We start from the raw sequence: 72,089 nt of genomic DNA on the forward strand, positions 1-72,089 counted from the left end.
ATCTCATCCTGCTGTTTCTTGAAAGGAACCAGGACTTAAATAACACGTGCAGTTTGTTCCATTAATCTCAACTCGTTTTGAAAAGAAATTGATTAATTGATACAAGGATCTCATTCTGCTGTTACTTTAAAGGTTATTGGAAACGGTTGTCATATTTTATTGAAATACATTTAAAATAAAGGTTATGTAGAAAAGGAACAATCCAGTAAGTTTCAAACACCGCCCTTCAAAAGCAATATGTCACACTTCACACTTGATCTACTGTATATTGGTGGTGTTGATTTAAAAAAGAACGTTCTGGGTAGCAACCAGTACAGTACAGCATTCAGAGAGGGGGGGGAGAAATACACATTCACTTGTTCTTGGGTAGAAAGTGTGCCTGGGACAGATTCTAACATGGAACCTGTGACTCTGTTCCGTTTCACATCTCTACTCAGGTTTGCTGGTTAACTATTTAGGAGACGACTTCTTTGCCAAAAGCTGGGGGAAGCTTCATCGGCCTCTGCCGTCGAATTGCTCCGTGGCGCACAAGGTGTACAACGTGACGACGATGCAGCTGCCAGAGGCCAGGCCTTTCGGCATCATGGTGGACCACTCCAAGTGGTGTGTGATGAAGGGCGGGGGTCCGCACTGGACCTGCATCGCGGACACGAACCGAGAGATCAGTCAAACGAGAAGAGGAGGCGGGGCTGTGTGCACGAGCAGGCCTGGAGTGTGGAAGGCCTTCCTCACAGTAGTTGACACATTTGAGGACTGCCAGTAACACGTGGCTGGCAGAAATAGACGAACAAGAAAGGGCTGCTTTTCAAAAGATACTGCATAGTTTTTCCAAGTCAAAGCAAATGGTGGTAAGTAATATGTAAGAAAACTCTGCAGTAGCTCAAGTAAGTAGTGCGTCAACACGTGTAGGCTGCAAAAGAGAAGAAAAGAAACGGGAACTGACACCTGAAGAAGACTCTACAGCTGAAATATTGTTTCTTTTCTTCTCTTTTCAGCATGGAATAAACCTTTACATGTTCCTAAACTATTCAGTACTGACCTTACTAGCAAAAGTAAAATGTATTTAGAAAGGATATGTATCACGAGGAAGTCATGCATCTAAAAAAACATTTTTTGAATTAAGTACTGAATATATCGAGGGGGAATATATGTGTGTATTAGCTTTCAACTCTACCCTTTTCTCAAAATATTGCAAATGCAAGTGATCTCCACTGCCTTTTAAACATAATCAATAAGTTTGTTTTCACAGCAGTATTGTAATATATTAATAGTGTAATGCTGACAACACTTTACACAGAAACCACACAATGGATGAGTAATATATATATTTTTACTAGCTAAATCAATAACACCACAGACTACGTATTGCAAAACACAAGACAACCTATGCTTTTCAGAACAGGTGGATAAGGTTAAATAAAAACAATCACCACATCTTCATATACAGTACAGTTACTACATTATTGATCAACTTGAAGCATTGGATTATATGACTGTTTACTCTGTGGAGCTGTCCACTTTGACTGGCTTTGTAATAGGCCTGTACAGTTTAAAAGAGAGAGTTTATGTTCACATTTTTATAAAGAATAAGGTTACAGTGCCGTGCTGGTGTTTCGATCTGGTAAGAATATCTTAAGTCTATTAAACCTTCCAGCATTCCTTAATGATTTACTGATTTTTAAGTCAAAGGCCATACGCCTAGCTGAAGTTAAAAAATATCTGAGGAACTTAAACCATTATTAAGCTGGTACTTGCAAAAGCAGGCATTTCTCTAATGTTGGGTAGGATTGAGTCTCCCCTTGCAGTCTTGATTTTCTGACCTGCTCAATGCCTATGACCTCACAGTGATGTCACTCACAGTCGTGTTCTTCTCCAGTGGGTGATCTCTCTTTTATAAGCTCAAAGCATGTCAAGCGGGGAAAGACTCTCTCTCATGAGTATGTCAGAGGAGTGTGTGCACATTTCCTCATCCTGTTTCAATTGTGTTATTTTAACCTTTGCTAATCCGATAGGTAAATATTAACCCACATATAAGCCGTGCCCGGGAATGTAGACAGTGGAAACTGAAAAATGAACTTCACATGGCACAATTTACCATTCTTACCACTTAAAAAAAAGCTCTTAGTTTTTAAATAAATAAAGGAAAATGTAAAGGTGCTTTTTTTTTCTGCACAAAACTGTCTTTCATAATGTAATATTATGCTGTGGATTAAAAACAAAAGATTCTTTAAAAAATCCCAAGTATAAGTTGTTATAATTAGATGCCATTGTATGCTATATTCGTTTATAGTAGTGCAGGTGGGTAGCTGCGTCAGCATGCGTAGTCTGTAAAGGAACAATAGGTTTATTCCATGCTGAAAAGAGAAGAGAGAAAACGTTTCGGCTGTGAAGCCTTCTTCAGATGCGTCTCCACACACCTTAAGAAGGCTTCACAGCCAAAACGTCATATTAGTTTATAGCCGTATCTTTAAGTTGTAAAAAGCAGTTTTTGAGCAAAAAAAGATGTATTTCTAATATCACACTTAAAGAGGGAGTAGAAACTCCATTGAAACAGATGCCCACAGCCACAATTTAACGGCAGCTGATTGTCAGAGCCACCTGAGAAGTGACAGAGAAAAGCCTAATTTCACAGGGAAATGGTTGTTCTCTTTGAAAGGTTCAATTGAATATATGGAATTAATATTCTGTTTGAATGTATCTCATGAATGCTGTTAAATGATAGTACCTATACAGTACTAACTACATGCTTCAAGACTAACATTGAGCAAATTAAATTCTAGAGGCTAAATACTGTATGCAGTACAGTGGGAAATATTGAATTGTTTTGGGAAATAAAAGACAAATTATATTTACAGTGACTACTGTTCAGGGGATAAAGTGAGTTCCTGAAGTGATTATCCAGAAATAACTAATTTATATACCATAAATATACAGTGTTGCCAAAGCAGGACAGTTTAGTCCAAAAACCTACTGTTCCCCCTAGTGGAAATATAATGTTTGTACTGCTTTCCTTGTGCTACAAGAATATTTGCCAGTATCAAATGATCATAATGTATCTCTTCCAGGCTAAAATAAGCAACAGTAAGGACTGGTATTTAACTGGAATATAGTAGCATAAAAAAGCAGTGGTGCTGTCTCAGAGCACTGGGGCCATGAGTTCATCCTCAGACCTGGGGTTTGTATGTTCTACATGTGTTTGCTTGGGTTGTCTTCAGGTAATTGGCTTTTGCGAAAATTGTCCCTGGTGTGAGTGTGCGCTGTGATGGACAGGTGTCCGGTTCAGGGTATATCATGCCTTTGGAAATGGATTAGAAAATGGATGGATTAAAACCTTCATTACCTTTATAGAATTCTTTCCTTTTAACATTATTTTACTATTGGAAACCACTGTAATTTTAAATCATATCCATTCAGCTATCAACTATTTTACCACAATATTACAGTACATTTTACCTTTTGTATATCCTTCTGAAACAGTGCTGCTGTGCATTCCGTTACAAAAAACGCTACATATATTCTGCTACCAGAAAGTCTCATTAAAACACTAAAGAAAACATACTCATTAAGTGCAATTTGAGATTTTACATCTCATTTAATATGGAGACCGTAGACTGACACTGACTCAGTACATACAGTGAAAGTGGTTCAAGCTTTTAGAGACAACCTGTAAAATCTCACTGTCAGTCTCTGAGTCTGCAGATTGATTAAGACGCACAGTCTCTGGGGTGGGAATTCTTTCTTATTGGCTTATTTGCTGACAAGGGAGAGTTGACACATTCAAGAACACCATCCACAATTCAGAGGCAAGGTTATTAGATCTGCAGCAGGTGATTAAGAGACTCTTCTCCGGCTCCTATTTTCATCGTACAGGGAGATGGCTGGGAGCAGCACTCCGATAATGGACACTACCACCCACGCCACTATATTCTCCGCCATGTCATTCAGTTCTTCCGTTGTTATCTGTTTTAAAGCAACAGCATAAATGTAGGTTAACCACGGAGGACTAACATTGTCTTTTATTGCTTTTAACAGGGTGTCAGCTGAGCATTAGACAGGATTCATCCATTCTCCCAGCAAACAGTGATAGGCTGATTTCTTTTTAAGGTCTTATTTTGTTTCGACTTCTCCTTGGAATATATCATATTCTATTCACATTTTTTCTACAGCCTACAGCCTATTCTGGACTTTTCTTTCATTTCCTTTCCCTTCTTACCTCTCTCCCTCCTATTCCTTCTCTCTCCCAAAACCAAACCATTGTGCATTTTACTACACTGTATTACAATTAAAACACAAGATGAAAGGTTCTTATAAAATAGCTACAAATTATTTGTTTCTGGTACTAAATCTGTGTTTTGAAAATCATACTGCTTGGGGCACATTGCATTCTCTTCTTCTGACAAGATACCAAGGGTTTTGAGTCCCAGCTGGGTTTCTTCACAAGTCTTTTTCATAGGAACCCAATTCGAACAAATTACATACAGTAATTTCTAATTTTCTCAGGCAATGCAATAGATGCTGTTAATGGAATACAAGTACATTTTAAAAGGCAACCTTAGGTAATGTGACAATCAGTGCACTTCTTTTCAGTCCTTCAAATATCCCTTGTGGTGCCTCCGGGGGAAAGTTTATGTAAATGAGAGAAGTACTCACACCACACTTTTCTTTCCTGAGTTTCGTGGCGTTTCTTCCTCCAATTATCTTCCAAATCCAGTCCGTAATCCGCTCTCTTAATCCTGCTCCGATCCGAGTTCCAAAAATCCGTAATAAAGCCAATCCGCGATGTATCCTTATCCACTATCCGCAATCCAAAAACCATAAACCTTTTCTCCTTTCAGTAGTCCGTTACTCCTTAGTCCGATCTTTAACATCAACCTCTTTCCTCTCTCATCCTCCAAACCGCATACACCTTATCAGCTTCCGCCTTGTCCACTGCCTCCGGGGCACTTAGATTTCGGTTCCTGATGCGGCTCAGCTGTGTCTCATTGTTTCTCAGGGTAGACCCTTTCCATATACGGGTCAGCTGATTCTTTTTGGCAGCCATTTTGCTTAGGTCCATATCTAGTATTTTAAGTAGGTAATTCCGAAAATACCTGTTATGAATGACCCTTCCCCTGGTCATCTTACACCCTTTACTTCGCTGGCCTGTAATGTGGGTGTTATATTCTATGATTTTCTCCTTGTTTTATTTATTACCTTGTCCAGTAGGTGGCAGAATTAGCACAGTAAGGAACTAGGCTTAAGGAGCAATATTTTTTTAATCAAGCTGACATCTTCCTCTAAAATATGTTTTTTTTTCGGTAGTGGTATGAAAAACACAACCTGAAAATATAGTAATGAAAATGAAAAGACAAAGCTTGTGCAACCAGGTGATGAGCAGCTGGGCCCGGGAATCAGGAACAGCGCCTCGTGCAGGCTGGTAGACCCTCGCTACCAGCCTGCTGTACGCCTGACTTGTACGTATCTCTGGAAACTCTCCCATGGCTCTTTCTAATTTTTTAGGTAAGATCTGAAGTAATAAGGCTTTTTTAAAAGGTCTGTAAATTTATGTTTACTGATGTCATAGTTTCGGTTTAAGGTTTACGCGTTTATATTTGTTTTAAGAGTATCAAAAGTGTATTCGGGCTCTGCGGGTTATCAGAGACGAAATTGAACTTCGTTAACTAACTGTGTTAAGTCGCTAGATGAAAACTGTCTGTGTGTTGTGAGTTAAGTTCTTAGTGAGTTGAGTTATGTTGTGTCGCGTTTAAATGGTGTTTTAGTAAACGTCTTCAACAGGGGAAAACAACATGTACGAGGGTAGGAGTCAGACTCTCGCTACCAGCCCGCTGTAAACCTGACTTGTACATATCTCTGGAAACCCTCCCATGTTTTTTTCCATTTTTGTAGAAAATAAACTTTAAAAAAGGAAACAGTGTGTGAGTTCCTCTTGCGCGCGCCGGTGAGTGCACACGATCAACGGTAAAGCTGCCAGAACTGAGAGGGCCCCGCTAGAGGTCACCACAGCCAGGCAGAATAGGGACTGTGACGTAAACTTGAGCAGTGAGTTATGGGAGTTGTAGTTCATAAAGCCAACGCTATGTCCGTGAGCAACTATAGCCAGTTCTAAAACCCGGCTCCCCTTAAGTGAGGATTACACTTGCATTCCAGGCTTTTCTATGGAAGCCCGTTGCCGCCAGGGAGTAAAAAAATCGTGCTATGGTATTTCAGAATTCCGACTTAGCATCTCAGAATTGCGACTTAGTATCTCAGAATTGCGACTTAGTATCTCAGAATTGCAACTTTGTAACTCAGAATTGCGACTTAGTATCTCAGAAAGTACCTCAGTTGGCAGGACCTGGGTTCGAGCCAATGCAGTGAGGCACAAACTAGGGTGGGAGCAGCGAGGGCACAAGCCCTAGAACCCGAATCCATTACAATAACAAAAGGACAGACAATGAAATATGGGCTCTTTCGAAGTCGCAAATGTGAGATATAAAGTCAGAATTCTGAGTTACTTAGTCGGAGTTCTGAGATACTAAGTCGGAATTCTGAGTTGCTAAGTTGCAATTCTGAGATACTTAGTCGGAATTCTGAGTTACTAAGTCGGAATTCTGAGATAATAAATCGGAATTCTGAGATACCATAGCGCGTTTTTTTTTTACTCCCTGGCGGAAACGGGCTTCCATACTTTTCAATCATCTTTTCCTTTTCCAACATTTCCTAAAATATTGATTTTTTCTTGTGCATTTGATTGAAACAGTTCTTACATAAAAATAACACCATTTTTAAAAATCATTTAGAATAATATTTTAATAAACACGAAGGTGCATTCATCATTTAGCATAATGTAGAAAGTTATCTTTTTAGAAACAAAATTGGTGAACGTGTTTGGGGGTCATTTAATTTGATTCCAGACGTGTGCACCTTATGTAGGGGGTTTGTGTCTTCTCCCTGCTTTCACATAATCTTCCTTTGGGTGATTCCCTCCATCTTCCATCTTCAACACATGCTTGTTCGGTTCACTGGAATGTCTACATCGCCCTGTGTGTTTGTGTATGTACCCTACAAGGGGACAAGTATACTACTAATGCCGAGTTACACCTCTGATATTCTGGGATAGACTCCTGGTCAGCTAAACCCTTAAACAGGAATAAGTAGCCTTCTGAAAAAGGGTGGATAAAAGACAATTAATCAAATAGATCTTAATTTCACGACCTGTTGTTCACCAGACTGCAGAATAAACACAAGCAGGACTAACAGTTCCCAACAGACAGTCAAGTAATGACAGAGACTACTGGAAATGAATCAGATGCCAGTTCTTCAAAGACAAAATATTATAGAAACGGAGTTCTCGTATCCTGCAGGTGATCAGACCAGCAATGTGATTGTCAGCAAGACTAGGCTAAAAACAAGCATGTGCTCATTTCATACATTCAGGGTATTAAAATAATAAAATAATAATAATAATAATAATTGCTTACACTTATATAGCGCTTTTCTGGACACTCCATTCAAAGCGCTTTACAGGTAATGGGGACTCCCCTCCACCACCACCAATGTGCAGCATCCACCTGGATGATGCGACGGCAGCCATAGTGCACCAGAACACTCACCACACATCAGCTATCAGTGGGGAGGAGAGCAGAGTAATGAAGCCAATTCATAGATGGGGATTACTAGGAGGCCATGACTGGTAAGGGCCAATGGGAAATCCTACACCCCTACTCTTTTCAAGAAACGCCCTGGGATTTTTAATGACCACAGAGAGTCAGGACCTCGGTTTTATGTCTCATCCGAAGGACGGCGCCTGTTTACAGTAAAGTGTCCCCGTCACTATACTGGGGCATTAGGGCCCACATGGACCGCAGGGTGAGCGCCCCCTGCTGGCCCCACTAACACCTCTTCCAGCAGCAACCTTAGTTTTTGCCAGGAGGTCTCACAACCAGGTACTGACCAGGCTCACACCTGCTGAGCTTCAGTGGGTTGCCAGTTGTGAGTTGCAGAGTGATATGGCTGCTGGATAAAATGGATTGTATTCTCTTTTTTTACTAGGGATTTGAATTTGAAGGACTGTATCCACATCTTATTGCACCCAGCCTGACCGTGTGGCTCTGCAGATCAATCAGTGAACACACATTTTGTCAGCAAATTTGATCCCTCTGTCATCCACTGAGTCTTTTTCAGACGTTCCAAGCTTTGGCATTTGTATTATGTAATCTTGGTCACAAATCCGAATGCATATTCTGTCCAAAAGAAAGGATAATCCTCTTGCAACTAAACAGATAAGCAGTATAATTGTTGATGACTGTAATTTTCTTTGCTCTCACACTGCAACAGAAATGAAGAAACTGACCTCTGGTAATTGCAGAGCCCTTCTCCACAGCATTGAATTGGATCAAGTGATTAGACAATGGATGGATAATATTCCATGTGTCATGCTGCTGTGACTGAGAATATTGAGGACAAGACCTGTATAACTAAAATGGCTGCAATACCATAATTGACCATAATTAAAATTGCATTTCTACACTTCTTTTCCATCCCAAAGGATCCCAAAGTCCGTCACGCATTGTCCACCACTATACCAGCAGTTCCTCGGAGCTACAGATGAAAAGTGGTTGAAAAGTGAGAAATTTCTTCACCAATTGTTTTAAGGAAAAACTTTAGGAAGGCCAGATTAAGAATTCCAGAGTGAAATCTAGCCAGAATACAGAGGGGTTAACACACCTATTCTTATAAACAGGGATCTTAAATAACCAAGTATGAAATTTAAAGCACGGCATTGCTACGGTACAAATACCTTCAGCCAAACCGAAAACAACCAGAACACATCTCGAGGCTGAGGAATTAGGAACCTCGTGAAATGGCCGTTCCGTTGTGACGTCATCCTACCGTCGCACCCAGATTTGTTTTTTAAAAGTTTGTCTGTGCGTTTTTAATCCCTTTCTGCAGCTACCCAGCTACAGATACCAGTTTACCAATTTAACAGCTTCATCCTGCATATTAGGTGCCGTTTTAGACATATCTAGAAAAGACACATACAGACACATCAACCGCCAAAAAGCAAGACTGGGCAGAGAGAGGATGTTTTCATCCTTATTTCACCAGTGAAGCCCAACTGAAAGGAACTAGGAGACAGCAGAGTGCAAGAGTAGCGTTATAAAACGCTTCGAAAAAAAGTGTTTTATAAGACTATAAAACCTACTGTATATACAATATACTGTAGCGTTTACAGGTTCTTTTCAGAACAAAGGACCAGTGGAGACGCGATTAACAAACCAAGGGATAGCTTTATTCATTAACAACCACAAAACCAAACACAGGATATACATGCACATGAGGAGACTGACGGAACACGTACACATCTTTAGGGTGGTAATTACTTAACAACACGCTATACACTTATAAGTCTGGAGCCTCCCCACACGGCTCCTCCTCCCGGGCCCGGTAGGGGGCCAGGCGGTCTCGGTGCAGGACCACCACTCTCCCACCACTCTTCGCAACCGGACACGGTAGCAGACCTCGCCCACCACCCCGAGTACCTCAGCGGGCCCCTCCCACGACGGCGCCAGCTAAGGGCTGAGTCCCCGGGCTGGAAGGCAGGCCCTCTGCAGCGCAGGTCATAGTGCCGCTTCTGCCGGACCCCATCTGAGTCAGGTGGGTCCGTGCAAAGCTGTGCACCCGCTGCATCCGCTGCTGTAGGCCCCACTCGTAGTCCAGTCCAGCCCGCGGTGCCGACCCGTCTCCTGGCGTCGGGCCAAAGACCAGGTCCACTGAGGTTTGCATTTCCCGGCCCAGCATGAGCGAGGCCGGGGTGCACCCGGTGTATTCCTGGACCGCGGTCCGATACACCCAGACCGCAAGGGGGAGGTGGCGGTCCCAGTCCCGTTGGTTCCGGGACACCAGGGTGGCCAGCTGGGTGGCGAGCGTCCGATTAAACCGCTCCACCAACCCGTCGCTCTGGGGATGCAGCGGGGTGGTCCGTGTCTTAGTGATCCCCAGGCGCTGGCACACTTTGGGAAAGACCTGGGACTCGAAGTTACACCCCTGGTCACTGTGTAACTCCTCCGGCACCCCCAGCCTGGCAAACATCCCCTCCAGTAGTGCATCGGCCACCGTGGGGGCACTCTGGTCCGGGAGGGCGTAGGCCACCGGCCACTTCATAAAATAGTCCATGGCCACCAAGACGAGTACACTAAAAAGTACACTAAAAGTAACCGCAGAGAATATTCTGTTCAACGTTTCCCACCCATAAATGTGCCTGGGATGGTGATTGATTCTTATACAGATGACACAGAAGTCATGAGTCAGGACACTCCCTATAGAGCCCTGGCTGATGCTTCATCAAAACTTCAGGATCAACCTACTCCTACAGCAGAACAAGAAAATGAATTGACATGTAAAAGCAATCGAGTTCCCCGGTCCTGGGTTTGGAAGAAACACTCTACTTCAAATAACATGGGACTGGGTGAACAAGAGTTCATGGAACTTCCTTGCAGAAGCAATGTGTTAGAATATTCATTTACTGATCAAAACAGCTTAAATGCTGCAGAACAAAAGAGAGGTTTAGAGAAAACAACACTTGACAATGTTGAGGAAGGAGACCAGCGAAGCCCTCTCATTTCACCAAAGATTGACTTCTCAGCAGAACACATAGCATGTGCAGAGTCTGCAGTGTCTGACATTGAAATTGTTGCCATGGGTATTGTTGACATTATTATGGGCGAACTTGATGTAACGGAGGCCTCAGATACAAAAAGCAAGTCTAGAGCAAGCCAAAAGAAATCAGAGTGTGCTGCTGGTCTCGTCACTGAGAATAAAGCATTTCCAATTTGTTCCAAATGTTTTCCATTTAATTTTGAAATCAGGAATTGCAGTACAATTGGGCACAGCTCACAAATCTAATTCAGATCCAACTTTAAAGAGCCCTCTAGTAGTTCAGGATTTATCCCATCCAAAGTCCTCAGAGCTCTCTATGCAGTTGTTGTATTCATGTACTGAGAAATCAGTGAAAAAGCTGTTGAAGCAGTGCCTCAGTTTTCCTGATTCTCCAACTTTTGACGAAAATGAGAAAGATGTTTCACTTTTTCAAGATTGTGATACAAATCCGGAATTTAAGTCTTCCCAAAGGATTTCAGAGAAAGTGTCTCTGACTGCCAAGGATCACAGACCACAGAAAAGTACTGAACCATCAGTGCCCAGTTCACAGATGTACCATGATGCAATTAATCAGCTTTCCAGCTTGCTTGTAAAGTCTGTCATGGATGTTTTGTCTGCTGCATGTGATTTATCAATGGAGCCTGAAGACAGTGAAAATCAAGGTAAGAAGGAAATCAAATCAAATCATTTAATAGTGTATTAACCTTTTAGTTGTTATGAAGTACAATTTAAAAAATGTAGTGACTGTAATAAATATACAGTACCTTTATTTTCTATCTGTTGTATCTTTTAAATGTTTTTGATGTATTTAGACCAAGATAGTGTAGGCCATGACTATGAATGAGAGAATGAGTGAATATAGCCATATATTCAGTAGCCATATATACAATATCTGTGAATATGGCTGCTTCTTTGTATGTAGTTACCTGAGCTCCAAGATGTAATAGTTTTACAGGAACATGAAGCTTTATACTCAAATATTTTGTGATGCCTGTCATTCATTACTTCTCAATATAATTTAGTTTTTGTTTCAATTGTACATACTTTCTGATATTTTGTTTTACTATCATTAAATGAAAAGCTCTTTGTTACCATAGGTAATATACCAGCAGCCAGGATGACATCAGAAATTGAGAAGAGTTCTTCTGAAGAACTGAAAAGAGACTCCCACCTTGAAAACAGTTCTGAAATCAAACCACTCAGTGTCCCTGTAGAACTGTTGAATATTGAACTGGTTTCCTCAGTTGGGCTCCAGGAAATTTCTATGGCTAAATCAACAGAATCACTTAATATGACTTTAGTGTATACTGAGACTGTGGAAAACATCATAAAACAGCTGCTATTGCAGATATACCCTACTTTGATAAAAGAGGAAACTTCTACAGAAATCCCAGGGAAGATGTCTGTGTCTTTGCTGAGTCAGCTAGCTGTGGACCTCTTTGACAGTGTGTTGCAGGACTTGTCAGAAAACCAGGAGATAACAGTTGTGAAACAGGATAATGATGTGTTTCATGAACCACACAAGATTCAGCAGGTTGCCAGCTCTGTTCACAATGAATTGCTGTGTCAAACTGGATCCCAACAGGTTCTACAGAAAGCTGTAGCCTCCAGAAATGAGACAGTGGTCAAAACCATAATCAGTTCTATGGTGACCAACATTTCCAAGCTGACACATTCAGCTTCCCGATGTTCATCCCTTTCACCAGAGACCAGTATTAGTAGAGAAGCAAGTGAGATCGTTGATGAGGTGATGGGTGATATTAAAATAACTAGTGAGCACAACAAAGAGGCAACACCCAGTGCTCAGTCTTCTGAAGTTTCTCTTGTTTCTTCTGAAATAGTACATGGAGTCACAGATAATCTGCTAAAGGAAATTCAGGTAAACTGTTCCAGCCCTGAGTCCAGTACTCCTCAAGTTGCCATTGATATGGAAACCTGGAGCACTGAGCAGCTCATGTGCACCAAAACGGACCAGTTAGAACCTTCACCTGTTATTGGTCGAACAGTCAGAAGTAAAAAACTGCAGTCTTCTATGACAAAGTCTCCAAAAGGCTTTTCTCCAACAGTCCCAAGTGGTTTTGAAAACAGTTTCCAGCCAGAAGATACTATGGATAAGCCCTGCTCATCACGTTCCCTAGGAGAAGCTGTTGCTGTGATACCTTGTTCTAATAAGAAAAAAGATTGCTTAGCTTCTGAGACCCCAGACAAGCCTGGAGATTATCTGGTTCAAAGAGTCCAGGATCTAGAAGGAGTACAGCAGTGTAAGGCTTCAGAGAAGACAGTTAAGAAGACTAAGAAGAGCTCCTTGAGGCCAGACTGTATGAAAACACAACCTCTGGAGTCCTCTTCGCATGATGTGAAGGTTGATGAGCTTATGAGTGATATTAGAATCACTAGTGAGCACAACAAAGAGGCAATACCCAGTGCTCAGTCTTCTGAAGTTTCTCTTGTTTCTTCTGAAATAGTACATGGAGTCACAGATAATCTGCTAAAGAAAATTCAGCTAAACTGTTCCAGCCCTGAGTCCAGTACTGAAGATCTGAAGAGACCTCTGCAAACCTTGAGTGAAATGGTTATAAGTATTACTGAATCTGTGATCGTGCAGTTATCAGCTGTTCCAGGAATTACTATAGGCACAGCTGAGCATGACAGATGCATCTTTCTTCAGCCTTCGGATGCAGACCAAATGATTGAAAAAGTGTACAATGACTTGCTGCAAGAAAATGGCTCCCTTATTGCATTATACAAAGCAGTAATGTCCAAAAATCATGAAGTGTCCAATGCCATTATTGTATCTTTGGTTAAAGAGCTCTCAAAGCTCTACTTTTCAACAGCTGAGTCTTCAGCCTCAGGTGTTGGACGCGTTGTGCAGTTGACTGTTCATTAATTGTATGTCTGGCAGGATGGTGGCACTGCTTCACACCAGAGAAAATGATGGAAGGCAACTCAGGGGTAGCACTAGGTACCTGTACATCTGGGTTGTCCTGGGGTGGCACCCTTTGAGTCTGCTGAAGCTCGACAGGTGCAGTTGGAGGGAGACATTCTGTCTGTGGAAAACCAGGTGTCAAATAAGCTTTCAGACGGTTGTGATGAACAACTTGGGTAGGTCCATCAGGGGAGTCTTTCTGTCTAATGACATACAGCACCCCATCTCCATCAGCAGGACGTATTAACTGTATGATACAGTATGGCCCTTTCCAACGTGGCGCCAGTTTACACCGTAAATGAGCTGGATCGTTCAACCAAACTAAGTCTCCCTTGTGGTAAGGTGAGTACTTTACTTTTTTGTCATACTGGGTCTTTTGTTGTAGATGTGCAGCTTCACAATGTTCCTGGCTGGACTGATAAGCATGCTGGAGTTTACGACAAACAAATGCAGCATATTCAGCTGGTGTTCCTGGAGATGCAGATGATAGTTCAGCCTTAGGCAAAAATAACAGATGAACTGGCAACCGAGCCTCACGACCATGCACCAGATAGAATGGTGTATACCCAGTGCTAGCATGTACACTTGTATTGTAGGCAAACTGAATGGATCTCAGCAACGTGTCCCAAGCTTCATGTGTCTGATGATGGCCTGACACCTGCCGGTCCCAGTGTAAAGGCTCATGATAACCGTGGTGTTGTTGGTATGACCTGGCACCAGGACTGGGGCTTGCGAAAAGGTCGGCTTTGACTGATGCAGCTGTGTGAAGGAGATCTGCCTCTGCTGTGGTCTGGGGACTGTGGTCTCCTACGTGCAGCAGATGAAGACTGGACTTCCGGGAAATGAGAATGGGTACATGCCTGGGTGCGAGTCAGTGATGTTACAGCTGACTGCAATCTGTCCACTTGAAGTGTAAGTTTGTCTAGCTGGGCTGCTAGCTTGTCAGCACTGGTATTAGTCAAGCTATGGACTGGGGTGGAGAGAGCAGGCGGTGGAGTAGTCAGCTACCTTAAGAGCTTCATCAAGAGTGGTAACGCCAAACTCGTACAATTTTGCTTGTAACTCAAGGTCAAGTCCAGCAATGAAACGCCTCAGGATTTCTCCTGTAATGGCAGTTTGCCCATAATCTGGGAAAGCTTGCAGTACAAGGCGACGCAACTCTGCTGCATACACCTCCAAAGGTTCATTAGGCTGACGCGGCCGTGCATTCAGATATGTTTGAAATGTCCTGAGTTCCTGTTTTTGTCCGAAAACGGATTGCATGTGCTTGCAAGTGTTATCATAATCACATTTCACTGTATCTGGGAGACTGTCCCAATAACTAAATGCAGCACCCGCCAATCTCGATGGAAGAATTTTAGCTATTTGTGTTTTATCCATACCTGAAGTCTCACAGCACACTTGAAAACGTCTAACCCACTGTGAAAAACTTTCGGTTCCTTCACCAGTGAAATCCGCCGGCAAAACGGCTTTGAAGTGCACCACAGCAGTGAATGTGTCATCGTCAGACATGTCTGTAGACATCCTCAGTTTCAAAACTGTGACTTTCTCCTAACGGATTCACTCCAAGAATCTTCAGAAATATTATAGTAATTTTGGCCGGACGAAAAAAAAAAACCCAACAAATCCGTATGCAAAGTACAGAATAACAGAAGTACAGAAAAAGCCAAAAAAAAATATCCAAAATGCGATCGGAGATGGCAGTATTAAAGTTAAAAGTTCTTAACTTGAAGATTTTACTTGAGGCGAACAAGTAACGAATTGCAGTACGTTTCGTTTCAAGGTAATATTGATAAAAACATATATCCTAAAGTCATTAAAATACTCAGTCAGATAATGATGCTCATCCTACTGAATCCATGAAATGCCAAAGCAGTGTAGTAAACTCACGTGTAGTCCTTTTGCGAACAGCGAATCATCCAAAAGAAATGTCCAAACGGCAAGGCACGGTGCTGAAGTTTTTGTCCGTGAAGACCACACACACAAAAATAAAAAAAAAACCGACGCTGCCACCAAATATGTAAAATCCTGGGTTCGGTAAAATGTTTCAGACATTCAGGTGAAAGACAACAGAGCTTTTACTGGCCGATTATCAAACTTTATTGGTAAAACAAAAAAAGTAAACTAGCCGATCAAGCAAGAAGAAGACAAAGAGAATCAAAATAACGGACACAGCGCGAGCCTGCATTCTGTCCTCAGCCGTCCACACCACACTTTTCCCTGGGTCAGAGATTAAATAAGACTTCACTCGCACCAAACAAACTACCACACACTGAACACTGAACACGTTAAACCAAATATGTCTCACATTAGACCCACCGTGGAAAAAGAAACGTCCACGTTTCTAAGTAACATTCCTATAAGTAAATAAAACCTTTATTTTATTTTAAAACCTAGGGGGGACCTAGGTGGCAGATGAAGAGCAGCCCTTTCTGTATGTAAACCATTTTGGGATCTCTTGGATGAAAAGCACTAACAAAGACATTATTTATCAAGTAATAATTGCAGTAATAGTAATTAATTAATGCAGAGCAAGAAAAGATTAAGTGACAGCCATATGGATATTAGAGCTGATATTGTTATGAAGTTCTCTGTATTATAACTTCTCCAGAACACTGTAATTTGAAGCTTAGGAGATACTCTTATCAAGGGTGACTTGATCCTTCTCCAGAAGGTAATTACTATACTGTATGTTTACTTGCTAGAGCTTTATTGCCATTGTCTCTTCAGTTTGACTTTTACATGTCCCATGGTAGCATCTTTTAATGCTTATAATGTGAAACAAATGTAGTGGTGACTTTTAAGTTCTATGCTGTTAAGATTTGTCTGTTCTGCCTCTTGCATTTTTAACATACATTTGACAAACATTGCTTTAGTATTAAAGAGAAGCTCGCTGCCAACACCAAGGTTGAATTTGATACTCAATGTAACTCAAGGTGATACTCAACGAGACATTTTCAAGAAAAGTCAGGAAAAGTCTCAGACCTCATAACCTCAGTGAGCAGGTGCCCTATCCCATCTGGACAAGAAGAACTCATACACAAGACTACTATTCATCGACTTCAGTTCAGCTTTTTACACTATCATCCCAGAGAAACTAGTCAAGAAACTCAGTGCACTGGGTCTCAACACCACCCTCTCCAACTGGATTCGGGACTTTCTGACAGGCAGACCTCAGGCTGTCAGGCTTGGAAACCACACCTCCGGCACACTAACTCTGAACACTGGGGTCCCCCAGGGGTGTGTGCTTAGTCCATTGCTCTACTCCCTCTACACCCACGACTGTAAGGCCAAACACAACACCAACTCCATCATCAAGTTTGCCGATGACGCCACAGTTGTAGGTCTGATCACAGACAATGATGAGAGGGCCTACAGGGAGGAGGTCAATCTCCTTACAACGTGGTGTGATGACAACAACCTCACCCTCAACGTCAGCAAAACCAAGGAGCTGATCGTTGATTTCAGGAAACTGCAAACCGGACATGCCCCTATCCACATCAACGGGACTGAAGTGGAAAGGGTCAGTAACTTGAAATTCCTTGGCGTCCATATCACCGAGGACCTCACATGGTCTCTCAATGCCACCTGCCTGATCAAGAAAGCGCAACAGCGCCTGTACTTCCTAAGACGGTTGAAGAAAGCTAAGATATGTCCCCAGATCCTCACTAACTTTTACAGATGCACTACAGAAAGCACACTGACAGGCTGCATCACAGTGTGGTATGGCAACTGCAGTGCTGCTGACCGCAAAGCCCTACAGCGGGTGGTGAGAACTGCCCAGTCCATCACTGGGGCTGCCCTCCCATCTATACAGGACATTTATGAGAGACCGTGCTTGAGGAAAGCTCTAAGCATCATCAAAGACCCCACACACCCCAGCTACAGACTTTATGATCTGCTACCATCTGGAAAACGGTACTGGAGCATTCGGGCCCGGACTACCAGACAGAGACAGTTTTTACTCCCGCACTATCAAACTATTAAACTCCCAGCCTCTCTCACTCTCACCTTACCTCTCACCCATGATCTGAACCTCACAGTGCCTTCTTTCTTTCTTACCAAAAACCACAAACACACATTGAAAATCTACCTCTACCATACATCTCAAAAGCTCACTCCCCATAATTTCTATCCCTTTATTTCATTCTGTTGATGCATGTTTTTGCACATAACCGGTTACCTTTTTGCTGTTTTGCACATTGCCTGTTGTTGTTTTTTTGCACACTGCCTGTTGTCTCTGTCTTTCTTTTGTTATACAATTGTATTGTTGTTGTTGTTGTTGTTTTTTCTTTGTACTACTTATGTCTGAGAGCTAGCTAAATAGCATTTCGTTATACCATATACCTGTATATGAGTATAATGACAATAAACTTGAACTTGAACTTGAGGTACTGAGGTTACGTGCTGAGCAGTTCTGTACTGTATTTCATTATGTTTTCAATATGTGTATGAATCAGCAGAAATTACCCAGAATTGGGGAAACAGGTAACAGTCATGCCACTTGCAAAACACAAATGCCCCAAGATTAAATGATTTCAGAGCAGTGGCATTGTCCTTTTTAGTTATAAAATGATTTGAGTAAATTGTAAAAAGGCATGTTCCCCACCACTTAGAGCACCTGCTGGTCAAAGATGCTACCCTAACATTACTGAATCTCTTATGAATTAATTCACATCTGAAAGGTCCCAAGACACATGCCAGAGATTGATTTATACAGTAGATTTCGGATCAGCCTTTAGCACCATTCAACCATGCTTGTTAGTGGAGCGATTACTCTCAAATTTTAATCTGGACTTTAATATTGTAGTCTGGATCTTAGACTTTTTGACCAACAGATCACAAAGAGTGAGGGTAAGTGGTCTTGTATCAGGGCAGCTTTGTTCTTCCACGGGGTCTCCTCAGGGCTGTGTGCTGTCCCCTATCCTGAACTTTCTGTATACAGACAGCTGTAGAAGCCCTTTAGTGGACAGGCACATCATTAGGTTTGCTGATGACTTGTCAATTTCAGTCTCCTCCAAGACACAGACACTGATCATTGGCCTGTCGTGGGTTATTTTGTTGATTGGTGTAACAGCTCCTTCCTTCAGCATAGTGTGTCAAAAACCAAAGACATGATCATCAATTAGAGAAAGCAACCACCAGCTGCAAAACCAACAGTTATTGAAGAGCAAGAAATTGAAGTTGTCAACAGTTACAAATATCTTGGCACTGTTGTTAATTACAAACTAACCTTTGAGGAAAACACAGATTCCATATGTAAAAAAAAACAACAGTGATAGTTCCTCCTAAGAAAAATCTGCTCTTTTAATGCGTGTACTACAACAATGACTTTGTTCTTTAGAACTTTCTTTGAATCCGTCTTAACATTCATTCATACAGGTGTAATAAAACCAAACTGAGCAGGATTGTGAAGCTAGCTAACAAAATTATTGGTGTACAACTACAGCTTTCAGACAACTACATCAAGCAAATAGCGCTAAAGGCCAATATAATCATTGATTGTCATGACCACCCCTTGAACAGTGAATTTCACTTCCTTCCATCTGGATGTTGATTTAGATGGCCCAGATTCTAGACCAATAGAACTAAGTCATCTTTTATTCACACAGTTATCTACCTGCTTAATTTAGATAACGCACTGTACATTTATTTTATATATAATACAGTCCGTAAGTATTTGGACAGTGACAATTTTTCTTGTTTTGGCTCTGTACTCCAGCACATTGGGTTTGAAATGAAACAATGGATATGAGGTTAAAGTGCAGGATGTCAGCTTTAATTCGAGGATATTTACGTCTATATTGGGTAAACCATATAGGAATCACAGCCCTTTTTATACATAGTCCTCCCATTTTAGGGGACCAAAAGTATTTGGACATTTGGCTGCTCAGTTGTTTCTTGGCCAGCTGTGTGTATTTGCATCATTAGTTCATGCGCAAGAGAGCTAACAAAACGTCTAGAGCTGGTTCTAGATGTAGCATTTGCATCGAGTCTGTTGCTGCTGTCTCTCAACATGAGGACCAAAGAAGTGTTAATGCCATTAAAGTGGGTCATCGTGAGGCTGGAAAATCAGAATAAATCAATCGGAGACATAGTCTTAATTTCAAAGTAACAATTTTACATTTCAAAATGAAAAACTAATTGAATACAGATGCAGCCATTCAAAGTTCACGGTACAAACCCCATACCGCACGCAACTATGCACAAGCCCCCGCGCCGTAGCGCGGTACGTGATTGGCTGGCCAAAATGCCCAACAGGGGCACTCGTGGGGCATTGATCGGTAGTGAAAAAATTTAATCATTTCATCTCTTTACTGTGCACGTTTTAATCCGCTTAGTATTGAATATTTATATGGAATTTAACCACTAAAGGGAAATTTTAGTAGCTGAGCATAAAAAAAATAGGAGCATAATGCATCTGGTTATAGGTCATAAAAGATATTAATTTAGTAACATAAACATTATGTAAAGTGTATATTGCTGGTACTGGTAGTTTAAAGAAAAAATACACACCAGTATTCCATTTCTCCCTAAACATTTTAAGCATCAAAGTCTTACATGTGGTTATTTCGGAAACGTTTTTACGTGCTCCTTCTGACCATATTGTTTATATACTTTGTGAGAAAAGTGATATTTTAACCTTTTCTGCGAATACGCTCGCTATCGGAGTAAACAAAAGCATACTTTCAGAATTTGATTAATAGGGAATATAATATGGATTCACGTATCTAAATAAATTAATAACTATACTCATGTACTGTTGCACAAACAGTAGTATAAGACTTTCTATTGGTATGTGTATGGCTCAGAGCACTGGGGCCATGAGTTCGTCCTCAGACCTGGGGTTTGTATGTTCTACATGTGTTTGCTTGGGTTGTCTTCAGCTAATTGGCTTTTGTGAAAATTGTCCCTGGTGTGAGTGAATCCTGCTTCTGGCTCCCCTGTGTTGGATAAAGCAGTTAGAAAATGGATGGATTAAAACCTTCATAACCTTTAGAGAATTCTTTCCTTTTAACACTAATTTTACTACTGGAAACCACTGTAATTTTAAATCATATCCATTCAGCTATCAACTATTTTACCACAATATTACATTTTACCTTTTGTACTGTATATCCTTCTGAAGCAGTGCTGCTGTGCATTCCATTGCAAAAAACACCACATACAGTACATTCTGCTGCCCAAAAGTCTCATTGAAACACTAAAGAAAACATGCTCATTAAGTGCAATTTGAGACTTTACATCTCATTTAATATGGAGACCGTAGACTGACACTGACTCAATACATACAGTGAAAGTGGTTCAAGCTTTTAGAGACAACCTGTAAAATCTCACTGTCAGTCTCCGAGTCTGCAGATTGATTAAGACGCACAGTCTTTGGGGTGGGAATTCTTTCGTATTTGCTGACAAGGGAGAGTTGACACATTCAAGAACACCATCCACAATTCAGAGGCAAGGTTATTAGATCTGCAGCAGGTGATTAAGAGACTCTTCTCCGGCTCCTATTTTCATTGTACAGGGAGATGGCTGGGAGCAGCACTCTGATAATGGACACTGCCACCCACGCCACTATATTCTCCGCCATGTCATTCAGTTCTTCCATTGTTATCTGTTTTAAAGCAACAGCATAAATGTTGTTAACCACGGAGGACTAACATTGTCTTTTATTGCTTTTAACAGGGTGTCAGCTGAGCATTAGACAGGATTCATCCATTCTCCCAGCAAACAGTGATAGGCTGATTTCTTTTTAAGGTCTTATTTTGTTTCGACTTCTCCTTGGAATATGTCATATTCTATTCACATTTTTTCTACAGCCTACAGCCTATTCTGGACTTTTCTTTCATTTGCTTTCCCTTCTTACCTCTCTCCCTCCTATTCCTTCTCTCTCCCAAAACCAAACCATTGTGCATTTTAATACACTGTATTACAATTAAAACACGAGATGAAAGGTTCTTATAAAATAGCTACAAATTATTTGTTTCTGGTACTAAATCTGTGTTTTGAAAATCATACTGCTTTGGGGCACATTGCATTCTCTTCTTCTGAGAAGATACCAAGGGTTTTGAGTCCCAGCTGGGTTTCTTCACAAGTCTTTTTCATAGAAACCCAATTCGAACAAATTACATACAGTAATTTCTGATTTTCTCAGGCAATGCAATAGATGCTGTTAATGGAATACAAGTACATTTTAAAGACAACCTTAGATAATGTGACAATCAGTGCACTTCTTTTCAGTCCTTCAGATATCCCTTGTGGTGCCTCCGGGGGAAAGTTTATCTAAATGAGAGAAGTACTCACACCACACTTTTCTTTCCTGAGTTTCGTGGCGTTTCTTCCTCCAATTATCTTCCAAATCCAGTCCGTAATCCGCTCTCTTAATCCTGTTCCGATCCGAGTTACAAAAGTCCGTAATAAAGCCAATCCGCGATCCAAAAACCATAAACCTTTTCTCCTTTCAGTAGTCCGTTATTCCTTAGTCCGATCTTTAACATAAACCCCTCTTCCCTCTTCCCTCTTCCCTCTTCCCTCTTCCCTCTTCCCTCTTCCCTCTTCCTCCAAACCGCATTCACCTGATCGACTTCCGCCTTGTCCACTGCCTCCGGGCCACTTATATTTCGGTTCCTGATGCGGCTCAGCTGTGTCTCATTGTTTCTCAGGGTAGACCCTTTCCATATACGGGTCAGCTGGTTCTTTTTGGCAGCCATTTTACTGAGGTCCATATCTAGTATTTTAAGTAGGTTATTCCGAAAATACCTGTTATGAATGACCCTTCCCCTGGTCATCTTACACCCTTTACTTGGCTGGCCTGTAATGTGGGTGTTATATTCTATGATTTTCTCCTTATTTTATTTATTACCTTGTCCAGTAGGTGGCAGAATTAGCACAGTAAGGAACTAGGCTTAAGGAGTAATATTTTTTTAATCAAGCTGACATCTTCCTCTAAAATATGTTTTTTTTTTCGGTAGTGGTATGAAAAACACAACGTGAAAATATAGTAATGAAAATGAAAAGTCAAAGCTTGTGCAACCAGGTGATGAGCAGCTGGGCCCGGGAATCGGGAACAGCGCCTCGTGCAGGCTGGTAGACCCTCGCTACCAGCCTGCTGTACGCCTGACTTGTACGTATCTCTGGAAACTCTCCCATGGCTCTTTCTAATTTTTTAGGTAAGATCTGAAGTAATAAGGCTTTTTTAAAAGTAAATTTATGTTTACTGATGTCATAGTTTCGGTTTAAGGTTTACGCGTTTATATTTGTTTTAAGAGTATCAAAAGTGTATTCGGGCTCTGCGGGTTATCAGAGACGAAATTGAACTTCGTTAACAATGTTGTGTCGCGTTTAAATGGTGTTATAGTAAACGTCTTAAACAGGGGAAAACAACATGTATGAGGGTAGGAGTCAGACTCTCGCTTCCAGCCTGCTGTAAACCTGACTTGTACATATCTCTGGAAACCCTCCCGTGTTTTTTTCTATTTTTTTAGAAAATAAACTTTAAAAAAGGGAGCCGTGTGTGAGTTCCTCTTGCGCGCGCCGGTGAGTGCACACGATCAACGGTAAAGCTGCCAGAACTGAGAGGGCCCCGCTAGAGGTCACCACAGCCAGGCAGAATAGGGACTGTGACGTACACTTGAGCAGTGCGTTATGGGAGTTGTAGTTCATAAAGACAACGCGACGTCCGTGAGCAACTATAGCCAGTTCTAAAACCCGGCTCCCCTTAAGTGAGGATTACACTTGCATTCCAGGCTTTTCAACCATCTTGCATTTCCTAAAATATTGTTTTTCTTTTTCTAGTGCGTTTGATTGAAATAGTTCTTACATAAAAATAACACAATTTTTTAAAATCATTTAGAATTAAATTTTAATAAACACGAGGGTGCATTCATCATTTATCATAATGCAGAAAGTTATCTTTTTAGAAATAAAATTGGTGAACGTGTTTGGGGGTCATTGAATTTGATTCCAGACGTGTGCACCTTATGTAGGGGGTTTGCGTCTTCTCCCTGCTTTCACATAATCTTCCTTTGGGTGATTCCCTCCATCTTCCATCTTCAACACATGCTTGTTCGGTTCACTGGAATGTCTACATCGCCCTGTGTGTTTGTGTATGTACCCTACAAGGGGACAAGTATACTACTAATGCCGAGTTACACCTCTGGGATTCTGGGATAGACTCCTGGTCAGCAAACCCTTAAACAGGAATAAGTAGCCTTCTGATAAAGGGTGGATAAAAGACAATTAATCAAATAGATCTTAATTTCATGACCTGTTGTTCACCAGACTGCAGAATAAACACAAGCAGGACTAACAGTTCCCAACAGACAGTCAAGTAATGAGAGAGACTACTGGAAATGAATCAGATGCCAGTTCTTCAAAGACAAAATATTATAGAAACGGAGTTCTCGTATCCTGCAGGTGATCAGACCAGCAATGTGATTGTCAGTAAGACTAGGCTAAAAACAAGCATGTGCTCATTTCATACATTCAGGGTATTAAAATAATAATAATAATAATTGCTTACACTTATATAGCGCTCTTCTGGACACTCCACTCAAAGCGCTTTACAGGTAATGGGGACTCCCCTCCAGCACCACCAATGTGCAGCCCCACCTGGATGATGCGACAGCAGCCATAGTGCGCCAGAACACTCACCACACACCAGCTATCAGTGGGGAGGAGAGCAGAGTAATGAAGCCAATTCATAGATGGGGGTTATTAGGAGGCCATGATTGGTAAGGGCCAATGGGAAATTTGGCCAGGACACCGGGGTTACACCCCTACTCTTTTCGAGAAATGCCCTGGGATTTTTAATGACCACAGAGAGTCAGGACCTCAGTTTTACGTTTCATCCGAAGGATGGCGCCTGTTTATAATATAGTGTCCCTGCTTAGCTTCAGTAGGTTGCCAGTTGTGAGTTGTAGAGTGATATGGCTGCTGGATAAAATGGATTGTATGCTCTTTTTTTTTACTAGGGGTGTGAATTTGAAGGACTGTATCCACATCTTATTGCACCCAGCCTGACGGCGCGACTCTGCAGATCAATCAGTGAACACACATTCAGTTAGCTAATTTGATCCCTCTGTCATCCACTGAGTCTTTTTCAGACGTTCCGAGCTTTGGCATTTGTATTATGTAATCTTGGTCACAAATCCGAATGCATATTCTGTCCAAAAGAAAGGATAATCCTCTTGCAACTAAACAGATAAGCAGTATAATTGTTGATGACTGTAATTTTCTTTGCTCTCACACTGCAACAGAAATGAAGAAACTGACCTCTGGTAATTGCAGAGCCCTTCTCCACAGCATTGAATTGGATCAAGTGATTAGACAATGGATGGATAATATTCCATGTGTCATGCTGCTGTGACTGAGAATATTGAGGACAAGACCTGTATAACTATAAATGGCTGCAATGCCATAATTGACCATAATTAAAATTGCATTTCTACACTTCTTTTCCACCCCAAAGGATCCCAAAGTCCATCACGCATTGTCCACCACTATACCAGCAGTTCCTCAGAGCTACAGATGAAAAGTGGTTGAAAAGTGAGAAATTTCTTCACCAATTGTTTTAAGGAAAAACTTTAGGAAGGCCAGATTAAGAATTCCAGAGTGAAATCTAGCCAGAATACAGAGGGGTTAACACACCTGTTCTTATAAACAGGGATCTTAAATAACCAAGTATGAAATTTAAAGCACGGCATTGCTACGGTACAAATACCTTCAGCCGAACCGAAAACAACCAGAACACATCTCGAGGCTGAGGAGTTAGGAACCTCGTGAAATGGCCGTTCCGTTGTGACGTCATCCTACCGTCGCGCCCAGATTTGTTTTTAAAAAGTTTCTGTCTGTGCGTTTTCAATCCCTTTCTGCAGCTACCCAGCTACAGATACCAGTTTACCAATTTAACAGCTTCTTCCTGCAGATTAGGTGCCGTTTTAGACATATCTAGAAAAGACACATCAACCGCCAAAAAGCAAGACTGGGCAGAGAGAGGATGTTTTCATCCTTATTTCACCGGTGAAGCCCGACTGAAAGGAACGAGGAGACAGCAGAGTGCAAGAGTAGCGTTATAAAACGCTTTGAAAAAAAGGGTTTTATCAGACTGTAAAACCTACTGTATATACAATATACTAATATAAGAAATTAAGTCTGAAGGTGAACCGGACCCCTCGTCACATTACGGACACTACAAAAAGTAGTTATTTTTAGGATATTTTCTTCAGCAGCGCCACTTGCTTTCTATAACAAAGTAAGGAATTGAAGGGCGTATCGCGGTAGTCACTGAAAACTAGGTCTTGATATACAGAAAAAAGATACAGTTTTTAAATATAGTATAGTTGGAGATTTCCGTATGTACTGTGGCCACTGTCTTGTTATGTTGCTCTGTACAAATTACTAATCAGTCCGCGCTTTTCAAACAAGGTGTTTATTACTTTGTATTATTATTATTATTATTATTATTAATAAAAATATTATTAGAGGTGTAATTTATTAAAAGGCAAAACGTGTGTTATATTTTTGGGGTCTCCAGGCTCCACTGGCAGAGCCAGACTGTTTGGGACGTGCGACCACACAGGTTTGATACCGTGAAGGCTTTGAGTTAGAATGGCGACATTCAAATTAAACATTAAATCGGACATCGCCCTTTTGTCTGGATTTTCTAATGAAAACCTAATTATAAATATATATATATAAAAAACAAGTCCGTACAGGGACGAATACTGTAGCTTCCCTGCGGCAGCTTTTAATGACGTCTTTACTTAACTTAACTTAGCTGGAAACGTCAGATAAGGCAACTGCTTTGCAGATCTGACGTAATAATAGACAACATTTTGGTTATACATTGGTTTATGCTCAAGTCCGTATTATACAAAATAAAGTTTAAACGCTCACGAACACGACGGAATTGTTTTCTCAAAATAGATTAATTGATTAATGGATTAATGGATCGAGATCAGGGATAAAAATGGAGAGAAAGAAACCGGGATCTGGAGCTGTGAGTGTACTATCCATACGTTTATATATTTGAACTTTTAGGTAGTGAATTGTAAAAAAAAAATCAGCATTAGTTTAGCTTTAAAATGTAAGGTTTAGTAAAACAGTAAAAACGTAGTAATATTTCTAATACTGTTTTAAAAGCTCTAGAAGGTAAAATAAATGGAACGTGATTTTAAAATTCCAGCTATGTGTTCTATTTCTGAAATCGTGGGTTAATAATTTATTGTTAACCCTTTCTGTATTTTATGGGAATATACGTACTGTACTTTTCTTTTGTTGTCTTAAAATGTCTTGCATGAGAATATGCCTTCCCAATCTAAAACTCTAAACAGACTTAGATCCTTAGCCCAGATGTAGAGAATCAACTCGTTTGTGCAGAAGAAAAAAAAAAGAATGTTATGAACTGATTTAGCCCTCTAAACACCCTAGGGTAACTTTTCTTACCTATCTATAAAAAGATATGTCAGGAACCGTGACCCTTAAATGCAGGGACTGCTTTTAAAAGTTAGTTTTGTAGCTGATTATGCCACCTAGCAATTCTAAAGACCTTTTCCCCCAGCAACAAGTTCTTTTTATCTTCCAGAACCACCAGTGCATCCACAGACCAGACAAGACAGTCATCCTACATAATTTCCATTTTTATTACAGTACTTTGCAATTCCAGTATCTATTATAGCCTAATCCACAGAACACATATGACAACTTATCCACTAGAGGTACTTACTTACTCACAGAACACATTGCAGACCAGCTCAAGAGCCCCATTTGAGCCCAGTTACCAAAACCAGAGTTCCAAAGGAAAAGTCCAGCTGCAAATATTCTCCCAAACCCAGTCCCAGCTGGAGACCTGGTGTGCCTGCTTCTGTCATAGCAAAGACACTCTGTGTAGTCTTAGGGATCCTCCTCAGTCCTGGCTGAGTCTGGTTTTTAATATGCCCCCCCCATTTGTCTCTGAGTCAATTTTTTGAGTAGAGAGGGGAGGAAGACAATGCTAAAGCCTTCCTCCCTTGCTCACTGTAGAGAGTCCCTGGTGTCCAAACCCTCTCCTGGGTGCTGTGGTACAAATTGGTTATTCCTGTTTCTTCTGTTTCTGTGTGCTCTGTCACTGGGGTTATTAAAGCCCCCCTACCTTTCTTGGGGGAGGTGGGGGTTGATAGTTTTGGGTGTAAGCAGAGCTAACTTCTTGGGGCTCATTGATCAAATGGCTATATACAGATGGCCAGGTGTAACATTGCTCTAGAACATTCTAGATTTTCTAGAATTGTTATGTTCTAGACCCACCTCCTCAGTCTGAGGCTCAGCTAGGCCAGTTTTGACATTCCATGTGTCTTCTCTGAACTGTGTGGTAATTAACAAGCATCTTTGATCAGTAGGAAGCCCCAGAACAAAGAAAGACACATATTACCACCCTCATTGAAGTCACTAGTCATTCTATACAAACTTCAAGTCAACATTGTCCTTGATACCTGCTGTTGCCCCCACAGCCATTTTATTTCACTCTGTGACAGATGAAATAATTTCTGCCATCAGCTCTGCTTGTTTTTTCTGGCGTTTTGGCTGTGGTTCTGTGAGGTACGATAGCTATGTTCTGTGTTTCAGGGCTGCTACACCATGCTGTATGCACTGCGGGGAGAGCAGCAGCTGTTGGAGAGACCTGTCGGCACTAAACTGCCGTTAATCCCAGGGTCTAAACCTCAATTTTGCAGGACTGCTCTTTTGGAGAAAGTAAGTGTAACCTAAAATGAAAAGCATGAATACATTTATTCTCATTTAATTCTAAACATTTAAATTGTAAAAAATGACATGTTTATTCATGGTTTTCTTTCTTTTTAGGGGTAAACCAACATGTAAAATGTTATAATATGAAATGATACCTGGGACACATTAACACATTTCTGTGTGTGTTAGTATAATGTGGTTGCTGCAATGATTAAACTGTAAGCAAGCTGTCCTCCCTTGGCATCTTTGTGCATATAACATCAGAAGTAAGGTTATATATTTTTCTAGACGCAGTATATTGATCACATTATTGAAATTCAGCTGTACTGTATGCCTTAAAGCTTATTGTGCTTACTGTCTTTTTGCAATTCAGTCATTTTTAGTTGGCTACAATGACTGAGAAATTGGAATTTGATGTTCAAGAACGTAGGAAAAATGGTAACAGTGATTCTGGAGTAGTCTTCCAAGAAACTGGCGACAGCCTTCGGAGGGGGGAGAAAAAAAACATTCTCATTTTTATGTTCAGAAACATAGGGGGATACATATCTGTGTTTACCTATACATATCATGTTTTAATAAAATACTTACCTTCTATTTCAGTTGCACCAGCCATCTCCTGACTTCAGTCTGACTGATCCCCGCGGTTTCCTTTTGGATTCGAAGTACAACAGCCTCCATGACCCCCACCTGCGCACCTATTACCATCGCAAGGGCATGCAGGAGTCTCTGCAGAACAGAGGCTTAATCAATGAGCAGAAGAAAGTAAGGCTGTTTGGAGTTTGTGCAAAGAATGAGGCTTTTTTGGTATGGTGAAGGAGTGAGGTGTTGTCAAAAAAAAAACATAGACCAGGTTCTAGCTCATTTAGCTGTAATAGTTTCCAGTAGTGTGATTTAACTCATGTCTGCACTACAGCATAGATGTATTCGGTGTGCAGGCCTATGGTTGTAATCAAAGCATGTAATAGTAGATGTAATCAAAGCAGGCCTATGGTTTGTGCTAAAGTCCTTATGCTCAATAAATATTCAAACACAGAGTACTTGACTGTGCTCTAGATTTGTAAAATAAAAATAAAAACATTTTCTTTAACCTCCTAGACAGTACTTGAAACATGTTTTGTCTGTTTTCAGGTCCTCTGCTCTTTGAAAGAATACAATCAATATCATAACTACCTAAGCAATGTGAAGTTGCAGTATGACAAAAATTATGCGACTAAACAGGTAAGTGTGATGTTTTTAAACAACCGTCCATCTGATTCTGACTCTTCATCATAGACTTCTGCCTTTATCCAGCCCTCAATCAGTAACGTTTCTGGATGAAGGCTTCCATAAGATCTCTCCATTATGCACCTTTGAATATACTGCTGTCATCATGTCTTCTTCAAGGAGGTCTCTACCTTGACTGTGTTTGTATTCTAAGGATCAATTTCAGTTTTTTCTTTCAGTTTCTTCTCTAATTGCTATAAAGCTCATTTCTGTTTTAGTGTTTTGACGCTGATGATGTTGTTGCTTATGTTTGTCACTGCTCTAGCCTATTTTAGCTTCTTCTTGTTAGTTCAACCATACTGTACATCTTTTCATGCTACTTTGTGTTGTTTATAGCCCATATAGTCCTTTCTGCATGCAGGATATGGGTTTCATATCATAAGAATAGTTACGAATGAGAGGAAGCTCTTTAGCCTGTTTGGTAATTACTTGCTAATTGGTCTGTGAGTCTCATCCAGCTGTTTCTTGAAAGAAGTCAGCGTTCAACAAGCAGACTTGTCTGTGAGGATTTTGAATATTTGAAACAGGTCTCCTTGTAGTCTTCTCTGTTCAAGATAACAGAGTTAAAAAAGAGAGTTTTTTTTATTCATTGAGGCTGGGCAATATATCTGGATGTCTTTCTTTGTGGTAAACCACTAATTGTACCACCCCAATCGGAGCATTCAGTGCTTATCTGTACTGCTCTGTAGAGTTTAATCCATTTTCAGTGCAAACAAACATATTTTTCCAAACACGTTAATACAGGCAGCTTTTGTGTGTAGTCCAAAACAGAATTTATAAGTCTTCTTTGCCAGACAAGGCTGAAAAACGACTTGAACTTCCATCCATCCCTTTCCATCCACATCATCTAATCTAACCGCCACATCTAAGGGCTGCAGGGAGCCGGGGCCTATCCCAGAAAGCAACGGGCTTAAGGCGATATACACCCTTGACCAGAATTTAGTCCATTGCACGGCACACACAGACACAAATTCACACTAGAACCAATTTTCCTAGAAACCTTTTTTTCTACCAGTATAGTATGGCTTTGGACTGTGGGAGCAAACCAGAGCAAACCGTGAAAAACCCATGTGAATATGGGGAGACCATACAAACTCCACACAGATAACACCTCAGGCCCAGAATAGAGCCCCTGGCCCCAGTGTTGCGAGATAACAAGGTTAACCACTGTATCCAAGATGTACATCTTAAATCGAAATGTTTAGATCAACAAACTACAGTAGCTCAGCCTTCACTCTTATACATATACAAACACATTCTATCGGTGTGAGTTCAAATGAAAAATCTAATGGAAAAAGTCAGTGTTGGTTTTGAAGTGCACACTCGGCTATAATAGTGCTTAGGAGAACTTTGCAATGAAGGGAGTGTGGCGCTCTAGTAAAAGGCTGTGCTGGCTTTCAGAAAACAATAGTGAAGAAGTTCTTGGAGCTCCAGGAGCAGAACAAGATTCCCAGGGATATCAGCTTCACCGATGTGAGGGAATGGCTCCTGGAGGAAGGATCCAAGAATATTTCAGACCAGATTATGGCTAACAGAGACAGGTAATAACATACGGAAGGTCCTCACTCTTTAACAGCAAGTTCCTGCCTTTTAGATTCCCTGATTTGTTATATTTGTATCACTTTTTTTTTGTTTCGCTGTAAATATTACTGTTATGTGGAAACATTGGATGTCAAGAATACAACTGTAAGTAAAGGTTTGCCTTAAGTGAATTAATTGTGCAAGCAAGTGGAAGTCTTGACTGAGTCAAAGTTTTCCAAAAGATGAACATTTGCTCTACGGAAATACCACATTCACAAATTCCTCTGCTGCTGTCTGACATTTTGACCTTACCTTGTGGATTAAGCTTTCTTTGCTGTTGTTGTTTATGAAGGCACCAGGCAGGAGCACTGAAAACCGAGGAGATATGCAGTGGTGAAATACAGCGTATGAAAGGTCTGCAGTACACCGGACAGGACAAGGTATGAGAATACAGTTTGATCTGTTTTGACCCAGGGCTACTCCTGGTCATCACCTGGATGGGAGATCTTTAATAGCTGGTTTCCTTCTGCATCTTAAACTGATTAGAGACATTTATATCTACTCTGGCAAGTGACCTTGTGACACCTCTGTAAATACAGCTTGATTGGGGAGCAAGCAAAAGAAAACAGGATCTCTAGCATAACTATTTTAAAAGATGTTGTCTTTCTGACAAGTAATTAAGCATTAATGTTGCAAAATGCTAATTAAAAAAATTCTCTCACCTTATTCTGTATATGCCTCTTCCAGCCGAACAGATTTCTGCAGAGTAGATACCCTTAGTAAATCATGTTACTTTATTGTCACACTTAGACTTCAGACACTTTTCATATGCCTTTATGAATCTTACATTTCACACTGTAGCTTAACTCACTTTTAAAACACATAGTTTATTCACCCCTTTCATTGATTTATCAGCTTTCAAATCACCAGCATTATCTATATACAGTACAGTATTTAGCCTCATCGGTTTTCTACATCAGCTTAATCATGTTTCTTAATCGTGTTTTTTTTTCACATTCTCACTGTACATTACTGTATGGTATGTTATTTTCCCAGTTATTTTGTCTTTGGGCTTCCCAGACCACATTCAGCTGCTGAATGCTTCTAATATGCTGACAAATACCCAAAGGCCTCATTTGCTAGATTGTAAAAAGGGGAGAGATTCAGCTCCACATGATCTAACAGAATCCTCAATATTTAATGTACCACCTATAAGCAGGTGACATATATAAATATAAAAGTCTAGTAGCGTAGCTGTTTTGTGCTTAACACAATCTAGCTTTCTGCTGTTTCTCATCGGCTTTGCCTTTTCACTGACGGCTCTACAGATGTGGAAAATCAGAGAGAGAGCTTTTCAGATGAGGATAGAGGAAGATGCCCGGAGGGAGGTGCGACAGGCCCAGCAGAAGAAAGAGATCAGAGCTAGAAGGCACAAAAAGGTACTGGAGTAATGGATGTTTGGATTCATCCTCTTAAGGTGTACTTTTCTTTATGCAAATTCCAGACTTGACACTGAGCTTGCAGCTATATTTTGTTGTATTTCCAAGATGACCACCTATAGGTTGAAATTAATAACCTAAACTAATACTTTTTGGATCCTCAGTGTCCACAATGAGCGTGGTATGTTGGCACCTCTTATATTGTGCATCTTCTCTAGGGTGGTCATGCCAAGATATGCTACAGAGGTGCCAAAGCACCATATTCTGGTAGTGTTTGGTGCCTCCAATTCATGGTTATAGCACTGCATCTCCAAAGCCCATGGTTTATCTCCAGCCTTGGGCACCTGCCTGTGTGGCATTTATTCTGCGTGTAGTGGGTTTTAATTCCAAGTACCATCCCAGAGACATGCTGCTTTGCATAATTGGCTGTTCTAACGTATCCCTCAGGGGTATCTCCCCAAGAGGATCCAAGAGGGTGGTTGATGATCTCTCCTCTTCATTACCTAAGCATTAGAGGAGAGATGTTGCTGCTTCAGTCTCTTATACCCAGCCTGCAAGGTTCTGAACTACACATAGAGTCTTTCATCCAAGTAATGTCGGACCCAGCCTTTCTTCTTCTGAGCTCTGACCAGACCCAGCTTCCCAGCTTCAGGGTGCTGTAGATTGAGATGAGATTGGAGTCTCCTGTAGTTTTTACTTGAGCTGGAATTTCAGTGGTGCCCAACAGCTTCTGTCTGATACTAAATTAAAATGTGACCTTATGGACGGGAAGTTTTCTACTAGCAACATGTTGGGTTGCAAGCTAGTTCATTTGTCATTAAATACTAGAGTAATGGAAAAACATGTGCTTTTTAATACAAGATGTTCAACAATGAGATGGACCTTTTCATCTTTTGTTGAGAGGCTTTCCTTTTTCTTTAAAGAATAGCCACTTGTGAAAGGTTTTCTGTCATTCCCAGGCATTTGAACTCTATGAAAGGAAGGTTGCTCTCCAGCAGCAAAAGCTAAATGAGAGTTTACAGGAAAGGAAGGATTTTGAGAGAGAAATGCAAGACAGTATTAAAAGGCAATATTTTAATGAAATACTTCAGTCTGGAAAACAGGGTAAGCTTCTAGATCCAATAATTTGCAGTGGTACAACTGTGATTTAGTTCACAATTTAATGTGTTTTAGTTTGTTGGCCAGAAGGAATGATGCAGGTTGACAACATCTTCAGGTTTACTACTGATTACAGAACTGTAGAATTTGTTTAATAAACACCTACAATTACAAAATTCCAAAGCTTTTCAATCATATGGCTGTTTGAAAAGAATAATATGTATGTACTGAGATCAAAACTTTTTAAAGGGAAACCCGCAATAAGTTGCAGGCATCATAAAATAATACATTAAGAAGGAATCCTTCATTATCTTCAGATTGTTTAATTTCCAGCCACAACATGTAAATACATTATATTCAACATTTCTGAAATCCACATTTTGTATTTTGTGATAAAAACATTTACAGTATCTATTGATCTAAACTATCTGAAAGGACTGTTCAACTAAAATGATGTTTTCTTTGTGGCACAGCTTCAACTGAGATCATTAGCAAGGAGAATAGAGATGTTACCATTGCTAATGAGAAGAGTTCTAAAATCGCCAAAGGTCAGTATTTTAATTTGTTTCTAGAAAAAATAAAGGTTTTGAAAAAAGTTATGTTTTGACAAATTTTCCAATGCAGCTGCAGAGAAATTCAGTGGGTGCTGATATACTGAAAGATATTGTGAAAGACAATGGAACATATAATCCCAAAAATCCGTTTAATTCAATTCAGTTTAATTTGTATAGCTTATTCAGATAAAAACATGTCAATTGTTTTGTGTCATTTAATCAATATTAAATGATTAATGCACAAGTGTTGGGTTTTGAAAGCTTGGTAACATCTACTGTTAAGGTTGAAGAAGGTTCCAATTAAGTCTGGGGATCTCTGGGCAGCCATTGTGCCACAGTCTGGTGCAGTAAAATTGTTGTGAGCTAAGGTGTGAAAATGATTGAAATTATATGGGTAAACAGAGAAATAAATCCTAATCGGCATCCTATTTTTTTCTATGAATAAATCCATGTTTTCTGCCTTTTTTGGATGTTAATTGGATTGATCACTTTTTTATGCATGTCATGAGAATTCTAATGCGACAATAATTCTTTTCTCTTGGGTCAGTTCATATTTCACCTGACTCCACTGAAGAGGTGACTACTGATTCCAAATGGTTTCATGAAGTCCCTCTGATCAGTCAGCTGTCTGATGGGTAAGTCCTACATTCTGCAGTTGTGGTATGTTAAGCATCAGTGCGTACATAAAGTTTTTATTTTAATCATTTTAGTATGGTGATATGTAAATGTTAAGAGCAACTGTTTTCTGTTTTGAGCTCACTTCTCCAGCTGAGTTTGTGAAATTGCTTTTTCTCTCTTTGCGAATGCGTGAATCAGTCTGTTAACAGTACAGTACATGTGCACATCTTTGTGTTAGCTCATGTGCATTTTTTCCAAATCCTAGATATAGTTTACCATAAACTGGCTTTGTAGTAATGACTAGAACATTGACATTGAATATTGATATTGACGATGACTAGAGCAGCAGTCAAAATACACTAACTGAACCTTCGCAAAAATAAACTGTTGTATTGTACTTATGTATAACTCTGATCATACTGCATTACAACAATAATATATTAGTCATATTAAAACAAATTTCTATCATAATAACTAACAATATGTTGTGGCACCGGTATAAAATGTGAAGTTTTGCTGAAGTATTGACAGTGGGAGAAATGTCTGGTCGTGTTTGAATGGATGTTATGTTTCAATCAACAACCACCAGAGGGCAGTAACAACTAAGTAACACTAAGTCATGAAATGTGTTGAAAACGCATTTTGGGCTTTGTCCTGAATGATGCAGCAGCAACATACAGTTGTATGCAAAAGTTTGGGCACCTCTGGTCAAACTGCATGTTTCACAGAATCTCTAAATTCTCTAAGGTCTAATCTCTACGAAGTTAACACAATGTCTGCAGGGTACAAACATAAACATGACATATTTCTGAATTTAACTGTATTTGTCATGTGTCAATTATGAAGTACCCAGTATGAAACTGGTTAGATACATTGCGCCTGACCAAGTAGTTGTTGTTGAAAACACAATGATGTAAATTAGCAGTGATCTTGCTTCACATAGGAACACAATTGTACCATACTTGCTAAAGTGTTATGAAACAGTTGCAGTTTGAAGTTTAAGATTTATCATTTCCAATGTGCTATTTTGTTGTGGTGATTTTTATTTTATAAGCCTCTCATATTAAAGTGAAAAACCTAAGCAAGTTTTAGACATCCAGTAGGTAAATTGAAAAAGTACGAACATAATCATGGTTAGGAGGCCATCTTTTTTACACAGGGATGTGCTTTAAAATAGATTAATTGTTCTGCCACTAGAAAAGATGCCTATATATTGTTAATTAGTCACCATTTTTTAAGATTGCAAAATATAGTTAGTATTTTGTCCATGTAGTAGCAATGTCACACTAATTAATTTTTATGATAATGTTTTTTAGTGAAAGAAAGGTGATTCAGGACAGTTTATATGGACAGGTAAGGTACACTGCTGTCTGAATGTAATGGATGCATTTTATTTTTCCAGATAGCTCCTTGAGGTTAAAATGCACAGTGTCATAACTAAAGAAGAAATGTAAAGAAATATGTTAATTTGTTCCTTCAGTACAGTAAATCCTGAAATTTAGTCCACCTAGCTGTTGCTTAGTGGCTCCTTCCCTGACATGTTCAGCTCAGCTCCCACTAGGTTTTGATTGTGGCTGCCCTGGCGTCAGAGCCACATAGCCACTCCTCAGAGCAGAGATATTCCACTATGCCAAAGGTCTGCGCCTCTTTGCCAGAGAATATTAAGCTGTCCAGGTTCCAAGGGGGTGACTTCACTTTCTACCATAGACTCGATGCCAAAAGAACCCTTTGACACTGCCTCCTCTGGAATGAAACAGGGGTCTGCACATTTAATTATTTATAAATTAAGGAATCCACTTAAAATATGCAATACTGACCATTCTATTTCTTTGGTTAGACTGGTATTCTGTTGTTCTTGCTTCATTTATATATTAGAAATACTGTACTGTATATATTTTTCTATACATACAACAGTATATCTATAATAGATTTTTACTATACTGTATAGACAACAGTATATTTGTATTAGTTGCATCTGTGCTGGCATTCAAAATTTGGTTGCAAATTTCTAAATGTTAACATGGGAAACAATGAACCCTGACAAGTAAGTAAAAGTAGGTCTTATATTGATAGGTGTACTGTATATTGAACATTTAAGTGCTCTGTGGTTACTTTTGTACTATTGCTTTAAAACAGATAACAACAGAAGAACTTAATGGCATGGCGGAGAATATAGTGGTGTGGGTGGCAGCATCCATTATCAGAGTGCTGCTCCCCGCCATCTCCCTTTACAACGAAGAGAGGAGCAGGAGCGTGTCTCACTGCTCCTTTGAGTCCCCGGTTTACTTCAGCAGTAGTGAGGAGACACTACAGGCCACCCTGAGTTCTCATTCTCTGCTTGGTACTGAGTCGGGGTCCACATGGCAGTCCCAGAGTAGGAGCAGTAGCTTCATGTCAACGAGATGCAGGATCTCCACTCCCTTCCCTTCACCCCTCTCGTCCTCGGGTAGTTCAGGAGAAGAAATGGGGAAAAATACACCCTGCAGATTAAAATCCAGAACACCCTCGAAGGAGATTGTGGTTGCTGATGGAGGAGAAGATGCTGGAAAGCCCCTCTCGGAACCTTTGAAGGACCTTTTTGGAATCACTAAGTCTAGTATAATTACAAAAGCAGAACGTATAGTACAGGATGTCCTTAGCAGAGCCTTCATTGAAGCACAGCTTCCTGCTCAGCTGATGGAACCCCAGTGTTGTGCGTTAGGTGTCTTGATTACCCACTACAGATCCAATAACCTTGCCACTGAACTTGTGGATGGTGTTATTGCACGTGTCAAGTCTGCCTTGTCAGAAAATAAGCAAAGAATTCCCACCCCAAAGACTGTGCGTGTTAATCTAGAAGCACAGACAGAATCTGTAGCCTCAGAGGTTGCCAGTGAGATTATACAAGTTGTCTCTGGAAGACTCCAGCCTTTTTTCACAAGCGCTGTTGAGTCAGGGTCAACCTGTAGACTCCTGGGTGGCCATGGTGGTGACCTACATGCCTTAGGACAATCCCAGAGACTCCACTCAGAAGAATATGATGAGGCGGAGTTAGCGGTTACGGCAACAGAAATAATCAGTACTGTCTTACAAGAAGTCAAGAGTGAATTCTGCAAAGCAAATACTGAAAATGAGATGAGTGACGTGAAGGAAACATATTCAGGCGATAACCAGTCAATGAGTGACTTTGTGTCAGCAATTCTGAAAAATTTAGAAACGATTTCACCCTCCTCCAGCTTATCTGTGGAGAAGAACTACCTTCTTCAGAGTCCTGATGCCCAGCAGAATGAGAGAGATGAGGCAAAAGTGACTAAGAAAAGAACAAATGGCAGTAGGCCCCCATCTGTCAAATTAAAGTCTCACGCCTCGGAATCAAGTGTGGGAATGAAAAGAGCAAACAGTGATATTGCTTTTGGGATCTCTAAAGCCAAAATCATTGAAATTGCTGATCAGATAGTATCTCAGATCATTGAAAAAACAAAGCGGGATTTCACCCCTGTGGGTAACAATTTACATGAGAGTAACTCAAAACAGTCATTATTGCTCCCAGAAGCTGCAGAAATCTCCATTTTGGAAAAAATAAGTCCAAAATCTCAGATTCCCAACAATAGGGTCACTGTTATTGCCAAGGACATTGTAAATTCTGTTTTTGAAAATGTTTCGTTTGCACTGAATTGTATTGAAACAAATACATATCTGCAAGAATCCAATAAAAATGTTGCTGCTGCTCCGCAAACTTCTAGAGGCAGCACAGAAACAGGATCCATTGATGATACTTTTGACTTTAGTTCAGTTGCAAAAGGCATTGTAAGGACTATATTTGGAAAGCTCAAATCTTTACTCACCCAGACTGAAGAAGATGTATCTAGTTCCAGTTCTCCTGCTCAAAGCAATGCAAAGAGCTCAAGTGTCAGCTCTTCACCAAAAAATTCAGTGTTTTCTGATTCTGTGTCAGATATTTCAGATTTGTGCACCTATACAGTAGAAACTGCTGGAGCCATTTGTGAAGCAATGAAAAAAGAGTTAGACCAGGAGATTTATTGCACAACAGTGGCAAAGAAGGCTTCAGATGAAAGCCTTCTGGCTAGAGAGGTTGTTACTTCAGTTTTGGAGTACCTTGAAGAGCAATATATTTTAGACACCATTAAAAGCCCTTCACCATATCCTAAAGACTGGGAGAGAGATGCTTCTACATTTATAAGAGAGGAGAGTAATCCAGATCAATCAAAATCCCAGATATGTCCTGTTGAAGAAATCATATTATCTGATATTGATAAGGCAACAGGACAAGTCCCTAATCAAATTACAATGGAGATTTGTAGATATCCTCCAAAGATGGTGTCATCGGAGAACATTTCTTCAAAACAGCAAATTGGGCAAATGGACATGAACTTGGTTGAGGACAATTTAAGTGTTTCCTCTTCTGGAGAGAGCATCATATCAGATGCAGAAAGTGAAGGATCAGAGAAGATGCTGAGGACCTCCAGCTCTGTATTCCATAGTACAGCAACAAGGATAATAAGTGAAATTATTGAAAAAGCAGCTGCAAAATGTATATCTTCTGGACTTGCCCATCTCCCAGAGCAACCAAACAGTACAGCTGATGATGTATGTAAAACACCAGATGCAACAAAACATGCTCAAGAAGCAATGTCCTCAGACTCTTTTTCTCATATGCAAACCACTGAACTGGCTTCGGAGATTGTTGTTGATGTTTTAGAAAAACTACATTACGCTACATGCTTTGAGAAGATTTCTTTCTCAACAGACTACAAAAATAAATTCGAAAGTTGTGATACAGCCCTGTTACCAGGAACATCAGGAATTAAAACTGATACTAGAACAGCTGAGCGCCTTAGGACAATGACTGAGGAACTCTTCAAAACTGTGAAGAACAAACTGAAACACTTTTGGAATCAGAAGAGCCTGTCTTTGTTCAAAGCAAGGAAAGTTTTATCTGCTAAAGAGCAGAGATCAGCAGATTCACTTGAGATGTTTCCTCCTTCAGTCCAAGTTTCACACCTGAGCTTTAGTGAACCACACTTGACTAAGAAAAGCATGTCAGTATCAAACTCAGCACCCTGTAAGCATCTTAGTGAAGATTCAGAACCTTTAGGTGTGTTAATGAACGTTGATTTCTCAAGGCAAAGCAGGACTAATCAGGAAAATCAGGCAAATTTAATCATCTGTGCCAAGGATGTTGGCAGTCAGATATTGCAAACAATCAGGAGTGAAATAAATAGGGGTGATGACAAAGGATGTTGCTCAGGAGCAAGAGCAAAACCCTCAGAAGAAACCCTTCAAGCAAGTGAACTGGTGGATTCTGTTTTATCTACATTTGAAAATCTTAAAGTTTCAGATGTGGTCTTAAAGCCAGATTATGAAACAATGCACCTCTCTGGTGAACAATATGGGAAAGACAGGATGTCTAGTGCAGAAGACACTGTCCATAAAGAGTACACTAAAAGTAACCGTAGAGAATATTCTGCTCAACGTTTCCCACCCGTAAATGTGCCTGGGATGGTGATTGATTCTTATACAGATGACACAGAAGTCATGAGTCGGGACAGTCCCTATAGAGCCCTGACTGATGCTTCATCAAAGCTTCAGCATCAACCTACACCTACAGCAGAACAAGAAAATGAATTGACATGTAAAAGCAATCGAGTTCCCCGGTCCCGGGTTTGGAAGAAACCCTCTACTTCAAATGACATGGGACTGGGTGAACAAGAGTTCATGGAACTTCCTTGCAGAAGCAATGTGATAGAAGGTTCATTTACAGATCAAAACAGCTTAAATACCGCAGAACAAAAGAGAGGCTCAGAGAAAACAACACTTGACAATGTTGAAGAAGGAGACCAGCCAAGCCCTCTCATTTCACCAAAGCTTGACTTCTCAGCAGAACACATAGCCCGTGCAGAGCCTGCAGTGTCTGACATTGAAATTGTTGCCATGAGTATTGTTGACATTATTATGGGCGAACTTGGTTTAACGGAGGCCTCAGATACAAAAAGCAAGTCTAGAGCAAGCCAAAAGAAATCAGAGTGTGCTGCTGGTCTCATCACTGAGAATATAGCATTTCAAACCCACTCCAATAATGTTAACTTGAACATTGAAAAGCTTTCAGCTGAAGAGGCATCCTGTGCATCTCAAGTACCAGGAGCCACAGCAAAGCACAATCTCCCCCCACTACAGACAAGGGTTTCAGAAGAGCCTAAGGACCACGTCAGGACCTCCACAGAGAGTTCTACAATGAGTCCTATTGAAAGGAAAGTGGAACAACTTGTCTCGAGTGGATCTCTGCGTGTATTTTCAGAAGAACTTGTCAAAAATGTTTTCCATTTAATTTTGAAATCGGGAATTGCAGTACAATTGGGCACAGCTCACAAATCTAATTCAGATCCAACTTTAAAGAGCCATCTAGTTGTTCAGGATTTATCCCATCCAAAGTCTTCAGAGCTTTCTATGCAGTTGTTGTATTCATTTACTGAGAAATCAGTGAAAAAGCTGTTGAAGCAGTGCCTCAGTTTTCCCGATTCTCCAACTTTTGACGAAAATGAGAAAGATGTTTCACTTTTTCAAGATTGTGATACAAATCCGGAATTTAAGTCTTCCCAAAGGATTTCAGAGAAAGTGTCTCTGACTGCCAAGGATCACAGACCACAGAAAAGTACTGAACCATCAGTGCCCAGTTCACAGATGTACCATGATGCAATTAATCAGCTTTCTAGCTTGCTTGTAAAGTCTGTCATGGATGTTTTGTCTGCTGTGTGTGATTTATCAATGAAGCCTGAAGACAGTGAAAATCAAGGTAAGAAGGAAATCAAATCAAATCATTTAATAGTGTATTAACCTTTTAGTTGCTATGAAGTACAAGTTAAAAAATGTAGTGACTGCACTTTAACTTGTTTCTTGAATATACTGCGTTTCTATACTGTAAATTGGAACAATTACAGAAATGGACACTTAAAAATTGTGTTTATACACATAAGATTATTAAAATATAGCTCCCAATATATGTGTTATTTCAAAGATATGTGTAATATTGAGCAATTTCTCATAGAAAGATGTGAAAACAGAACTGAAACTATGAACGATAGAAAAAAATACAAATGTATTGATTGCTACAGTATATTGTAAGATGTTAACACAATATAAGTTGGGGGTAATTCTTGTGTTGTATTGTAAATATACAGTACCTTGATTTTCTATCTCTTGTATCTTTTAAAAGTTTTTGATGTATTTAGACTAAGATAGTGTAGGCCATGACTATGAATGAGAGAATGAGTGAATATAGCCATATATTCAGTAGCCATATATACAGTATCTGTGAATATGGCTGCTTGTTTGTATGTAGTTACCTGAGCTCCAAGATGTAATAGTTTTACAGGAACATGAAGCTTTATACTCAAATATTTTGTGATGCCTGTCATTCGTTACTTCTCAATATAATTTAGTTTTTGTTTCAATTGTACATACTTTCTGATATTTTGTTTTACTATCATTAAATGAAAAGCTCTTTGTTACCATAGGTAATATACCAGCAGCCAGGGTGACATCAGAAATTGAGAAGAGTTCTTCTGAGGAACTGAAAAGAGACTCCCACCTTGAAAACAGTTCTGAAATCAAACCACTCAGTGTCCCTGTAGAACCGTTGAATATTGAACCGGTTTCCTCAGTTGGGCTCCAGGAAAGTTCTATGGCTAAATCAACAGAATCACTTAATATGACTTTAGTGTGTACTGAGACTGTGGAAAACATCATAACACAGCTGCTATTGCAGATATACCCTACTTTGATAAAAGAGGAAACTTCTACAGAAATCCCAGGGAAGATGTCTGTGTCTTTGCTGAGTCAGATAGCTGTGGACCTCTTTGACAGTGTGTTGCAGGACTTGTCCGAAAACCAGGAGATAACAGTTGTGAAACAGGATAATGATGTGTTTCATGAACCACACAAGATTCAGCAGGTTGCCAGCTCTGTTCACAATGAATTGCTGTGTCAAACTGGATCCCAACAAGTTCTACAGAAAGCTGTAGCCTCCAGAAATGAGACAGTGGTCAAAACCATAATCAGCTCTATGGTGACCAACATTTCCAAGCTGACACATTCAGCTTCCCGATGTTCATCCCTTTCACCAGAAACCAGTATTAGCAGAGAAGCAAGTGAGATCGTTGATGAGGTGATGGGTGATATTAGAATCACTAGTGAGCACAACAAAGAGGCAACACCCAGTGCTCAGTCTTCTGAAGTTTCTCTTGTTTCTTCTGAAATAGTACATGGAGTCACAAATAATCTGCTAAAGGAAATTCAGCTAAACTGTTCCAGCCCTGAGTCCAGTACTCCTCAAGCTGCCATTGATATGGAAACCCGGAGCACTGAGCAGCTCATGTACACCAAAACGGACCAGTTAGAACCTTCACCTGTTATTGGTCGAACAGTCAGAAGTAAAAAACTGCAGTCTTCTATGACAAAGTCTCCAAAAGGCTTTTCTCCAACAGTCCCAAGTGGTTTTGAAAACAGTTTCCAGCCAGAAGACACTATGGATAAGCCCTGCTCATCACGTTCCCTAGGAGAAGCTGTTGGTGTGACACCTTGTTCTAATAAGAAAAAAGATTGCTTAGCTTCTGAGACCCCAGACAAGCCTGGAGATTATCTGGTTCAAAGAGTCCAGGATGTAGAAGGAGTACAGCAGTGTAAGGCATCAGGGAAGACAGTTAAGAAGACTAAGAAGAGCTCCTCGAGGCCAGACTGTATGAAAACACAACCTCTGGAGTCCTCTTCGCATGATGTGAAGGTTGATGAGGTGATGAGTGATATTAGAATCACTAGTGAGCACAACAAAGAGGCAACACCCAGTGCTCAGTCTTCTGAAATTTCTCTTCTTTCTTCTGAAATAGTACATGGAGTCACAGATAATCTGCTAAAGGAAATTCAGCTAAACTGTTCCAGCCCTGAGTCCAGTACTCCTCAAGCTGCCATTGATATGGAAACCCGGAGCAGTGAGCAGCTCATGTGCACCAAAACGAACCAGTTAGAACCTTCACCTGTTATTGGTCGAATAGATGTATTGAAAGATATCATTGCAAAACTGCTTTTGAAAATTCGCCCTGGATTCCCCAAAGCAGAAGATTATTCAGGGGAAGTGGAAGAGCTGTCCGAGTCTCAGGTCAGGGACCTGGCACTGAAACTCACCAAAGATGCGCTGAAGGAATTGTCAAAGGTTTCCACTCTAACCATCAGTGAACCAAAGGCTGAAGGACATTGTCCATCACAGCAAGCCATCAAGAAAACTGTTAGCTCTGTTTACAGCAAACTGATGGAATCCAATGGCAACAAGAAAGTGTTACAAGTAGGAATTGCCTCAGAGAATCCAGAAATGATAAAGGAAATGGCCTGTCGTGTGGCTAAAGAAACAATTGCAATTCAAGGTTTAAGAAGTGGGCATTCAATTCCATCTTCACAATCTCTCATTTCTCAGAAAACCAGTGAGTCCACACAGGACAAAATTGTTGATACAAACGTAACTACAGTCAGAAGTAAAAAACTACAGTCTTCTATGACAAAGTCTCCAAAAGGCTCTTCTCCAACAGTCCCAAGTGGTTTTGAAAACAGTTTCCAGCCAGAAGACACTATGGATAAGCCCTGCTCATCACGTTCCCTAGGAGAAGCTGTTGGTGTGACACCTTGTTCTAATAAGAAAAAAGATTGCTTAGCTTCTGAGACCCCAGAGAAGCCTGGAGATTATCTGGTTCAAAGAGTCCAGGATGTAGAAGGAGTACAGCAGTGTAAGGCATCAGGGAAGACAGTTAAGAAGACTAAGAAGAGCTCCTCGAGGCCAGGCTGTATGAAAACACAACCTCTGGAGTCCTCTTCGCATGATGTGAAGGTTGATGAGGTGATGAGTGATATTAGAATCACTAGTGAGCACAACAAAGAGGCAACACCCAGTGCTCAGTCTTCTGAAATTTCTCTTGTTTCTTCTGAGATAGTACATGGAGTCACAGATAATCTGCTAAAGGAAATTCAGCTAAACTGTTCCAGCCCTGAGTCCAGTACTCCTCAAGCTGCCATTGATATGGAAACCCGGAGCACTGAGCAGCTCATGTGCACCAAAACGAACCAGTTAGAACCTTCACCTGTTATTGGTCGAATAGATGTATTGAAAGATATCATTGCAAAACTGCTTTTGAAAATTCGCCCTGGATTCCCCAAACCAGAAGATTATTCTGGGGAATTGGAAGAGCTGTCTGAGTCTCAGGTCAGGGACCTGGCACTGAAACTCACCAAAGATGCGCTGAAGGAATTGTCAAAGGTTTCCACTCTAACCATCAGTGAACCAAAGGCTGAAGGACATTTTCCATCACAGCAAGCCATCAAGAAAACTGTTAGCTCTGTTTACAGCAAACTGATGGAATCCAATGGCAACAAGAAAGTGTTACAAGTAGGAATTGCCTTAGAGAATCCAGAAATGATCAAGGAAATGGCCTGTTGTGTGGCTAAAGAAACTATTGCAATTCATGGTTTACGAAGCGGGTGTTCAATTCCATCTTCACAATCTCTCATTTCTCAGAAAACCAGTGAGTCCACACAGGACAAAATTGTGGACACAAATGTAACTACAGTCAGAAGTAAAAAACTACAGTCTTCTATGAAAAAGTCTCCAAAGGGCTTTTCTCCAACAGTCCAAAGTGTTTTTGAAAACTGTTTCCAGCCAGAAGACACTATGGATAAGCCCTGCTCATCGCGTTCCCTAGGAGAAGCTGTTGGTGTGACACCTTGTTCTAATAAGAAAAAAGGTTGCTCTGCTTCTGAGACCCCAGAGAAGCCTGGAGATTATTTGGCTCAAAGAGTCCAGGATCAAGAAGTAGTACAGCAGTGTAAGGTTTCAGGGAACAAAGTTAAGAAGACTAGGAAGAGCTCCTCGAGGCCAGACAGTATGAAAACACGACTTCTGGAGTCCTCTTCGCATGATGTGGTTGATGAGGTATGACCAACAGTTCCAAACCTGTAAAAATTTCTCTTACCAAAGTAGGATGGACCTGTTCTGTACCTAATTAACAGACATTTGTGTAGAAAGTACTGGAAGATGGAACTCATTTTGTAAATATGATTATAGTTATGTTGTGCATTTTCCTTTACAATGCAATAAAACTACAAATCCAGATTTGTTTTCCCTAATATTGTATAACATCTCAGAAATATCCCTATTGTCAGTTCATAGCGTACGTACAGTACCAAACTCACCTGTCTGTGGATTTCAGCTTTATCACTTTCTTATTAAATTAGTACAAAAGCAATCAGGTGAGTTATTGCTATTATAGAGAGACTTGCTCACAGTATTGTCTACATTTCCAAACTGATGTCTGATTATTTTAAACTGATTATTTTATATTTCATTGTTTGCCTTTATTCTAGTGTTAACGTCAGTGCTAAAATCATATACACACCCCATAATCCTTATCTTTTTTTCCGTAAGAGAAGTGTTACTTGTTTTGATTTACTTCTAAAACTGAAACAACAATCACTGAACTGTAACTTTTTGTTTTTTTGTGACAGGAGTTGCCTGGACACTCATCTTGGTATGTGTACAATCCCAGCCTTAATAAGGACAAAAATGTCAGTCCAGCCCAAAGCAAGAGTGGTCTGCGCATTGACATAGCAAAACATTACATGACCCCAATGCAACTGACCAAAACGTCTGAGAGCGAAGGGCTTCTCTCGCTCAGCAACATCCCCTTTGCAGTTAATACGCCGGATGAAGATGTGAATGTGAGCCAGAAAGTCAAGAAACATCCTTTGAAAAAGTTTGGCTCCATGATAAAGCATAAGATCATGGGTAATAGGTCAAAAGACTTCAGAATTCAGAATGAAACAAATCCATCTTTGGAAAACTTAAGAGCCCAGGGAACATCCAGTGGACGTGGGAGCTGTGAAAGCTTTGGACCTTTTAAAGTGCCTGATGAGTACAACAAGCCTCAAAAACACAAGGTATGGATTAGTTACCCAAACTTTAATTATTAATTAATTTGGGCATTATTGTATTTTTAATATTAGCACTACAGAAATTATTGGAATAGAATGACATTTCTATTAATTGCAATCAACAAGAATAGCAACTGCTATGGTGGCCAATGCTGAATATTCTGTATGAATAATGACTACAAATTTATCAAGATCAATACAGTACGTAACAGTTCAATTATAATACCTGTGGAAGAAATATTCCTTAATTGTTTTCTTTGTGTGCTCATAGTTCTTCAAAAAAGAAGTTTTTAGTTTGGACAGATTCAGTAGGAACAAGCCTCAGAACACTCCAGATGGTGAGTATTTAGTTTGTGACTGTGATTTTATTTTGTGTAGCACATTAGTGACCAGTGTGGTTCAGAATTAGACATTGGATGGAATTTATGTAGAATGGGGGAATTCATCCTAAATTTAGAATCCTTTAAAAACAAACTGATTTTTACACAAATTGGCCTTAGTCTTCTGCAAATGTCACTTTTTATTGACACTGCTACCTCCATGGGAATGGTGAGGCAGAACTCTAAACTCCACTCTGATCTAGTGGTTAACTGTGCAGCTCTACTCTTACCTGATCTCTCTTCTTCTAAATAGTCCATTGTCCAGTGCATCAATCTTTGGCAGTCCTCTTCAACAGTACTCTGTTTTCTCCATTTTCAGTGCCCTACCTCATTCCCTTCTACAGTATCTCTCGGTATAGTAAATATGACTAAATGTGACTTATATGACAAGATATAAGCTAATACGTCTTACTTCTTTTACAAGTAAAGTTATGAAAACCACTTTAGAACTAAACAACAGGATCGCTCATATGAAGACCCTAGCAGTAGTCAATATGGTTTTAGAAAAGGTCATTCTTCCTTTACCAACTTGTTAAAATTCTTCAAACAAGTCACAGCAGTAAACACGCAGAACGTACAAAATGATATGATTAGATTTTAAAGATGCTTTTGATAGTGTTCTTCTTAAATTAAAGGCAATAGGCATTTAGGGAAATTCATGTATTGAACTGGTTAAGGGACAGGTAATAGTACAGATCAGGGGTGAATAGTCCAATAGAAGATGAGAGGAATTAGAGTTATGAATGTGATTGAAATGACTGAAAAACAGTTGTCTAATAGCCAAATTACCACACACCTTTAATCAAATAGCTTCTTATTGAATAAACCTGACATTAAGATGCCGCTGGGAAGAACTGTATCCAAAGTCTATCTGACCTGCTGCCATGGAATAAAGAAACTCGAACAGTGACATGTCAAACCACTCTGTGTTTCCAGGGATCCCTGTAATTCCAAACTCCAGGAAGATGCCAAAAAAACCATCTTTGCTGTCGAAGATGTCGACCGCTTTATCCAGAGCCTTCCTGTAAGAATCAAAAAAGGAGTTCTAATGATGGGAACCTCATTTGCCTAGCTGATCTACTGTTTCTGAAATAAAAATAATTGCATTCATGTTTTTGTATAATGTTGTGTTATTCAAATAGGTGAGCACACTGCCACATCCATGACCAGACACTTTTCAACTAAATCACAAAATGGTTTGTTAGTTTTAATGTTGTCTGTAAATATCTTATTGGTGTACTACACCATTAAAAAAATAAAACAGTCTTAGCCTTCATAATTCTATTCATAGTTATAGCAAGTAACTATTCAAACTATTCAAAATCCTCAAAGCTACTGACCTACAGTAGTGCACTTCATAAGATTGAGTAGTGAAACACGAACTAGGGGAAACTATTTGAATTTTTTTTAAATATAAGAGGTTTAAATAATCTACCAAACAGGGAAATGCATATTTTTATTCAAAGGGTTTGGGGCCTGGAACAAACTACCCAACTATGATGTGGACGCCGATATCCTGATGTCCTTGAAGAAAGGGTTAGACGAGTTACGTGAATGACTTAGCCACTGAATTAGCTACTGAAAAACCAAGCAAGCCAGATGAACTATCAACGTTCTACTGTGCAACAACAAGTGCACCTAATGAACTTTTGTGTGATTGGCAAGTTGCAATGCCTCACTGCACGAGCTGTATTGCTGGTCAGAGGGCTTAAAACAAATTGACAACTTTTTGTGAAAGTACATAAGCTATAACTATAGTATTCTCATTCCAGAAAATGTTGCGTTTCTTTTTTCCATCTATACTGTATATATAGAACTAGGAACTTATGTACTCTGCGTCTTTGGTTTCCCTTCGGACCGCTTAGGGGAGCGAACGGTAAACGGACCGCGGTGAGCAACAAGTTTTTTTTTTTGCTTTTCTTTTAAATTTTTTTAAATTTTTATTTATGCTTAACAAAAGAACAAACATTACAACACAAACAAGAGTACATATAACAATTCAAAACAAAAATAGCATCAGGGGTACATACTACTACATCAATTCAAGTTATGAAAAAAGATTAAACAAATTAAATAAAAATAATGTCCGCACCGCTTTCATATTTTTGCATTTCGAAATAGTCTGCAAATACCCCTTTACTTCCATTTTAAAATACTCAAACACAGGGTACCTCCCAGACCACTTCATTTTATGTATGTGATAACGTGCCAGTATAATAATTAAATTTATTACAAACGAAATTTTTCTATTGTTTTCACTGGGGCTGAAACTTAACATAATATCTTTTTCAACAAAACAAATATCAATATTAGTCTCTTTTTTAATATAATTCTGCAACTTAGTCCAGAACATTTTTACCCTGGGACATAACCAAAACAAATGCTGAATAGTTTCAGGGCTATTGTCACAAAAAACACATTTGTCATCTATATTAATTTTAAATCGTTGGGTAAGAAGAGTTTTAACTGGGTAAATTTGATGAATTATTTTGTATGAAACCTCCTTAATTTTACTGGTTATACAATATTTATTGGGCATCATCCAAATTTTTCTCCAATCAATGCGTTTTCCAAATGCAGAATTCCAATATATTGTAGTCGCAAGTAAATTATCATTTTTTAACAGGGATCTCAAAAATTGGTTATTACATCCACAATTCACAATATCCTTTCCTTGTAGTCTAACATGAGCTGTAAATTCTTCCAATGTTTCTAAAGGACTACTATTACAACTCCTTAAAAGAGTTCATATTTCCCCAGAAATCGCATTAATTACAGTAAAATACTGATCCAAAGTAATAGAAATATTGTATCTATTAACAAACTCGGTGTAACTATATATTTTACCATTAGCCTTGATTAATTGTTTAATCCAAATTATATCATTCTTGACCCAGTTTTCAAAAAATAAGGTTTTATTTCTAATTTTTATATATTTGTTGTTCCAGATAGTAAATCTATGTGGGGAAAAGTTATGTTTATACATAAGTGACCACGTCAGAAGTACTTGTTTATGAAAACTGGCAAGTTTCAAGGGGATTTTTCCAATGTCAAAGTTACACTTTAGTAAAAACTCTAGACCCCCTACTTCTTGAAATATCAGATTGGGGATTATATGCCATATACTTTGCTTATTTTCTAAATAGTTTTGTATCCATTTAATCTTAAAAATAGCATTAGATGTCCTAAAGTCTAAAGCATTTAAGCCCCCTTCTGCCTGTGGACGACAAATCATTTCTCTTTTAAGATAATGGGGTTTATTCCTCCAGATAAATTTGAAAAGTTTGGAGTCAATTTTCCTAATAGTTGCAGGTGGTACGTCCAGAACCAGTGAAGCATAAACTAATCTAGATAAACCCTCAGATTTAGACAAAAGTATTCGACCATTTAAAGAAAGGTCTCTTAACAACCATAAGTCAAGTTTTTTTTCAAATGAATGCATAATTGGAGAAAATTTTAGATCATTTCTAATTTTTGGATTTTTGGAAATCTTCATACCTAGATATTTAACTACATCTTTTACAGGAATATTACATATAGATGAAACATCACAGTTCCCAAGAGCCATCAGTTCACATTTTTTTAAATTAAGAGAAAGACCAGAAACAGAGGAAAAAACATTTATACACTTAATTGCCTTCTCAATCTCTGCATGGTTTCTTAAAAATAGCGTTGTGTCATCAGCTAATTGGGAACACTTAATCTCTCTATCCTGTATTTGAATACCCTGAAACACATCTTGTTTTATATGAATAGCCATAACTTGTGTGACCAGCAGGAATAAGAATGGGCTTATGGGACATCCTTGTCGAATTCCCCTACCAATTCTAAATCTATGAGAAGTTCCATGAGCCAATTTAACAGAGCTGTTACCTTGATTGTACAAAATTCTAATTACCTTTTGAAAATACTCACCAAAGCCAAAAAAATTTAGAGTTTCAAAAATAAAAGAATGTTCAATTGTGTCAAAAGCCTTATAAAAGTCCACAAATAGAACAAAGCTATCCTGACTAATAAGTTCACCATAGTCTACAAGGTCCAACACCAAACGAATATTATTACATATATGTCTTCCTTTCATGAAACCCGACTGTGACTCATCAATAATTGAGTCAAGGCCTGTTTTCAGTCTCTCTGCAAAAACAGAAGCAGGAATCTTTCCATCATTATTAATCAAAGTGATAGGCCGCCAATTATCTATCAACAAATGATCTTTATCTGGTTTTGGAGTTATGGTTATTAAGCCCTGAGTCATCGAGGTTGGTAAGACTCCCTTGTCAATTGACTCCTTAAACACCAGAAGAAGAAATTCAGCCAAATCATCTCGAAAGGTCTTATAAAATCCAGTGGTAAGGCCATCATTACCAGGAGATTTGTTAACCTTGAGCTTATTAATAACTTTCTTAATTTCAAAGATGGATATCTCTTTATCACAGATGGCTTTAAACCCTTCGTCTATAGTTTTAAAGTCTTCTTTTAATGAGTTCAGAAAATCACACATTTTTTCTGTAGAACATGCCTTACTAGTATATAACTTACCATACAAATCTGATACATATCTTGAAATTTCTACAGGATTTTGAGTTTCACAGCCATCTATGTTAAGTTTACTAAGAGATGTATAATCTCCATTCTTTTTTTCCAAATTATAGAAGTATTTTGAGTTTTTTTCGCCTTCCTCCAACCATCGTCTCCTGGATCTAACAAAAGCTCCTTTTGCTTTTTCTATGTATAGTTCATCCAGTTCAGCTTGCAGTCCAATTAATTTACAAACATCTGTTTGATCAGTATTGCTGTCATCAGTAAGATCACAAATTGCCTTAATAACTTCCTCTTCCTTTATTTTATTAGAGCGGACAGCTTCTTTACTTCTTTTTATAGCAATCAATCTTATCTTATACTTCATAAATTCCCAGTTTTGGCTATATGAATTTGTTAATTGAGCTCGCCTCCAATATGTTTGTATAATTTCCTTCATTTCCATTTTAAAGCTGTCATTTTCCAAAATCATATTATTGAGTTTCCAATAAGTCTTAGGGACTTTAGAATCCTCATTGTTACTCAAGTTAACAGAAAGATAAATTGCTTTATGGTCAGATAGTACTGATGGTTCAATAGAAACCTTGTTAATCTGTCCTTCTAATGCATTTGAACTTAACCAAAAATCTATTCTTGATTGTTTAGATCTGTCCTTGTTACACCACGTGAACTCCTTTAGTCCTGGATGTTTACATCTCCATATATCACTAATTCCTAAGCCTTGACATAACCTGTGCAACTCCATATCAGGAGGGGGAGATCTAGCAGGTACAGGGTATCTATCCAACTTAACATCAAAAGACTGTGTTAAAATCACCCCCTAAAATAATTTCAATATCCTGGAACTTGTCCTTCACCTTATTCACTTCTTCTTCAACTTCAAGAAACAAGTCTCTGCTATATTGTTCATTATTAAAAGCATATATATTCCCCAGCAAAAACATTTTCCCATTAAGAGCCACTACAAGAATTATCCATCTGCCCAAATGATGAACTCTACCACTAATAATTTTACCTTTAAATTTACCCTTTAATATTGCAACCCCCGCAGAATGATTACTACCAAATGATAACCAGACATCACTCCCCCATTGACTCTTCCAAAAATTCAAATCCGAAGAACAAGCGTGCGTCTCTTGTAAAAAATAAAAATCTGCATTAAACCTCTTGCAGTACAAAAAAAATAGCCTTTCGTTTTGTCAAATCACGAAAACCCCTGACGCCCTGCCCCCTGGTACAATGACCATCTGCGATCCATGAAGGCAGCCTCTCGCAAACTTGAGCGTAGGTGGCGTCTTTCCGGCCTACATGTACATTATCAGGTTTGGAGAGATTACTTATCTGAATATAAGGTTACTATAGAGTCTGCTAGATCCACCTACTTCTCTCACATCATTGAAAATCACCAAAACAATCCCAGACATCTTTTCTCCACCATCAACACACTGCTCAAGCCAAACTGCCCCACCACATTACCTGCCTCATCACAACTTTGCAACACATTCTTACATTTCTTTAGTTCTAAGATTGACAACAGTATGTGTGCATTTGTTTTAACCACTTCCTTCACTGCTTTCATATCTGATCTTAAGTCTCTCACCTCCTCCAACGCGAAGTCCACTGACTTTTGTAAGGCAGCAACTGTCATCGTGTTGTTTCGAATCAATGCCTCCAGATGATCTGTTCTCTCATTAATCTTCCTGGAGAGAAGCACCACGATGTTATTCTGCATTTCCAGCAGAGACGGCTCGTCTTTCATCCTCTTCATGAGGGGCTTTTCCGGAGTGTCGGGCTCAATGTCTCAGTCGGAGTCGAGCAGCTGTTCCAGCTGCGTCTCTCCGGAGCTCCTCTCGCTGTCGAGGGCGGACGAGTGCTCGGCCTCGGGGGCGCCCCGGCTCCGCCGCTCGCCCCTGCTGCAGGGTGCACCTGCCCTCCTGAAGGCTGCGGCATTTTCGAAACGTCCTTCTCTTTTCGTTTCTTTCCACCAGTGCTTTTTTCAGAGATCGAATCCATCCTAAAATAACGGGGTTTTTTTTTCCAGTAGTGCAATTCAGAGGAAAGAAAAAAAATCGTATCCAAGTTTTAACTTTTTTTGGGTTAGAAATAAAATTAAAACTCTCCAAAAATTGACATAAAGTTAGTCAAAAATCATAGACATCCAAATCAAAGCAAATTTTCTCCTTTCACCAACAGTTTAAGGGAAAAAGACTCCAAATTTTTCAGCGCTTAACAAAACACGTGCGAACTGGTCGCCATCTTGCCGACCTCCCCGCGGTGAGCAACAAGTCCTGAAACGATTAGCCAGCATCTTGGTACTGTCTGCATGAGAGAGTAATTTTAATATAATTTGTGTTCCTGGAGATCGATTTAGATTATTCGAGAAATACAAACTACGATCATAACATTTATATTTATAGCACATACTCCAAATATGGCGTCTCGCTCTCCATCGTCTTCCCCCGACTCTGCTACGGGTTCAGGTACCGACCCGGCTCGGCCAGACACAGGAGAGCCGCTCGGTGGTTCAGATTCGGACTCAGACGGGTCTCGGGGAGGAAGGTTGCGGTGCTGGTGACCTGGGGTATCGCCTGGAAGAGACAGAGCTCGAAGCCGAGTTTGAAGCGGCAGATGAGCGGCTCCGTGGACTGGTGCAGACAGCGAGCAGAGAACAGCTGCTTTACCTGTACGCCAGGTATAAACAGGTAAAGCAACCCCAAACCTTTGGCAACTCTTTAATAAACTGAAGCAAAGGCGTGTTTGATGTGTTTTCGGGCTCAGGATCAATTAGTTTAAAACCTTACAAATGTGCACTCAGCATGTGCATAATCAGTTTCTGTCATGTAGTTGGTGACAATGAGGGATAACCTTCGTGTTTATAAAGTACTGAGTACGTTTGGATGTAGAAACCACTAGCAATATTTTCTAGTTTCCCAAGGGATCGTTTTAACTGACGAACGTTGAATAGAAGTGTACAAAACGACTTTTCTGAAGTCGCGATTTGTGCGCAACAACGGGTTGGCTTGTTGTTGCTTTTCTTGAAGTCTGTGACGGGGGAAAGTTCCCACTTTACATCTTCAAGACAACAACTGGCAAGAAGCAATTTCCTCATGACATCTTGAAGTCGTCAGTCAAAGACTTATTAGGACCAAGATCTGATCGGCAGAAGACTCGGATGATACCTGTTTAAATTCGCAATTTTAATGTAAGGAATATGAAAGTGCTTTAAAAATCGTTAATGAAAACAAACTCTCGCGTGACATCAGATATAGAAAAGTGCAGAAATAAATACTTTACACAGCCATTTTAAAAGATACTTGTGTGGACACCAATAATAGAGTTTTCACTGGCATGATAAAAACATGTGACACAGGGATAAGTACTATGATTGTAAGCTACTAAATGTGTATGAATCAGATTGGAAAGCAGCTCTGGTCTGGAGAATTTGGAAGTAGCAGTAACAAGATGTGAATCCAGTCTGTGAATGCAAATTCATATTTGAACGTTAATCCTTATTTGAGCCAAATACGCCTATCTGAGACATGCTGACCTATTTAAATTGAATAAAATGAGCAACGATAAAGGCAATGACACCACACACTGTGTTTCCAAGGACACATTCTCATTTTGAGCATAATCTCAAAATGTTCTATTTCCGTGCTGCTGATGGCAGCAAGCTCTTCTGACGTACAGAATAGAAGTTCAGGACTTGCTCTGCTTCATGAGATCGACATCGCTTAATAAATTCTTTAACCAGTTTTGCCTTGAATAATTATTGTTATATTTGTTCACTTCAGTGCTTATTTTTTCTTTCTCTTAATTCTTGAAATTTGTAGAAAGTGCTTAAAATAAGTTTTTTAAAAAAAGTTTTCACCTTCTTACTGCCACTTTTAAATTCAGTCCTGTATTTCCTGCAGAATGACCTCAAACATTGTTTTCATAATCTTGATACAGTACAATGTTTGCTGCTTGGACTAAAATATGTTAAGCACTTTATGATGATGCTTTCTAGCAAGAGAAACTGTAAATTCATTGTATGTGATAAAACTTTTTTTCAGATTTCAAATTCTGTCTGGTTTGACTTTTCAGGTCAAAGTTGGAACATGTAACACAGCAAAACCAGGCTTCTTTGACTTTGAAGGACAAAGGAAATGGTAAGTTAGAATGAATTACAGTTAAACTGGTTTAATTGGAAACTGTCTTCTTAGATAATTGTTTGTATAACTACGTTGTGATTATAAGCATAATCCATCTACAGTACCTCCTTGTAGTACTACATTGCACCTGTGACATTATTTCTCCTGGTAGTCTCCAAACATTTTGTATTTCTGACAAACCTACTGTCCACGTATACTGGTTCCGATGCTCTGGAAGACATCTTGCCTGGTGCCAGTACCCAAAAAGGGGCACCTTAAAGTCTTGAATGACTACAGACCAGTGGCACTTACATCACACATAATGAAAACTCTGGAAAGGCTTGTACTGGACCACCTCAGAACCCTGGTGAGTACAGCACTGGACCCCCTGCAGTTCGCCTATCGGTCACACCTGGGAGTGGAGGATGCAGTCATCTATCTGCTACACAGAGCTAACTCTCACCTGGAGAAGACGGGGAGCATTGTGAGAGTTATGTTCTTTGACTTCTCCAGTGCCTTTAACACCATCCATCCACCTTTACTGAGAGATAAGCTAAGGGCGGCGCAGGTGGACACTCCCCTGCTGTCCTGGATTCTAGACTATCTGACCTGCAGGCCACAGTATGTACGGCTACAGAGCTGTGTGTCCGAACAGATTGTTAGCAGTACTGGGGCTCCACAGGGGACTGTCCTTGCTCCATTCCTGTTCACCTTTTACACCTCTGACTTCAGGTATAACTCTGAGACATGTCATCTGCAGAAGTTTTCGGATGACTCTGCAATTGTGGGGTGTATTAGAGAGGGGAGGGAGGAGGAATATAGGAGCTTGATTACCAGTTTTGTGGAGTGGTGTCATCTTAACCATCTCCAGCTTAACACCAGCAAGACCAAAGAAATGATTTTTGACTTTCCAAGGAATAAGTCTCCGCTGAACCCTGTTTCCATCCAGGGTGAGGACATAGAGGGCATACATTCCTACAAGTACTTAGGGGTACACCTGGATGATAAGCTGGAGTGGTCTGGTAACACTGATGCCCTGTACAAGAAAGGTCAGAGCCAACTCTATTTTCTTAGGAGACGCAGGTCCTTTGGTGTGTGTGGAACACTGCTACACATTTTTTATGAATCAGTGGTGGCGGCGGCCATCTTCTACGCTGTGGTGTGCTGGGGCAGCAGCATCATGACAAAAGATGCAAATAGGCTCAATAAACTCATCAAGAAGGCTGGCACTGTGCTGGGGATGAGCCTTGACCCCATGGAGGTGGTGGCTGAGAGGAGAATGCTGAACAAGCTCACAGCCATCATGAACAACGCCTCTCATCCGCTTCATGGGACTGTTACTGGGCAGCGGAGCACATTTAGCAACAGACTGCTCCAGCTACGGTGTTCAAGGGAACGTTTCCGCAGGTCTTTCCTCCCGGCGGCTGTCAGGGTGTATAACGCTGCCCTAGGCTAGGACTGTTAGCCCTTCATTTGCTCCTCTATGGACAGCATGGTGCACCATTGTACTTTTTGGACAATCAGTCTGTATAAACCTATGCACATTTTGCACATATTTTATTGTTTTTACAGCGACTATGATCTGGACATTTTGCACACACCTATGTATTTATTTATTTTTATTTATTTTGTTTGTCTTTTGTTTTATAACTATTCTGATGTCTGTTTTGCTTGTCTTGGGCTGGACTGCTGTAACACATCAATTTCCCTACGGGATTAATAAAGTATTAGCTATCTATCTACTGAGTTACATACATTATGTATATACAAAATTTAGAAATAAGCAGTCGGCATAAATGAACAGGGTAATAAAATGATCAATTTCATATCGAGCAATTTAAAAAAATAAATTGAATCATTTTCCACACAGTGAGCATATTGCCACTGTGAATTTAAAATAGGAATACAGTTAAATTCCAGTGGATTTGCTGTTTGAAACAGCCATTGTTATCCTCTGTTCACATGATGACTAGCTAATCATATTCTTAAAGTTTGCTTCTTCTCATTGATACCTTTTCAGTTTGTTGAATATGTATTCCTTTTAGTAAGCGATAGCTAAAGTATTGTGCACAAACTCATTTTAAGTTACACGAGGCAAGAGACAAATCTGTGCGAGTCCACAAAACCCACACTAAATATAGGTTTCAGTGTTGTCCAGAAAAAAAGAAAGGTAAATGTGCGAACTTTTACAGTGATTGTAAGAAACCCAACAGACCAGGGACTGTAAGTAGGATTTCAGTTGTTAAAGGCTAAGTAACATCCTAGGCAAGTAACATCTGTCAGTCAATTTATGGGATAGACTGTGACTAGATTACGTACCCGAGAAGATGAGTTCTAGCATTGACAGTCTCCTTGCCGAACTGTATCAAAAATAGAAAACAAAACATTTGCCCTACTGAAAAGCGGTTAAGAGTGTGGTTTCTACCAGCTGGGCTCTGTAAGGCTGCCGATGGGTTACACATTGTGCTGTGATGTTGCAGGCAGGCCTGGAAGCAGCTCGGGGACATGAGCAAAGAACAGGCCATGCAGGAGTATGTAGCGTGTGTGCATTCGCTGGACCCAGAAGGAGGCCAGAAGGTAGGGACTTCTGACTCAATATCACTTAAACCTGCTATTTGTTTGGTGTCAGCTTTTGGGCGCCAGGATGACGACATGCATTGAGAGGGTGAACTGTCTCTGGGACAAGCTGTCAGATTTGTTCTAGAGATAAACCTGTTCCTGGGATTCCTACAGTACAAGAGACAGTTTCACATGATTCATCAGTAAACTACTAGCTACTAGCAACCTAATGAATACGGTCACTTGAGCAGCCCACTTGTGTCTGTAACCTCTCTTGCGTTTTTCTGTTCTTGGTAGTTTGTATACTGAAGAAATTCTGGCAGTAATTTGTAACATTAACCTCTCTCAACACAGCAACAACGATAGTGACAATCATCTTACCTAAAACAAACGTGAATATTAATGATAAGAAACTTAGGCCCACTTCAAAAATCACAAATATGCTCCTTAAAAAAATCACAGAATCGGGTTCCAGATAGTAGCATGTTTTGCTTACTCAAAGAGCAAGAGGTCTGTTTTCTACCAAATGTTACCAAAAACATCCCTGCCCATTTGCAGCTGACAGGACTTGGCTGTTTCCCCATACATACTGTATGCCATATATATCCAGTGAGTATAATATGAAGAGGGGTGGATCAGGGATTTAGTGTTCACTGTTGTCCCTTTTGTGCTACATTTAAGAAAATAAAATAATTTTTCAGTATGCATTGTCTTACCTTTATGACTACTGAGAATAAGTACTCTGGAACACAATGAAAAGAAAATTAAAATCTATATAAAGGGCCAGCATGGCTGTGGAGTGGATAGCGCTTCTGCCATGTAGCACTGGGGCCCTGGGTTCAATTCCAGACCTGGGGTGCTGTCTGCGTGGAGTTTGTATGTTCTCCCCATGTTTGTGTGGGTTTCCCCCCACAGTCCAAAGACACGCTGGTAGTTTAATTGGCTTCTGGGACAGTTGGCCTTGGTGTGAGGTTGTGTGTGTCTATCTGTGTGTGTCCTGTGATAGACTGCTGTCCCCTCCAGCGTGTATACTGTACCACCTTGCGCTCACTGCATGCCAGGATAAGCTGCAGCTCCCCTGCAACCCTGTATTGGAAAAAGCAGTTAGAAAATGGTGGGATTTATAGTTTAAACTGTGAAGTGTATGTAGATAGAACAGTTATATTTCAGAATAAACAAGTATTCCATGTCTATGTGGAACAATTATTTGTTTATATTTTGGGTATCAATTTTGAGGTGACTAAAGGATTTACAAAACAGTAGTGCCTGGACTTTAATGAAGAGGATATGGCATTAAGGAATTAGAATTGTTTGAATTCAGCATTAGCTCTTGTGTAGATTTAACAGCCCAGTTCATAGAGGCCACGCAGAGTGGCCTCGATGTGTCAGCGTCTCTTATGACCATTGGTGCTATTAGTTGCAGTTCATGCTTGGCAAATTTGCCATCTTGCCCAGAGTGGTGAGTGCAGTATTGCAAGATTTTCTCTCTTCACAATTCTCATGACTATGCATTGAAGGACAATAATAATAGTATAATGTTAATTTATGAGTGTTTTTAAATAACCCTCAAAGCTCCTTACAGTAGTAAACATAATACACAAAAAAATAATGGCATATATCAATATTATAGCATTAATTTTTCAGCCGTTGAGCTAATATCAGTCTTGTCACGGTTTGCTTTCAGAAATGTTCTGTTGTATCTATATGGAAAATCATTAACTGACTTAACAATGGTAGTTTCTGTACTGTGTATCCAAACTCCAACTGAAGAGGTTCAAAAAGCTCATTAGATACAAGACGCAATTAGAATTGAGTCGCATTGTCCATTTCAGAGTTTTTGTGAGAAAAGGCAACTTGAGCACATAGTGGTAGTTAAGTGCTTGAGGTCCTAGGTCAGTTTTTTTGCAACAGGTGTCTGTTTCAGTCTATGAATTGAAGACCCTAATGTCTTAATTTCACAGTAACATTCTAGAGCTTAAGGATAAGGACAAAAATGTACAGACAAACCTCGAGTTACATAATAGTTCCGTTCCAGAAACCCTTACGTAACTAGAAATTTACATAAGTCGAAATGCCCATTAATCACACCCCACGGGCTATGCATACATGTATACAGTACATCAATATGTCAGTGAACATATGATGTTATTTCGGTCAGTTTCTTTCATATGAAGCACACATAGAAAATTAAGTTCAATAATTATTAATGCAGTGTTCTATAAATAGAAAAAATATCTAAACAAAAAACTAAATTCCAGTACTGAATAGTACATCGTTATGTCAATGAACATATAGAGGTTTTCTGTCGTTTTTTTTCCATATGATGCATACAGAAAGTTAAGCTCTATAATTTATAACGTAATGTGATATCAATAAAAAAATTGAAAAAACCTGTTTGCCCGGATCGTGGTCACTGGTGACCACGGCTGTCCCCCCAGATGACACTTTTTATTTTTAAGATAAAGAAGACGTTTTTAAGATAAAGAAGACGCAAGATAAAGAACGTTTTTTTTAACCGCTCCACAAATGTTCTCACATGCACGTAATAATTAATAATTGCTTACACTTATATAGCGCTTTTCTGGACACTCCACTCAAAGCGCTTTACAGGTAATGGGGACTCCCCTCCACCACCACCAATGTGCAGCATCCACCTGGATGATGCAACGGCAGCCATAGTGCGCCAGAACGCTCACCACACACCAGCTATCAGTGGGGAGGAGAGCAGAGTAATGAAGCCAATTCATAGATGGGATTATTAGGAGGCCATGACTGGTAAAGGCCAATGGGAAATTTGGCCAGGACACCGGGGTTACACCCCTAGTCTTTTCGAGAAACGCCCTGGGATTTTTAATGACCACAGAGAGTCAGGACCTCAGTTTTACATCTCATCCGAAGGACGGCACCTGTTTACAGCATAGTGTCCCCATCGCTATACTGGGGCATTAGGACCCACATAGACCGCAGTGGTGAGCGCCCCCTGCTGACCCCACTAACACCTCTTCCAGCAGCAACCTTAGTTTTTCCCAGGAGGTCTCCCATCCAGGTACTGACCAGGCTCACACCTACTTAGCTTCAATGGGCTGCCAGTTGTGAGTTGCAGGGTGATATGGCTGCTGGTGCAATTCTCCACGTATTCTCCAATATCATCACAAGAAAACCATAAAGTTTGTTTCCACAGACATGACACTGTTATGCAATAAACCAATAAATTAATGAACTAGCAGAATCCCAGTAAAAATACCCGGCCAGCACAGCATGTCATTATCATACATTTTTACCAACAAAACCGCAAAAGCAAAAACCAGCAAATATATATATATATCCCATGTTTTTACCTTATTCTGAAGCATTATATATCCAAAATAACCCAGACTAGTTTATCTCCAGACCTACAGATGCAGCCATTCAAAATGAGCGGTAAAAACCCGCGGTACAGTAACCAACCCGCAGGGCACCGCGGTAAGTGATTGGCTGGCCAAAATGACCGACAGGGGCACTCGTGGTGCATTGGTTGGTAGTGAAAAGATTTAATCATTTAATGTCTTTACTGTGCACATTTCAATCCGCTTAGTTTTGAATATTTATATGGAATTTTACCACTAAAGGGAAATTTTAGTAGCTGAGCATAAAAAGAAGAGGAGCATAACGCATCTGAAGGTCATAAACGATATTAATTTTGGAACATAAACATACAGTATATAGCTGGTCTTAGTACTTTAAAGAAAAAAATACACACCAGTATTCCATTTCTCTCTAAACATTTTAAGCTTCGAAGTCTTTAACTAACGTGATACCGGAGTCAACAAGCATACTTTTAGAATTTGATTAAAAGGGAATATAATATGGAATCGCGTATCTAAAGAATTTAATAACGGTATGATTATATCCGTGTACTGCGACAGGGCTGTGTAGGGCTGTTTCGCCTGCCTGTTCATGCGAGCTGTCTTGTAGCCTATTGGTCTAGGTGTGTGACTACCAGCTGGCAGGTTGTGTGTTCGAATCCAGCTGGTGCTAGACTTTTCTTTTAACAAACATTTCTTCGAAAAAATAGAATAGCGATATTATGGACAATCAATTGACTTTTATATTTCAAAATATCGCAACATGATCGATATTTGCGATATTTTGAACATATCTTCCCTTCTGACAGCGGTTCCTGCTTCTAGTGTGTGTGTGTGTGCAACAGAGTACATTTTTATAGAGAAATGGAGGCTGGACAGTATGCGTTACAATATAAACATTTATATTGATTTAAATCGTGTTCTGATTTAAATCGCAAACGCGTGTTTAATTATGTGTTTTTTAATCATAATCAGGCTAATGCATTTCTACATTTTCTGTATGAACCGGCTTAGAGGTTCATACAGAAAGACAGCTTGTGTTTAAATTGAGTGTAAGGTAATTTATTCTTCTAAAGTCATGGTCAGCATTTATTATTGTACTGTGCTGTAAACTTTTTCTGTGCCTAGTCACATTATTTTATAGCGTTTTTATTGCGTTATTAAATCCGGTGGCGCTGTGTGTTAGTTTCCTGACTCCCATGTCACATGGTCTGTGATTGAATCCAATGGAACTATGACTTTATTTTTTAACAAACATTTCTTTGAAAAAATGAAACGTTTCCCTTGGTCAGAGATTAAATAAAACCTCACTCGCACCAAACAAATTTATATTTCTAAATATCACAAAATACGTTCATTGTCTTCCAATCGAGTCGAGTTGACACTGGAAGCCTGCCACACCCGGACTGTTAAACCAACGCATTAGCACGTCAAAGCCCATCGAGGGTATTGAGCCAGTATTGGCTTTAGTATTCCCCCCCTCTCCCCTCAATTCAATTCAATTCAAGGTGTTTTATTTGCATGACAGATGGGTACAAGCAGTGTTGGGTATGTATATTGTAACGCTTACGGCAGACAGGCACTGTGTAAGAGCCGGCGCACCAGAGCAGCGCACCGAGGGAGCGTCTGCATTTATAACTTAGTTTTTAAAATTAGTCAAGCAATATGAAGCATCTCCTTTTACTTAGTGCCTGAGCATAAAAAGAATAGGAGCATACTGCAACGCGTGTGAAGTCCATAAACTATATTAATTTTGGAACTTAAACATACAGTATATGGCTGGTCTCGGTACTGACTAACGCGATACCGGAGTCAACAAGCATACTTTTAGAATTTGATTAAAAGGGAATATAATATGGAATCGCGTATCTCAAGAAATTAATAACGATATAATTATATTCATGTTGCAAAAGAACTGCAACGGACATAAAAACTCCCTTGCTTTTAACAGAGCGTTCCATAATTTCTAACTACGAAAATGCCAGGTGAAAGGATTTGTAAACATATTTTGTTAAAGCAAGTCAGTTTTTTCCGCAACACATAAAAGACATTTTTCCAAGAAAGTTTAGCCTTTGTCACTAATGAAACCACTAAATAAAGACATAAATATAGAAATCTTAAGATTTGTTTTATTTAATGTTGGTAGCAGGATGAACTGTCAGAGTGTATATTTTGTCGCAGAGTTGCTGCAAGATGTTAACAGTGAAAAAGGTATTTAGAAATGAGTTATTTCAAGATGAAAATTTTCAGAATAATTGGTACAAACATTTTCAGCATGGAATAAACCGTTACTTTAATGGTATAAACCTTAAATGGATTCATATTCTCAATAAGATTTGGTGCTCAGTAACATGACTTAGAAAATGACAGAAGACATACGTATCATGCTTATCCTTCTATTTTTCATAATCGTAAACTCCTTAAGGCAGTTACATTTTCTCTGTTCTGACCTGGAGTTACAGAGAAATTTAAATTCTAATAAGAGATTTGTAATGAGGAAAGTCATACCAATCACTCATACAGTACCAGGATTTGCAATTACAATACAAATATTTTCTTTCTGTATGTGATTATTTTGCAGTTTGAGTCTATGGCATTCCTTTGGGGGTCTATACTCCAAGGCATGACTTTTTTATGTATAAACATCAGTATTTACTGCTATTAATTACTGTACGATTTATAGTTGAAATCTGAGCCTAGATATAAAGTTAGATATAAAGTTAAAATCTCGACAAAGCAATGTAGGAAATACAGAGAAAATAAATCCTTTCTGACATCTAAAATCAGTTTCGATCAAGGTCTCTAAAACGAACAAGAAAAAGAGGATTTTCGGAGGGCAATTACGCTGTGTTTATATAGAATAAGTGATTTATGAGCAATCTAATTTCTTGTTCGTTTAAAACAGTGAAATGTCAGCTGCAAAAGATCGCACCAGAAACAGCACTCTCTCTGCCTGTCATAGACGTTCAGGAAAGGCTGAATGAAGTCATGTCAAGTACAATAATTCGGAGATCAATAATAACAGTTGTAGGACAGTATGTAAGGAGGATAAGGATTTTGAAGTTATTGCAGGATATTGCTGAGTTATTGCAGGATAAAAGACTAGAGATGTTGGCAAGAAGAAGATAATTTGGGGAAAGCTGAGGAATACACTTATAACAAGAACACTTCCTAATGGGGTTAGGCATACTTTTGATGAAGATGATGAAGTTAACAGACTATATTTTTACATAGATACTGAAATAAGGATTGTATTTTAGATTATGTGTAGTTGCTGGCATTGAACTGTGTGTTGGATGCACATGAATTGAAGGAATGGGCAAACATAGCTGATGCGGATCCACAGAGCCAGCATATTAAGATGTTTATAATTAGAGGCAATTTGTTTAAATAACTAGGTATGGATACTGATGTGCAAGAGAGGTGGAAAGGCTGTTTCCTTAAGACAGCACTATAAAATATTTTATTCTCAGTGAGATGCTGCCATTTCATAGTGGGTTTCTAACACTGTGTATAGTTCCATCCACACAGTGCCTTTACTTCCATTTCTAATCTCTTTATCCAGTACAGAGGATTTGGAGCCTATCCCAGTAAGCAACGGACACAAGGCAGAATACACCCTGGACATAGCGCCAGTCCATCACAGGACAGACAGACACAAACACACACACATCAGGGCCAGTTTTCCCATAAACCAATTAACTTACCAGTATGTTTTGGAGTGCGAGAGGGAGTCATATCACACATATGGAGAAAAACCATGTAACCCAGAGAGAACATGTAAACCCCACACACACAGGATGGCAGGAATTGAACCTATGACCCCAGTGCTGCAAGATAGCAATGCTAACCACTTTGCCACCATTATAAATGGATGGATATCTTAGTTATCTTTCTAGTTCACAGGTTTGCATGCATAATTTAATTTTGAAAGCCACTGAGACATCAGGTACTACTGTTGTATTTATGAAAAAGAAACAAAACAAAAAACATACTAACAACTGTGCCATCCTACTCCTTAGTTAATACATTTTATTATTCATAAACTGTTAACATTGTTAGCAAATTATTTTGAATTATATTTAACCCTATTTTTTCTTTAGTTTTGTATTTAACTTATTATATGATAGTCAGACTTAATGTATATTTGAACAATGAAAATATATTTTTACAAGATTTTACATTAAGCACTTAAAATTAATATGGTTAATAATAGTAAACTGTAACATGCTGTAACAAGATCGGTTAAACTGCGAAGAAAATGCTTTCAGAGAAAATGTTTCAGGTGTGAAGAACATAGATCTCCAATGCAATTTCAACCAAACCTGTTCCCACACACCCTGCCTCCACTACCATTAGAATATACACAAAGCACTCAAATCTTTCGAGCTAATGATCAGGTGACCCGAGAGAGAGCGAGAGAAACACCAAGGGGTGCGGAACCAGGGAACTATTTACATGGAAAATGGGCGATCTCCCCAGACTGTCCGCCCGTTTCACTGTTACCTGGATACCTCTTTATTTAGAACTCACTAACACTGATTTTTAGTTTAGAAGGATTCAAGTAGGGTTTTAGATGAAAGGCAGCGACCTTAATCAAGCCCAAATCATAATTGAACCCATTCAGAGCCTACATTACATTTTAGCGTTTCATTCTGAGCAGAAGACCCTCACACCTGAAGAAGGGGGAGGTGTTTTTCGCTGGAAATCTCGCCTGCTTCTACTTTACAACTGGAGTGCTGGCTGTGACGAATTAAACCGGTTTTACAGGTTTCAATCACAGACCATGTGACATGGGAGTCAGGAAACTAACACACAGCGCCACCGGATTTGATAACGCTATAAAAACGCTATAAAATAATGTGACTTGGCACAGAACAAGTTTACAGCACAGTACAATAATAAATGCTGACCATGACTTTAGAAGCATAAATTGCCTTACACTCAATTTAAACACAAGCTGTCTTTAGCCCTCTAAGCTGGTTCATACAGAAATGTAGAGATCCAGGCTCAGAACACACAGCTTCATTAGCGAATACATATGCAGGACAACTAGAGAAGACGTTTTACAGAGGATGGATTTTTAGAAACATCCCATCAGTGACATCACTGAAGTCAACTCCTAGGTACTGTAACTGTCGTGTGGATAGTTTCACAAGAATCAGACAAAGGTTTAAGCATCGCTTGTTCTAGATAAAACTGCAAAAAAAAAAACAACAACCCATAATGTACTTCTTTGCGGCTCTGTTTGCCCAAATCATATATTCACAACGTGAAATCTAGAAAATAATATTACGTAACCAAAATCCGCAATATGGAAACAGAACCTGTGTAATTGTTGATAGATGATGTACTCGTAACATTTTTTCAAGACGAACTACAACATTTAAAAAATGACTTGTATGTACTTGGTATCTCTAATCAATCCACGGGTCCCAGCACAAAACGAAACTAAAACGCATACCGTTTCGCGCTTCTTATTAGTTGCTCAAAAGTAATTTGACCGTATGAAATGCATAATATAAACCTAGAAACATATACGTGAGCAGTACTTAAGCACTGTAGTATCGGTGTTAAGACATACCTCTCAAATACTGTAAATCAAGTTAAAAATATCTCAAGACCGATTCTGGTCATAATGAAACCATGTTTCGTGTATGTTTTCTTTAAAGTACCGAGACCAGCCATATACTGTATGTTTATGTTCCAAAATTAATATCGTTTATGGCCTTCACACGCGTTGCAGTATGCTCCTATTCTTTTTATGCTCAGCTACTAAGATTTCCCTTCAGTGGTAAAATTAGATATGAATATTCAATACTTAAACGGGCACAGTTAAGACATTAAATATACATATACATACTGTATACAGTACAGTTTGCATACGGTAATATGTTTATGTTCCTAAATCAATCTCTTTTATGAGCATGTGAAAGGCATGGTGAATCACTGTACTTTGCATGATTGGAAACAAATGCGTGATTGCGAAATGCGGTGGTGTTACTTTTACAAAGACGGTTAATGAAAAAAAGAATGTTGACCAGGGCAATACTTTGAGTTTACACTTACAGCTTGTCCAAGGTCATTCATTATTAATACTATTAGTAATATCTTCGTTAAAGACTTTGATGGCCACAGCTCAAACATGAGAGGTTGAGCTTTATTAGCTCCACCTTGCGGAAATTCCGGATACTATTATTTTGCTTGTCGTATTATAGGAGAATTTACGGTAACTCGCGGTATTTACCGGTAGCTTGCGGTAGACTGCGTACAGCGTACCGCAAAATAATGCGGTATCGCCCGCGCATTTTGAATGGCTGCATCTGTATAGACTCTTGAACGTTATTGACTTCATAGTAAATGTTTGAAGAACGACCACTAGAAATAAGGCGATCTGATTGTATTTTCAGCCATTCAGAGCCCTTAGGGGGTAAGACTTCCTCTAGAAGCCTCGAGCTGCATTCCGCCTGCCTTTTAGCTGTCAATCATTGACTCAGAAGGGGTAATCAATCAGTTTCTTATCAGTTCTCCTTTTTTTCACACCAGAAGGCAACTCTGAGGTTTTTTTCCATTGCATAACAGCAGATAAAGGCTCTCTAGCAGTGTCTAATGGTTTTTATAGCAATTGCAATGGTTATTATTCTTATTTTCAATATTTTTATGATTTTTTATTATAGGCGTGAAATTTCATTCCAGGTTCAGTCTTCACAAAACATGATGTAGAATTTTTTCTAATTGATCAATTTGTCCCTGATTTTTATCCAAGCTAGTAGTCACCTAGAACAAGGTTTCCAAATCATTCCCAGGCCCTTGACATGCATATAGTTGAAAAATCTGACCTCTGAAGACCAAAAAAACATTTTGGCCTGCTGTTTTTTGGGGTTTTTTTTCATATGTTTGTCTGCTGAGTGGACACATTAAGAAATATAAGAAATTTGACTGTTCACACTCAAAGCCAATGGGGTTACCTTCAATTTAAGACCTGAACCAGGCTCCTGCTGTGTTCTGCTGCAGAGATATAACAAATGTTTAAGGAGGAGGAAATTCCAGGCAGAAATTGGCTAAATGTGTCAATGTTAATAACAGGTTAAACACAAATTGGAAGCGTCAAACATTTATCTCCTACATTTTTATGTGAGAAAAACAAAACAGAGAGTTTGTTACCTGTCAAGGTAGGTGGGGTGTTCACTACCTCATTATTTTTAAAGCAACTTAAAACGTAAGTGTACAAATGCATAAATTAAGATTCAAACAATCAAAAGACAGAACAACAATCAAACAGCAAACTGGAACTATTTCTGATCAAATAATCTGTTCTCTGATAATAAAATTGTTGTGAAAAAGTAATGTTACATTGATAGTTCAGGTGGGTAGCTGCGTCAGCATGCGTAGGCTGCAAAGGAACAAGTAATAGGTTTATTCCATGCTGAAAAAAAGAAGAAAGAGAACAACGTTTCGGCCGTGGAACCTTCTTCAGGTGTGATTCCAGTATTCAATTATTCACCAGTTAAATGAATCTTCAATTCCAACTCGGCTCTTACCTACCCAATTAATCTAATTATTTGCTTAGCCACAACGGTTTAATGTCCTTCCCCAAATCTCTGGGTGCTTCAGAGATAAAAGCCATGTCCCAGTTCTCGACCTGCGCCCTAAGCCATTTCTACAAGTCCGCACTTCTGTGATGTAGCGCAAGTGTGGACTTCAAGTGCGCCAGTATTAAAGGGCGCACTAGTACAAAAAGGTAAAAAGCACCCTCGCGTGATGTCACTGTTTTGTCACACGGCTCAGGAGGGTCGAAATCCAAGTCGGCTGTTAATTTTTTCGTTGTCCGCTTGCAGTTTGATTAAATTGAATTTTATCTCGACACTGTGTTCATTCATGTTGAAAACTTAACCTCGATTCATAACAGGCGAAGTAAACTAAGGAATCACTGGCAATACCGCTGCTTATTCCAAGCTGTGTACCATTAAATACATTTCATATCGTCTGTCCCAGTACAAAAATGACAGTACGAGGAACATAACGCTTTCATTCAACTAAATAAGGTAAACTTGGCTATACCTCAAAGCTTGTACTATTAAATACGAGCACCATTAAATACTCCGTGTACAGAATACAAAGCAGGTAAATGAATAAATATACATCAGTCGAAATGGAGGTGACGAAATTAAAGCTTTATGTCAAAATTTCGTACGTAGAATACATACAGTTTGAATCTAAAGTAGCCTAATGAAGTTTGTTTTTTCAAAAAAATTGTAGCGCTCCGGTGTTCACGTGGGTATGCGCCCTCTCCTCTGCCGCCTCAGGTCGAACCCCCACCATCGGGGACTCGAACCCGGGCCTCCGGCGTCACTCAACAGGGACCCAGCCAGCTGAACTAAAGGGAAATCTCCCATCAGCCCGGCGGCTGCGGTCCCTGCTATTCACAGGGAAGGGCGGTGACGTCACCGCGCTGGTAAGCCGGCTCTCACAACCAATGGTGGCCGTATGCGTTACAATATTATGAGTTCTAAAACTTAAAAAAAGTTCAATTTTACTAATACGTGGATATTTTATTCTCCATGGCAACTTCTCTCCGCCTTGATACGTTAGAATGTGGAACGTCACCATTCCGCGAGCAATTGGGGGTAATTCCCTTCAGCGGAGTCCACTCCAATGTGGACTTCAGAGAAGTCTGCCTTGGCGGTGCTGGTGAGCATCCTTGTGACAAATTTAGAAATGGAACACCCTAAGCCCTTGCATATTGGGACACGGCCAAAGCAACCCGAGATCTGCTGGATCATGGCATCCAGAACTATAGCTGGACACACATGCTTTAAGCCGGTTCTCTTTTTTCAGCTTTTATTTATTCTAAGTTGTAATGTTTAATACACGCAATGAAAGAATGTGTCCATCTACTGTTTATTACAATTTACACCTCTTTGCTGTTGCATGTATACTGGGGAATTAGTAAAGGCAGAAAAACCACTCACCAGTCCACAGACTCCTCCTGCTCGTTCCTGCAGGACACGGCTGCATCAGCAGTGAGCCCACTGTGTACAAATATCATCAGCGGCCAGATCAGCAGCATCCAAACGGCATCCTAATGGAAACAAGGGCTCAAGAAATCTGGTTTGTCCTTCTCAATTGTCTACAATCAAACCATCGAATTTGACAGAAAAATGCAATAATAAATCAGTACCAAACTGTTTTCCTTCATTATAAAATGCCCATCATTTTTTCAAACCTAGAAGCTTAACTTTCAAGACAAATTTGCATGTAGTAAGAAATGTATTCATGTCAAACCTTTCCAGCTTGTACTGTATCTCATGCTTAAGGCTGGCACACAAGACAAAGTAATATTTGGTGAAGAAAGACATTTCAGTTCACACTTCACTTCATTCACAGCATTTATGGTCTATTTAAGTCTATTTATGGTCTGTAAGTTACAGTGCAGTTCTTTCTTGGATTAATGTGTAATTTATTGTAGTGCAATATGGATGTAGTGCTATGCGATCAGTCATTAAATGGACATTCAGCATTTTCTATTATGCTTTCATTCCCAACAAACAAAGGTAAAAGTGTATGTGAATTCTTGAGAGATTTCCAATAAAGCCATCCCATAGTCATTTTCTAGTTTTTAAGTCCAGAACTACCACAATGGTAGAAAATGAAATGTAGGCTTGATGTTAATAGCTGCAAAAATAATGCAATAATGATGGAGTAATAAGGGACTCAAAGGCTACATAACTAAAGGCTAAAGTTAGGAGCCCAGATGCCAACTTAAGCAAGACAATCCCCAACTCGTACTGCAGAGGGTGAGTGAACACGGCTTGTGAACGATACTTCTTGTGTGACTAAATTCAATCACGGAACATTCTAATTCAATTTTCAAAACTAATGAAAGAAAAACAGACACTTACCATGAGTGTGGCCTTGAAGCAGCTTTTAGTCTTTCAAGACTAAGGAGAGACAATACAGGCAGCTACTTCAGTTCACTTCTCCAATTCAGGCCACGAAACCCGAAAGTGTTGCCAGACCAAAACTTGCCTAAAAGAATGCACAGAATGCCAAAAAAGGCATTTTGCAATTGACCTTGAAAGACAAAGAACTATTTGCAGTTCTGATTTTCTGGTATATCCAGTATTAGATACGTGAAAGGACACTGTAAATCAGACTATGATCTAGAGCAGAATTTCTCAGTTAGGTACTTTGATTATTTTGACATCATTAAAGCAGTTTAAAATAATATCATCACAAAGTGCTATTGCTACATTTGTGAAACAAAATAACATATCAATGAGTGTTCATTTTATAACAGTCTTGATGTTCTTTCACCAAAACAGGGTTTTAATTCAATAAAAAAAAAATTCTGTGTCCTAACTCCCGACATACGAGGACATATGAGCATGGACA

At 39.6% G+C, this 72,089-nt stretch overlaps 1 protein-coding gene, 1 long non-coding RNA gene and 1 pseudogene across 2 annotated transcripts; 1 reads left to right on the forward strand and 2 right to left on the reverse strand.

Moving 5' to 3' along the window:
- Positions 1 to 3,566: 3,566 nt before the first annotated feature.
- On the reverse strand, positions 3,567 to 4,934 carry LOC148811438 (uncharacterized). Its single transcript, XR_016086392.1, has 2 exons — positions 4,651 to 4,934; positions 3,567 to 3,960 (listed from the first exon to the last, which is right to left on the reverse strand). It is a non-coding gene; the product is annotated as an uncharacterized LOC148811438 (long non-coding RNA).
- A 38,362-nt stretch (positions 4,935 to 43,296) lies between these two features.
- On the forward strand, positions 43,297 to 48,147 carry LOC148811439 (uncharacterized). Its single transcript, XM_088908773.1, has 4 exons — positions 43,297 to 43,560; positions 46,314 to 46,745; positions 47,011 to 47,077; positions 48,056 to 48,147. The coding sequence occupies exons 1-4, from the start codon at positions 43,297 to 43,299 to the stop codon at positions 48,145 to 48,147; spliced, it is 855 nt and encodes a 284-aa protein (XP_088764899.1).
- Positions 48,148 to 70,297: 22,150 nt separating this feature from the next.
- Positions 70,298 to 72,089, reverse strand: part of LOC148811440 (deoxyribonuclease-2-beta-like) — a 9,683-nt pseudogene continuing 7,891 nt past the window's right edge.

Source organism: Atractosteus spatula, assembly GCF_055471065.1.
Source record: "Atractosteus spatula isolate fAtrSpa1 chromosome 11 unlocalized genomic scaffold, fAtrSpa1.hap1 SUPER_11_unloc_1, whole genome shotgun sequence".
NCBI lineage: Eukaryota > Metazoa > Chordata > Actinopteri > Semionotiformes > Lepisosteidae > Atractosteus > Atractosteus spatula.

Bases quoted from the DNA above. Each gene is read 5' to 3' on its own strand.
- LOC148811439 (XM_088908773.1), top strand. From the start codon at position 43,297: ATGGATAAGCCCTGCTCATCACGTTCCCTAGGAGAAGCTGTTGGTGTG. The intron at 46,746-47,010 runs GTATGGATTAGT...GTGTGCTCATAG, and splicing joins ACAAGCCTCAAAAACACAAG to TTCTTCAAAAAAGAAGTTTT. The intron at 47,078-48,055 runs GTGAGTATTTAG...CTGTGTTTCCAG, and splicing joins GCCTCAGAACACTCCAGATG to GGATCCCTGTAATTCCAAAC.